The sequence below is a fragment of the Pituophis catenifer genome, unplaced genomic scaffold (genome assembly GCF_029215685.1).
Source record: "Pituophis catenifer annectens isolate HBS135680 unplaced genomic scaffold, rPitCat1.0.hap2 SCAF_20, whole genome shotgun sequence".
NCBI classification, from domain to species: domain Eukaryota; kingdom Metazoa; phylum Chordata; class Lepidosauria; order Squamata; family Colubridae; genus Pituophis; species Pituophis catenifer.
Window position 1 is genome coordinate 920,085 of NW_027256900.1, and position 72,089 is coordinate 992,173.

At 45.0% G+C, this 72,089-nt stretch overlaps 1 protein-coding gene across 1 annotated transcript; it reads right to left on the reverse strand.

Moving 5' to 3' along the window:
- Positions 1-2,659: 2,659 nt before the first annotated feature.
- On the reverse strand, positions 2,660-41,062 carry LOC139326256 (vomeronasal type-2 receptor 26-like; the record flags this gene model as incomplete). Its single annotated transcript, XM_070956413.1, has 8 exons — positions 2,660-2,885; positions 19,457-19,585; positions 19,718-19,846; positions 20,121-20,125; positions 33,554-33,706; positions 35,758-35,770; positions 39,219-40,095; positions 40,930-41,062. Coding segments are annotated over 8 exons (1,665 nt in total), but the record flags the coding sequence as incomplete, so codon positions are not given.
- Positions 41,063-72,089: the final 31,027 nt, after the last annotated feature.

Consider the following 72,089-nt stretch of genomic DNA (forward strand, 5'->3'; position numbering starts at 1 on the left):
GATGCTGCTGGAGCTGGATCCTCCACTAGATTAGGTAGCGGACATCGGTTTAGGCCATCAGCATGGCCCAGTTCTATGCCGGGTCGATGTATAAGTCGATAACTATATGCTGCTAAGAACTCTGCCCAACATGTCATTCTTGGGGACAGGACCTGTGGTGTTTGCCGGTCCCCCACGATTAGTCCCAAAAGTGGCTTATGATCTGTCACTAAATCAAATCTCCTTCCATAAACATATTTGTGAAATCTCTTAATTCCCACCACCGCAGCCAACTCCTCTTTATCAAGTTGGCTGTAGTTTCTCTTGGCAGATGATAATGTCCTAGAAAAGAATGCTATTGGAGCCTCATGATTGTCTGAAGGCGATGACTCAAAACTCCCCCTACTCCAAATGGGGATGCATCACACGTCAGGACTAATGGCAGACATTCATTAAACTGAACTAAGACGCTATCCGAGGAAATTAATTTTTTTACCCCCACAAATGCAGCTGCTTCTCTGCGCCCCCATACCCATGGCACCTTTTTTCCCAATAGTTGATGTAGTGGTTCAGCAACAGATGCCTTTTGTCGCAAAAACACACTATAGAAATTGAGGAGCCCTAAAAAGACCTAGAGTTCCATCTTATTCCTTGGTGTTGGCACAGCCTATATAGCTTGTACTTTCTCCTTGGTGGGGTGCAATCCAGATGCCTTGACCAGGTATCCCAGGAACTCAGCTTGATTTACTGCTACTTTACACTTTTCTTTCTTTACCTTTAGCCCATCCTCTTGAAATCTTTGTAGCACTAGTCGTAGTCATTCAAATAATTCCGTTTTGTTGGTAGCAGAGATGAGCATGTCATCAAAATAGGACACAACCCCAGGGATGCCATATAACAAATGTTCCATCAGGCTTTGAAACAACCCTGGGGCCATGCTCACCCCAAACTATAGGCAGTGACAACGGAACGCCCCCCAATACATTATGATTGTTTGGGCTTCTGCAGTGGCATCATCTACAGGGGGCTGCTGATACGCTTGGGCAAGATCTAACTTTGCGAAGATCTTACAACCCCCCCCCCAATGAATGTAACAAGTGCTGCACCACTGGTAACAGATAAGCATTATGTTGAAGAGCCCTATTCAACGTACATTTATAATCCGCGCAAATTCGGACCGACCCGTCTGGTTTCACTGGCGTCACAAAAGGGGTCTCCCACTTGGCGTGGTCCATCGATTCCAGTAAACCTTGCTGAATCAATTTATTTAGTTGTTCGTCAACTTTGGACTTTAGTGCAAATGGCACCCTCCTCAGTTTCATTTTTATTGGTGCCACCTTGGGGTCCAAACTGAAGGATATCGAGGTACCCCTATATTCTCCCAACTTTCCATCAAACACATCGGCGAATTCTTTACTCAACTCTCTGATGGTTTCTCCCTATATTTTATGAACCCCGGTAATCTCTAGCCCCAATGCTGCAAACCAATCCAGTCCCAGGAGGGTAGGCAATGTGCCTTCAACAACAACCAATTTAAGTGGCCTGGAGAAGTCTTTATATTCTACGTGGAACGTTCCGCTACCCTTAATGGGGATGTTATTTCCTTGATAATCTCTCAAACGAATACGACTACGCATAAGTTTCTGCTTGGCTCCGTGTGGCACCAATTTCTGTAGAATCTGCCAGGATACAACTGTTGTTGTTGACTCTGTATCCACTTCCACTGAATCCATTATTGTGGGAAAATTTAAATTTTAATACTTCCTGGAATTTTGTAAATTTTACTACTTCCTGGAATCCCGGTTTGATTGCTCACCCTTTCTGAACAACACGCATCCGTGTTAATGGTAAAACACTCGTCCTCTGGGGTTCTTAGTCTCAGTGGGCCACTCTCCCCCCCTATTTTGAATTGAAGTCTGTCCATTTGGGGGGGCAAGCAATGCGGCACGGCAAACTTGTGCTAAGTGACCCTTCTTCCCACACTGTCTACAAATGGTGTTTTTATGGCGACATATAACTCTTGGGTGGTTTCTGCCACACCCTATACACGAGAAGAACAACTTTCAATCCTCTGTCCATCTATGCTCCTTGCTAGCTGCTCTCAACAGATGGACATCATCATGATTATTTCCCTCATCTTCAGTGTTTTCCCATAATTCCACCTCTCCCTGATGGACGGTTTCCCCCCTTCTAGCTGCCAGGGGGCTGCCCAGCTTCTGTATTTCTTCCGTTGATTGATTCGATGATTCGACAGCTTGCACCTCCTCTACTGCTGTCTGTAGCGTTAATGTTGGTTTTGCCAATAATCATCTCTGTAACCGAACATCCCAAACCCCACAGACCAATCTTTCTTGAAGGGCTTCATCTAAGTTGCTAAATTCACAATAGATAGCTGCTTTCCTGAGGGCTGCCATATAATTTAGCTTCTGCGCATGTCTAAGATGGCGTCCCGGCGCTGAATCCCGGATCCTCGGGGGGCGATGCCTCGGCTTGGGGGACTTCGGGGGGGTCATTTTGAACAGCTATGACCCCCCGTTTGGGAAAAAGAGCACCTGGGGATCCCGTTGAGAGCTTTGTTAGCTCTCCGGACCACCCCAGCTCCGAGGAGGACAACGTCGAAGCGCCGGCGGGTGAGGGCGTGAATGGATGCGGCCTGTGGGAGCGGCGCTAGCACCGGTGGCTACGGGTGGTCGCGGCGGCAGTGGTGGCGGCCCCCTGACGACGGCGACGTTTGAGGCCCCCACGGAGGTTCCCCATGCCCCTGGATGCCTCGAGGAAGATCTAGAGGCAGGGGGCGGCTGGGGGCGTCCGTGGGGTGGCCGATGGTGATGGCGGCGATGGTGGCGGTGGCGGCCGCGGCAGCGACCGCGGTGATGGCAGTTGATGTTGGGGCGGCTCCCAAAGGCCTGCAGACCGGAATTACAGCATAGGATTCTTCAGCAGCAGCCTTAGACCGAGTCCTGGGTGATTGGAGAGTGTTGGACCCTTGGGGGAAGGTTACCTCCATGGAGACCCAGAGACCCCCCCCAGGACGAGCTGGACGGGGGGGGGAAACGAAATAGGGCAGCATTATCCATCAGATTGGAAGGTTGAGGGATTTACAGGGGTCGGAAAAGAACTACAAACTTATGCAGTTTGAATTTCCCCTCCTTCCTTTGGACCGAGTTTAGGCCTATGGGCCTTATTACGGCTACAGCTACCCATCTATCTTGGCCTGCTGAATTATTCCTAATTTTCCCCCTTCTCCATCTAGCTTGTCTGAACTCCCTGCCATGTAAAATCTCTTTGACGTGAATTTACGAACTTAAACCTCCTTCTGAGCAAGATACTTGGACTCCCGGATGCTACTAATCCCAGGAGAGATACTGGTTCTATGGACGTAAGGCCAGTTGGAGGCGGATTATGGCTATCTTCACGCCCGGATTTCCATCAGAGTTTCCATGGGTGGCCTAGGTGAGAGCATGACTGCCCTGGAAACTCCCGGGGTCGAATGATATACACCTCCTTGGCCATTGTCGTGAGAGGACAATGGAGCTTGGCGACCTGACCATGGACTGGAATTTTCCCTATGTTTGTAACATCGGTGGTACCCCCTTCCCTAGGACTTTGGCTCCCCTGATGTTTATATGTATTTGGTGTCGGAACTCCTCGCCCTGCAAGATTCTCCCCTCTCGCAGGTTTGGCCCTCCACATTATCGAGGGCCTATCTCGATGACGGACTTTGGAGTCCAGAGAGATGGCATGGAGCAAGGAAGAATTTGTGGGGTATTTTAGGGAATTTTTTTAAGATTTTAAGGGGTTCTGGGAGGGGGGTTTGTAATGATCTTTCTAGAGAAATTGGGAAGAAGACTCTGGGGGATGGGGGGGGAAATCCACCAGGGTCAGAGCCGAGCCCGGCACAGGGTAACGATTTGGGAGGTGCTGGTCGAGGGACTGGGAAAGGGATGGGGTAGCACGGTAGATGGGAGGGGCAGATATGGCGGGAGCAGGGGAACATATCATGTGTTGGGGGCTCGCACTCGCTGTTTGAGAGCAATTGCTTGCCCCAGTCCCCATGGCTCCTCTCGGAGACTAGGTGGCTTAGACACTCAGGATCTGGGCCTTCGACTGATGTTATGCAATGCTAGGTCTGTGGTAAATAAGGCCCCCCTCATTCACGATCTTATACAAGAGGGAGGAGCGGACCTGGCGGGTATTATGGAGACCTGGTTGGGCCCGGAGGGCAGTGTCCCTCTGGCTGAAATGTGCCCACCAGGCTTCAGAGCATTCCATCAGCCGAGGGCCCAGGGGAGGGGCGGGGGGGTGGCGGTTATTATTAACGAGGATCTGGGTCCTAGGGAGACCACTGTGCCTCAGATAGCCAGATGTGAGTCCCTCCTTGTGAGGTGGGGTCGTGGGGTTCAGATGGGCTTGTTGCTTACGTACCTGGCTCCCTGCCGCGTGGCAACAGCCCTACCTGAGCTACTCGACGTGATAGCCATGGTGGCAGTAGATACACCCAGGCTTTTAGTCATGGGAGATTTCAACTTGCCATCCATTGGTGAAACGTCTGAGGTGGCTTGGGAGTTCATGGCTTCCATGATGGCCATGGACCTGACCCAGTTAGTTCATGGCCCTACTCACAGGGGAGGTCACACTCTGGATCTGATTTTTGTCTCTGGCCAGTGGTTGAGTGGTCTTGTTATTGGGGATATAGACGTGGAACCCTTGTCATGGACAGACCACTCACTCCTTCGCCTGGATTTTCGAACCACTGCCCCCCGCCGCAGGGAGGCGGATCCAATTAGATGGATCCGCCCCAGGTGCCTGATGGATCCTGAGAGGTTCCAGACGGAGCTTGGGCCATTTCCTGAGGTTCTAGCACATGACTCAGCCGAGGAGCTGGTAGCCGCCTGGGACCGGGCGGCTGGTGGGGCCTTGGACCGAGTCGTGCCTTTGCGGCCTCTGACCCGGTGCCGATCCCGCGCGGCTCCTTGGTTCACTGAGGAGCTGAGGGAAATGAAGCGCCGGAAAAGACGCCTGGAGAGCGGTTGGAGGGCCAGTCTCGCTGAATCTGATCGAACACGGGTAAGGTCGCATATTAAGGCCTACCTAATGGCAATAAAGATGGCAAAGTTTAATTACTTTTCCGCCTCTATTGCGTCATCAGGGAATCGTCCGGCCGCCCTGTTCAGGATAACCCGCTCCCTGCTCCATCCGGGAGTGCGGGAGGATCCCTTGGAAGGCAGGGTGGAGGATTTCGGACAATACCTGTATGACAAAATCGCTCAGATCCGGGGGGATTTGGACTCTGACTGGGTAGATCAGGGCAGGGTGACGAGGAATAGTCTTGAGAATGTTATCTGGGAGGAGTTTGATGCTGTGACTCCCGATGATGTGGACAGGATTTTGGGGAGACTTAGTGCGGCCACATGTTTACTGGACCCGTGTCCCTCCTGGTTGGTACTGGCTTCCCGGGAGGTTACACGAGGCTGGCTCCAGGGTGTTATCAACGCTTCGTTGAGTGAGGGTTACTTCCCCACTGCCTTGAAAGAGGCGGTGGTGAGGCCTTTCCTCAAGAAGCCGTCCCTGGATCCGGCAATATTGGCCAACTATCGTCCTGTCTCCAACCTTCGCTTTATGGTGAAGGTGGTTGAGAGTGTGGTCGCACGACAGTTTCCGCAATTCCTGGAGGAAACATCTTATCTAGATCCGTTCCAGTCGGGTTTCAGGTCTGGGCACAGCACGGAAACGGCATTGGTCGCGTTGGTTGATGATCTCTGGAGGACTCGGGACAGGGGTTGCTCCTCTGTTCTGGTCCTGTTAGACCTCTCAGCAGCTTTTGATACCATCGACCATGGTATCATGCTGCACCGGCTGGAAGAGTTGGGGGTGGGAGGCACCGTGTTACGGTGGTTCTCCTCCTTTCTCTCCGACCGGTCGCAGTTTGTGTTGGCAGGGGGGCAGAGGTCGACCTCGAGGCCTCTCATTTGTGGAGTGCCGCAGGGATCGGTCCTCTCGCCCCTTCTGTTCAACATTTATGTGAAGCCGCTGGGTGAGATCATCCATGGCTTTGGGGTGAGATACCACCAGTACGCTGATGACACCCAGCTGTACATCTCCACCCCAGGCCACCCCAACGATGCCCTTGAAGTGATGTCCCAGTGCCTGGAGGCTGTGAGGGTCTGGATGGGGAGGAACAGGCTCAAGCTCAACCCTTCCAAGACTGAGTGGCTGTGGCTCCCGGCATCCCGATATAGTCAGTTGACTCCATCACTGACTATTGGGGGCAAGTCATTGGCCCCCACAGAGAGGGCTCGCAATCTGGGAGTCCTCCTGGATATGCAGCTGTCCTTGGAGGAACATCTGACGGCTGTAACCAGGGGGACCTTTTGTCAGGTTCGCCTGATTCGCCAGTTGCGGCCCTTTCTTGATCGGGATTCCCTGTGCATAGTCACTCACGCCCTCGTCACCTCTCGCCTTGACTACTGCAATACTCTCTACATGGGGCTCCCCTTGAGGAGCAACCGGAGGCTCCAGCTGGTCCAGAACGCAGCAGCGCGGGTAGTGACGGGAGCAGCATGGCGCTCCCATGTAACACCGCTCCTGCGCTAGCTGCACTGGCTCCCGGTGGTCTTCCGGGTGCACTTCAAGGTGCCGGTTATCACCTTCAAAGCGCTCCATGGCATAGGGCCTAGCTATCTTCGAGACCGCCTGCTGCTACCGACGACCTCCCATCGACCCATGCGCTCCCACAGAGAGGGCCTCCTCAGGGTGCCATCAGCCAGACAGTGTAGGCTGGTGACCCCCAGGGGGAGGGCCTTCTCTGTGGGGGCACCTACCCTCTGGAATCAGCTCCCCTCAGAGATAAGGAGAATCCAGGACCTCAGTGCCTTCTGTCGTGCCCTTAAAACCCATTTTTTCAAGCAAGCCGGGCTGGCTTAAGTTGAAATTTTTAATTGTTTTTAAATGTTTTAAACGTTTTAATTGGTAATGAGTTTTAATTGGGCCAAATTTATATATCTTTTAATTGTTTTTTAATATTTGCCCTGCATGTTTTTTAATTTTGGCTGTACACCGCCCTGAGTCCTCAGGGAGAAGGGCGGTATAGAAATTCAATAATAAATAAATAAATAAATAAATAAATAAATAAATAAATAAATAAATAAATAAATAAATAAATAACTGATAGACTCACCCTCCACCTGGTCCCTATGGTAAAACGCATGTCTTCTAGCAATGCAAGATGGTGGAGGAGCATAATGTTCCTTCAATTTGCTTAATAATATGTCCCAAGGAACTGTCTGCAGGGGTTGGGGCACAATGAGGACCCTCGCCATCTCAAACACTTCTTTTCCACAAATGCTCAAAAAAAGTGCTCGTTTACTATTGTCTGTGATATTGGTATAGTCATTAGCTTCCAATATACAATCAAAAAGAATTGGATAAGAGTCCCACATCTGTGTTTCAGGATCAAACAGAACAAACTGTGGTGAGTTAGCCATTCTCTTTCCAAAACAAACAGTATCCACTCACGCGTGCCTCTTTTATCTCTACTTTGGCTCAGGGCCCAGCAATCCCTCCTTCATCGCCAATGGAATGTGTGGGAGTAGGAATACAGATGAGAAGCCAAACTTCTAGCAGCAATGTTTATTGCAGATAATGACTCAGTAAAACCAACATGCAACTTCCGGCTGTGCGGACATAACAGCTAGAGTAATTGTTATTCCACATTTTAGATCAGTGATAGTCAACCTGGTCCCTACCGCCCACTAGTGGACATTCCAGCTTTCATGGTGGGTGGTAGGGGTTTTGTCCGATACTGAACCACTTTCCTTTTTAAAAAAAATTAATTGACTTTTAAAAAAAATTTTCATAGCATTATTTAAAAACATTTTCATTAGGTTTTCATAAAATTCCCCGTGAAAATTTAAATTTCTGAAAATCACCATTACTGTGGAACCGGTGGGCGGTTAGAAAATTTTACTACTAACAGAGATACAAAAGTATAAAAAGTATACATAGGTATAGGTATAAAAAGGTTGACTACCCCTGTTTTAGATAGATAAAATGCTACTATTGCCAACTTCAATCCGACTGGATAGGGCAGGCATCATTTATCTGTGAAAATGAAGATGTCAATAGAGGCCCCAACAACCAGGGATATTTTTTGATCAGTTAAATAGTTGTTAGAATGTCTTCTCCAGGGAATGTATTGCTTGCATTTCGGGCCTTTTATGATTAATCTCAACATGAACATAATGGGGTAAAATATTGACATTTTTGATAATATGGAGAAAAGCAGCTCTTGAATTCCATGGAGAAGACATGATTGCATCTATTACTCACCCACCACCACCCACCCCTCACTTTACCAGAAGGAGAAACACACACACAAACCTGCGGGACTTTGTAGGTGCCTCCGAATGTTGACATTTGGATGGAGATGGTCCTGCCAGCTGCATCAAGAAGAGCCAGGAGGTTCTCTTTCCTTCCACAGCTATAGTTGGGGACATTGGCTTCTCCAGTGGAGAGAATGTCCAGCAAGGCATCTGAAGTGTGGAAAGTGCTCAAATAGTTGTCATGGATGTTGCAGCCCAGTGTGAGGTTGTGGAAGAGCTGGGAATTCTTGTTCACCAGTTGAACGTTGAAAACGAATAGTAAGAAATAAAAAAATTCGTAAGAAGTCCTATTGAAAAAAAAGTTATTATATTCAACAGCCACAACAAATACTTTTGTTATATATAATATATATAATCCTCCACAAGCCTACTGAGCCTTAAACCAACATTGATCCAAAAGCAATGATCAGTTAGACAAGTATGGAAATGGTCTGAGGTACGGCAACTATAACTGATTCCACCACTACTTTAAATAAAACTCATTATTCAAGTGATAAATTAAGGATTGAACAGAGAGACGAAAATAATCTGCAGCCCTTTCAGCTTTTTTTCAGACCCCATTTTGAGTCTCTTTCACAAAATCAGACAAAACAGAGAAGCCATGGAAATCAAAATCATTCAGGAAATTAGACATATTCCCCAATATAGGAATAAATGAAAAATAAAAAAACTGAAAAGAAGGAGAGTGTTAGAATGGAGGGAGTGCAACTCCATCACCCTGAATGACTTACGGATCATGGAAAACTAACTGAAGAGAAGGAGCCACGTTGAAAGGCAACTTTCTATGCAATCTTACATCTCCATTGGTGACTATACCAATGAGATGGTCTCCTGGGCTGTAAAAGCTCTGTGGCTGTTTCCCATCCTGGTTCTCCAAACTCAACGGGCATTTCATTGTCAGCTTCCCAGAGACTGGATGGAACAAAAGCAGCATCAGAAGCAGAAGCAGGAAGTCCATAATTCATGGCGTGAATCAATGAATCCCTTTCCTGTTTCTAAAGAAGAATTAGAAGAATCAAACGAGTCTCACAAGGTGGAACATTCAGTTGCTTTTTCTCAACACAGAGAAATACTCAGCTTCATCTGGAAAGGAGGGAGATGTACATTCAAGAATACAGACTCTGCTTGTCCCAAACCTCCATATTTCTCTGCCCAAAGTCTCCCCTAGAGCATTCAGCCAAACAGCAGAGCTGAAACTTTTATCATAATTCTCCCTCTCAGGAGGGATCCCTGGATAATTCAACTAGTTCTTGGACTTGGAGATTGTTGGGAAATTCTCTGGAGGGAAATGAAAGGGAAATAATCCTCATGTGATTCAAAATAACAGGAGGAGAGATGGAATTAAATCCATCATCTAGAATTGAGAGTTTTGGAAGCTCCATGCAGGGAATACATGGCACCTGTGGCTGAAATAACAAATAAATCTGATATTTGTTTGCATAGTGATGAAAGACAAAACTGGGGGGAGGGGGCCAGTTAATGCCAGAGCCTGCCACAGATCTGAAATAGCTGCCAGCTGAGTTGGAACCAAAATTTATTTTATTTTGAAAGCTAATGCTCAAGGGCATCGCAGAAAAGGACTGATGCAATAGTGCAGCCAGTCTCTGAGAACAAAATCAACTTTAGTGAAAAACTAGTTTTTCAAACTTTGCAGAGTTAAAAAAAAAATCACAGGGAGAGGGAGACAGAGAGAGAGGGGGGAAGGGGGAGGAGAGAGGGAGAGAGAGAAGTTAGAGAAAGCCAAGTGAAAAGAGATGGAGAAATTAAGGCTGCCTCTCTCCCCATGTGGGGAGGGGAGGGAGGGACTGTTGTGGAATGAAAGGACCAAGCAACATTCCTAGGTCAGCCAGAGACAGTTTTATTGCGCAAGGTTCAGAGCCAGTTTTGTACCTGGAGCTTTGAACAATGAGAGAACTCTGATACAACGGTTTTTATACATTTCTAAGACAAAGGATTCAGTGAGATCATACATTTTCCATATATGGTTAACATGAGATCATACATCCGATTTTCCCTATATGGTTACATACATTGGATAATGTGTTCATCTAATTACTTAAACAATTAATTTTAGTTTATAAAATTATCTTAGCCACACAACTTTTCTTAAGTGCTTGTAGTTGCTAATGGGAGAGTTACTGCTGTCCTTGGGTAAATTTATTGGATTAGGTAACTCTTTGTAACATATAGGTCTTTGTGTCATTCACAGTGAGGTCACTCAGATGTTTTCCATATGGTGGTTCTTTTCGTGACATCTAGGTCTCAGAAAATATATTACCACTTAATGGGGTTTAACTGTTTGTTAATGTAATTTCCAAAAAGCACTTTCCTCACTTATAATAATGTGAATAGAGAGGTTCTCTCAGAGTTCATGTATCTAAGCACGTCTTCCCCTTATAATAATGTGAATAGAGAGGGTCCCCCAGAGCCCATATATCTGACTCTGTATGATTCCTTTTTTTTATTCACATTATTTCTTTTATCTACATTATTCCCCACTTTGAAAGTTTTTCCATGCAGAAACTTTCACCATTCCTTACATGTTCAACTCTTTAGTAAATATTATTCCATTCCTTTAGATAAACAAAGCTAACATATAATATCTAACAAAATATGACTAATCTAGGCAAGAGATAGGTATTTCTTGATCTTCACTCTATTAATCCTTGGAGGTACTCCCTCCATTCTTTTCCAGACTCCATTTCTACATATGTATCTGTTTCAGAGTTTCTATCTTCAAGAAAGCGCTCTGTCAAAACTAATTCCTTCTCAGTCTGTATCTCTTTCATTGCTCTGATAGATAGCTGTTTCAGCACAGGGATTGCACAAGGAATAAAAGCTAGGCCTGCCACAGCCATATCAACAAGAATAACATTTGTTTAATCCAGCCGGATCCAGACAACCAAGAAAACCACCTGTCAGTTGTTTGTAACCTCTGACTTATCTTGGATGCCCTATCCTGCAATTTCTTGGCAATTTCTCTGACCACATCTGATTTATTCATATAGAAACAACAGTTTATTATTGGTTGAGAATAATCGAGATGGAGGGAGGTTACCAAAATTAGCGCTAATGGAGCAGATTATCTCAAGTAATAAAAATAACTGGTTATCAAGAGTTCTGAAGCAGGTATCTAGCTCTGGTATCCCTTTAAATTGGCAGCAGTACGACTATAGGCAGATCCGAAATTGGATTTCAGAGAGATTTAAGGACATAAGTGCCCAATCGGATATTGCACAGGTGACAGCAGTAAAAGTTTGCCCCTGGTTATCAGCCAATAAACAAATTTTCAAAATAGAAAAATATTTAGCTGTGCCTTTGTTTCCCGTCCTGAGAAGATTCTTTACAAAATTGAGGTTGGACCAACTTGGAACAAATATGCTCTGGGGTAGATATAAGGGTATTCCTGTAAGGGAAAGGGTCTGTCTATGTGGGACGGGGGACGTTGAAACAACGTCCCACGTAATTTTTGATTGCCCCCTATATTCAGACCTGAGGGAACATCAACTGGGCAGGATCTTTTATACCAGCACCCCTAAGTCTAAAGAGCACTTTTTGCGATATTGTTTGTTAGGTTCCAACTTGCAGTTGGTAAAATGGATTGCTAAATTTGTGGTAAAGTTGATGGGAAGGAGGACAAAGTTGGTGCAGCAAAATGCGGTAGATTGTAAGAATGACCACTTGATCTAACAATGTAATTTTAATAGCAGTTAACACTGATTGGGTAGATGCAGGTGCGACATTATAATATAATTTTAATTATATTTAAATGGTACTTTAAATTATTGTATTTTATCCCAATTTTATTTTAGATCGTATTTTATTCTAATTGTATTTTAATTGCGAGTTATTCCAATCTTACTTAATTTGTTTTACCAAACCTTTGTAATGATTTGTCTTTGTAATTCTACACTTGATATGGCCCAAAGGGCTAATCAATAACTAAAATTGAATAACAACAGTCTTCTCCCAGAAATACACACATACCTCCTCTCTCTGCGGTTAGGAGGTCTAAGGCATGTTGATTTTGTAGGACCACTGCTGCCAATGAATTTATCTGGTCTTGGACTTCTACCAGGGTTCCAGCAATTTGGTTCAGGCTTTCTTGGAGCTCCTCTGATAATTGCTGAAACTGTACTACTGAGTGTGTCACTCCACCTACACCTGTTCCACTGCAGTTCCTATCCCCATGATTACTAATAGTAGGACTAGGATTGGTGCCTGTTTCTGAACATGCCCCATGAGAGGAACAGGGATGGTATGTTCTCCACTGACAACACCTATTTTAGGAAAAAGGTGTACTAGTGTGCATGTTCCAGTCCAATTTGTTGGCAAACATAAATACACATCCTTCCCGCAGAAGGGGGTGAATAAGAGGGGGAGGGGCACTTTCAGGTTTCTAGGAAGAGGCACCCATGGAAGCTGTTCTGCTCTCTAACCACACAGATTGCTGATCAGTTGGTAATCAATTTTTATGTCTTATAATGGCTCCTAATTGCAAACAGGATCCCTTTGCAAATTCCATTCTAAGGAGATAAGAAAAGCTCTGGTGGATCAGACCAAGATCAGTCTAAGATTCACAGTGACCACCCAAATCCCTCTGGTTCTCCCACAAGCAGAAGGTAGAGAGACTTCTGGCTTTGCCCAACATGGAACAGGCATTTCCCCACAATTTCACTTTCCTCCATCACACCACACAATATTGGACACTCAGCCATCTCACACTCTAGGAATCCCCAGTTCTGATATCCCACATCAATCTCAGAATATTTCCCCAAGTTTCACACCCCCAATCAAAAAGGACTAAGGCAGGACTGGAACAGAGGTGAGTTTCAGCAGGTTCTGACCAGTTCTGGGAGAACCGGTAGCGGAAATTTTGAGTAGTTTGGGGAACTGGTAAGTTGCACCTCTGACTGGCGCCGCCGCCAACTATTCTCTCCCTCCAGAATCCCAGCTGATCGGGAGGAAATGGGGATTTTGCAGTAACTTTCCCCTGCCACGCCCACCAAGCCAAGCACCTCTAGTTCTTGCATCTTGTAGCATTTTAATGTTAATTCTTGCTCTTTCCTTGCCACACATATTTCCACGTTATTTTCTTCAGCTCTTCAAAGTATTTTTTTTTCTCCAGTTTTATTGGTATAGTTTGAAATAAAAATAATATTTTTGGTAATACATTCATTTTTATTAATGCTATTCTACCCATTAGTGATAATTGCAAGTTTCTCCATTTCTCCAGGTCTGTTTCGATTTGTTTTTTCAGTTTATAATGATTGTCTTCCTTGAGCGTTGCACATCTTGATGTCAGATGGATGCCCAAATATTTCACTTTCTTCACAATTTGGATGTTCAGTTTTTCCATCATCTCCTTTTTTTGATTTTCTCTCATATTTTTAACTAATATTTTTGTCTTATCTTTGTTGATTTTCAGTCCTGCTACTTTCCAATATTCTTCTATTTGCTCTAATAGTCTTGGCGCTGTCTTTATTGGAGCTTCCATGATAAACACCAAATCATCACCAAATGCTTGTAATTTATATTTTTCTTTTTTGATTCTCATTCCTTTTATTTCCTTTTCCTGTCTCCCTTTTCTATTTAAAACCTCTAATGTCAACATAAATAATAATGGAGATAAAGGGGATCCTTGTCTTGTTCCTTTTCTGATATCTATTTTCTTTGTCATTTCACCTTTACCACTTGGTCTCTCTATATAGTTTGGATCATATTTATGAATCTGTCTCCAAAATCCATTATTTTCAACTGTTTTATCATAAATTGCCATAATTCCCATTATCAAACGCCTTTTGTGCATCTGAAAACAGCAGCTCTATTTGCTTCTCTGAGGGTAATTCATAATATTCTAATTCTGGAGAGCCAGGAGGGGATCGAGGGGAGAAGCTCCGGCCTTGGGACTCAGGGGCTCAGCCGGCCTGAGGGGGAGACAGGGAGGCCCTGAGGAAACTCCGGGGTTTAAACCAAGGTGGACTTTATTCAAGGAGCCAAAAGTAGAGATTAAGTTCCACACACAGAACAGAATCTGAAAAGGGATGAAAAAAGCCACGAAGAGAATTCTAGCTACATCCAGTTTCCTCCTTTCCCTCTTTCTACTGGAGGTTCCCGCCACAAAATGGAGGAGGCTGCGCTTTAGCTGTCCCTCTCACTGCCTGTAGGGGGCAGTCTATACTCTGGCCTTTAAGCCACATCTGGCCTCCGCAGGCAGTAAGAGGGACAGCTAAAGCTGGAAAAGACCCCGCATCCTCCATTTTGTTGCCCAAGTCCCTTTTTGGAGAGGATTCTTTTGCCCTCCGTAAAGAGGGAGGAGTTAGAATAATGGACAAATGGAGTCGAAAGAGACCTCAGAGGTCATCCCTCCAACTGCCCAGTGAAGGGTTTACTAGAGCGTCTTTCTCAGCCTTAGCAACCTGAAGAGGTGTGGACTTCAACTCCCAGAATTCCAGTCAGCACTCAGGGTCCTTCCTCCACCAGGTCCTTCCATGATTTAGCGGTCCCGCTCACTGCCTATAGGGGGCAGCCTATACTCTGACCCTTAAGCCATACTTGGCCTCTGCAGGCAGCGAGGAGGACACCTAAAGCTGGCAAAGACCCCTGTGTTCCTTTAGGTACATTTTCACAAGGCCTTTTGGATACGAATAATATTTAATCTTTTGTGGTGTTTCCCTCTCAGCTCCCCTTCATCGTCTGGGCCTGGAGAGGAAATCCTGGACTCTCTGGAGCTTTCATTCCAGATCCAAGGGGCGACATTTCAATCTGGGCTCCATCCCCACAGAAGGGGCAGAATCTGGGGCTCCCCGACCTCTCCAGGCAACCAACGGTTCCCCCCTCAGAAGGAGCCGCTGTGGCTGAAGGGAATTCGGGGCTTGAAGCCCCTTCAGAGTTGGTTCATCCATAGATAAGCCCCGCCCCCAGGTGAAGGCAGGCAGTTGGGGGTCATTATTCAAATCTCAGGTCCAGGCCAATCAGAGCCTTGGCTTGTGACGTCAGAGGCTCCTCCTGAGCTCATTGGCTGGAGCTCACCATGGCAACCGCCAGCATCCTTGGGGAGTCTGGACCACATCATGGAGGTTCTGCTCAACATCCCTGGAAAGTGGCTGGATTGGATGGCAGCACTGGGGGCATCGCAGGGCCTCCCTCGCCTGGGCTCCTCAGGAGGGAGAGACCCTCCCCTTTAAGGCAGAATTAAGGGTGGGGGGAGATGAGTGAAATGGGGTTCAACCAAACACGACAGACGTGCTGATACCTGCCGTGTCTGCAGCCTCCATACCTGTCACCAAACTCCTCATCCACCATCTCGAAGGTCCTTGTCTCGGGAAAGGGGCTGGGGCTGGCTGGCTGGCTGGTGATGAAGTGCGCTAGAAAAAATCTGCAAGGTTTAAGGCCCAAAAATTGGCTTCAGGCTGTCCCAGTTGGATGGAGATTGTGACCCCAAAGCGAGAGGTTGACCTGCTTAATGATTTGGGGAAATTAACCTAAACTGTGATTCCATTGGCCAGATAGTAGTTATTTCCCAAACACATTTGGCTTGGCAACTGAAGTATTCATTTATTTTCATTTTTTATTACTTAGGTTTCTATACCACCTTTATTATTTCTCTAAATAGCTCAAGGCAGTCAACGTGTCTAAGATTCCTTCATCCCCACAAGACCAACCTTGTGAAGGCTGAGAGAGAGACTGGTTCCAGGTCACCCACCTGGCTTTCGTGGCTGAGATGAGACTCCTAAATACTTGGGGGGGATCTGACTTAATTCCAATGGTCATCACCTTTTCCTGTTATCAGAAATCATAGCAATGGGAAGTCAGGAGAGTTTGAAGAGAGATCAGTATTGAGGGATTCTGTTGGTGTTTCTTGAACTAGGCCCCTTTAAGGTATGGGGGAGACTTCAACTCCCAGAATTCTCCAACCAGCCAGCATGCAGAATTCTGGGAGTTGAAGACCCTCCATGTGTTAAAGGGGCCAAGACTGTGGTTTTTACACAAAGTTGTTGTAGTGTAATTTAATGACTGCTTTAGGCTATTGTCATTTGATCGTATTAACCCTCATCTGTTCCCTATTTGTAGGTTAAGGTGACAATGAAAAGGAAGTAGTCAATAGAAGCCTACAGCTGAAAGGGACCTTGTAAGTCAACTGCCTGCCTGATTGATTGATTGACTGATTGATGGATTAATTCTATGTCATCAAGTTGAATGTTGATGCCTAGCAGCCCATAGATGATTTTCTCCATGTAGATCTGCCCCACCTGGTCCTTCGGGTCTCCCAACCTTCCCCCATCCCCACTATAGCTGCTTACTAGTGATCCTTCCCTTCTTTTCTTTCCTTCACCCATGTCAGCATTACCGACTTCTCCAGGGAGCTTCGTCTGCATTGATTGACAGCTTTGAAACTGTGTGGACTCTGAGTGGCCAAAGAGGTAGATGGATGACCTGTCCCCAGTCTGGATTTTCAGGTCTCCCTAAAGTTCACCCATCCATACAGTAATCAAATCCATTAACCTTACCCCAAATTGTCCCCTCCTTCTCTTCCCTTCCACCTTTCCCAGCATTAGGAACGTCTCCAGAGAGCTGGTTTTCACTTGATGTGCCCTCAAATATGATATTTTGAACCTGGTGGTTTTTAGTTGAGAACAGATCTGGGTAGATTATATCTAAAGGATCCTTTGGCAGGAGACCCCTCTGCAGATTGTCCATTGGGTCTTCACTCCTCCCGCATCTCATTCTAGCAGAAGATGATGGACTCCAAAACCGTAGGAAAAAACCAGAGTGGAAAAGGCAGGTTAGCAAAATTGGCCCTGAACGGAGAGAGGATGTGACTGTGTCTCTCCATTTTTCAAACAGGTCAGTAACAAGGAAGAAATGGTCAATATCCTTGGGAGATCTCTCAGTGACCACTGATGGTCCCAACCTCCAGGTGATGAACTGAGAGACTCCTTTGACTTTCAGTCCCAGAAATTCCAGGAAAAAAAAATCAATAGATGAAAGATCAGCACAGCTGTCTCCAGGAGAAAGTGGATCAACTTAAGACCACAACAGAAGACCTGCAGAAAACCTGCAGAAGATCATGCCATCAGTTAGAGCTAGAGAAGAAATCTTTGGTGAAATACATTGAAGAACTCCACAAAGAACTGCATGAGGTCACTAGCCAAGTGTGCATCTCAACCAAGAGAAGCCTGACTCTGAGAAAGACCTCGAAGAGGTGAGGAACCTTCTGCCAGGGGTTAAGAAGCAGCTCCAGAGTCTGCAGCATCAACTGGCTGAGATGGACCACTGTTACCATGTGGAGAAAAGCTATTACAGCCAACTGAGAAAGTCGGACTATGAGAGAAAAGAAGCAGAAGGACCTCAAAAGTCTGCAGCAGCCACATCTGACCTCCCAGATCTGGCTCTGGCCAGACTCACCTGGCACATTAGGTCGCAAGTCCCCCCCCCATCTTCTCCCAGGTACATCAGATGGGAAACATGATGTAACTCTACTTTATTGGAAGGGCACATAAGAGAACCTTGCATGTCTGAAAGTACAAATCTCCCACCAACGCTTTTGAAAGCCTGAAAAATGAGGGAGGGTCCTTTCTGAGGTTCTTTCTCTGCCAATTATGCACCTGGGGGCTCCCTTCCCCCCTTATCTGATTATTCCCTGTGCAGCATCTTCTCCTCTATTCTTCTATATTGTCATTAATACAGGTGGGACAGTTGAAGAAATAGGATTTTTTCAGGATGCAACATTTATATCGACTCTTAGACAAAGCTACTTTGATGTTGTTTTAAAAATACCACCCAGTTTTTAGAACAATATCTATAATTTCCTAATAGAGTGCGTAAGTAAAATCCAGTAGAAAAATATATAATTTTTAGCAGGAGGACTTAACAAGCTCTCCTATTTTATATAAGAACAAACGAATGGCAGCTACAATGTGAATCTTTCATTAAGATTTCATTTGTACTTTTTCTCATATCATTTCTTTTTTTCAAATCAATTTTTTATTTCATTCAAAACCTCCAAAAAATGAAAAAAAAATGACAAACAAGCCCCCCAAAGCTAAATAAAACTAGATTAAAAAGTGCATAAAAAAGAAAAAAGGGGAGAAAAGAACCAGTTCAGGTGAGGAAACCAGGAGTAAGGGAAAAAACCCCTGCTGAGTCTGGCTGCCATCTTGGGGAGAGTCGGAAAAACACTTTCCTTCCAGTGGTTCAGCAGCTGCCACCCCTGGATGCTCAGCCAGCAGTCCTGAGTCCTGCAGGTCATTTTCCACCAGATGTCCAGGAATTTGAACCCCTGGCACGGTCCTTCCTGACCTGGGCAACTGGAGAGCCCACCTGGGTTTCTGTCATGTGTGTTTTTCCCTATTGTTTATGGGAGAGGCATTCTTTGTCCGGTTCCTCTCATGAGTCCTGTCCAGTATGGTTGAACCTCAGGTGTAGCCCTCATCTTCCTCTGAGCACACAAGCCCCACAACCACATCAAGGTCCTGCCTCATGGGGGGGATTGTGGTTCTTCACACTGTCAGCCAGACTGGATGTCAGCTCTTCCAAGGAAAGCTGCCTTTGGCAATTGACCGATGGTGAGGTTGTCAATGCTATGGGTGTCGAAATGGGGCTCCAATTGTTTTGGGATTTCACTGATGGCACTTATTCATCATGGGGCAAAAAAAGCACCAATTTAATATTTTAATAATAAAATAATAAATAAGCAAGAAGCAATAAATAAATAAAACTTAGCAACCAAATTAGTATTTAAAATTACCAGGCTCCCACTCTTCTTTCTTTTTAGCTTCCAAGGCCAGCCATCCCCACCCAAAAACCCAAAGCAGGAAATGCAAAGCAACCCAGGACACCAGGTGACCTCAAGAGACCCCAAATCCTCTCCCTTCAGCTAGGACTCTTCTTGTGGACAAATCCTTGGTCCACTCACTTCTTGCCGCCTCCAAGTTGTCCACTGATTGCAGTCAGCTGGGTTTTTCCGTCTCTTGAATGGAATCCATCCAAGAATTAAATAACAATAATATCATCATAATGGGAAAAACCTGATAACCAAATTAGTTCAAACACTTACCAACCATCACATTGTTGAGCAAGGTAGAACGTCTGACATCCTTCTTCGTTCATCAATGATGGTGATGTTGGGGTTGATGGGTTCCAGTATGTAGGGTTCCACTGTGATGGAGGCCGACTCAACATCCTTAGTTGGTTGCTCTCGTGACACTTGCAAACACCTTTTTCTGGGGATTGAAGAAAAAAACAATAATTCCCACATCACCATAATTGATGAAAGACGATGTCAGATATTCAGCCCTGGTCAACAATGCGATGGTTGGCATCTCTTCCATCTTGTGCAAGGTAGAACGTCTGACATCCTCCTTCGTTCATCAATGATGGTGAGGTTGGGGTTGATGGGTTCCGGTATGTAGGGTTCTACCGTGATGATGGCGGCCTCCACATCTTCACTTTGTTGCTCTGGTGACACTTGCAGACACCTTTTTCTGGGGATTGGAAAAGAAAAAAAGAATAAAATATAACTGACTGTTACATTCTTTTCTTAACAAGGATAATAAACCTATTCTTAATGGGGGCTCCATTAGTGGAGATTTTAAAGAAAAGGTTGGGGGTTGGACTAGAAGACCTCCAAGGCCCCTTCCAGCCCTGAGGGACTCTATCCTTTCTCCTGTTAGTCCCACCAACATTTTGGGAGGCTTTCAGTGCCCCAGAGCTCCTCAGGTTGTGGTGACGCCACTCCCCTGATCAGGAGCAACTTACCTGCACTGGTGGAAGAAAACACAGAGGCCAACCAATGCATAGACCCCAAGGACAAACAAGGTCACTTTCCAGGGGTCTCCAAGGACATTCTGGGGTCTGTCAAGGGATGGCTGCAGCAGCTCATTTGGGTCCCTCTCTCTCTCTCTCTCTCTCTCTCTCTCTCTCTCTCTCTCTCTCTCTCTCTCTCTCTCTCTCTCTCTCTCTCTCTCTCTCTCTCTCTCCCCCCCCCCCTCTGATCCACTGAACCTTCTTTAGCCTGCATGGCCCCACCCATCAATGGAAAAGAGTTCAACAAAATCCAGCAGGTGTGAGATTCAAATAATTTAACAACCGGTTCTGTGCCCTCATGACCATTTTAAGTATAAAAAAATGGATATTAAGTTTTATTTTGGGGGGAAGTCTTACTTTACAGCAGGTGGGGGGAGGGAGGCTGCACAGAATTCAGCACCTGGCGCCCAGATTGCTTCTGTTTCTGTCCATTTGACTCGTATGATGGACAGTAGAAATCTTATGATCTGTGTGAAGGTTATAGAGAACAGCAGACTTAACAGTATCTGAATGAGGATGGTGTATATTTTATATCGTTTGTCCTGAGAGCATCCACCAGGCAGGGCAACAGTGCAGTGTTGAAAAATGAATAAAAGTAGTAAAAACAGTAAAAGTCTGGCTCTAAAGAGACTCATTATCATCTGAAGCATAAAAAAAACACCCTGTAATTCACTTAGTAATGGCCGAATCAGAAACCTACAGCTGGCAGAACCCAACTTCCCTTCCTGATATAAATTGTGCAGCACAAGATTCCAAGAGTCTTTCAAAGGAAGGTCAAACTGGCGTTGAACTAACACACTCCATGCTCTTTTTCATGACCAGGAAACCTACATTGAACAGGAGCTTCTCAAGGGGTTTAGGAAGCACCGGGGAGGCTTCCATCCACAGACCCCTCTGGAAAAGCCAGGCCTTGGCTCCTCTCTGCCCCTCCAGCCAGGAGGACCTTGGGAGGAAAGCATCCAAGGGGAGTGGGGGGGAGATCAGTTTGAGGAACTAACGGGGGCTGCCAGATCCCCCCCTCCCCATTGACTATGTCAGCCACAACGGAGGGTGAAGGAAGGAATGGGGTTATCAGGAGACGAGGGAAACGGTGGATATCAGAGGAGACTTTAGGCTGAGTTCATAGCTGGGATGAGACAAAGATCAGACACCAGGACATTGCATGAAAAAGGAGTTACAGGTAGTCCCTGACTTACGACCACAACTGAACCCCAAATTTCTTTTGTTAGGAGAGATGTTTGTTAAGTGAATTTTGTCCCATTTTACAACCTTTCTCACCACAGTCATTAAGTGAATTACCACACTTGTTAAGTTTGTATCACGGTTGTTAAGTGAATCTGGCTTCCCCCTTGATTTTGCTTGTGGAAAGGTTGCAAAAGGGGATCCCGTGACCTTGGGACACAGAGACGGTCATAAGTCCGAACCATTTGCCAAGTGTCTGAATTCTGATCAAGCGATCATGGGATGCTAGAAAGGTCGAAAGTGTAAAAAATGGTCACAAGTCACCTTTTTTCAGTGACGCCGTTGTAACTTTGAACGGTCACTAAAAGAATTCCTGTAAGTCGAGGACTTACCTGTACTATATTCATTAGGGGAAACTAAGGGAGATCCCCTGTATGAACTCCTACCTGCCTGGTATTTAACCCAGAAGGATTTCTAATTTCTAGATCAAAGGAGGGGGAATCCTTTGGATTCTGCGCAAGATCAGTAGGATCTTGCCAATCTCAGGGAAGAGATCCGCTGGGTCCTCAGCTGGGGGAATCCGAGGAAGAAGGAAGAGGGAAGCCAGCAGCTCAAAAAGAAGCTTGAATGGAGGCGGAAGCCACCACAGCCTTCGATTCTCGGTTCGGTCAGGACGGGGATTTGGAGGCAGTTTCTTCTGCAGCGTTTTGGAATTTAGAGGCTGGTTTTGTGCATTTTGTGATTTGATTTGAATTAGTTTGTCTGGCAAAGGCCGGCAAGGAGTCTGAAAAGTGCTGGTTTCCTTGGCTTTTTCACCTGGTTTAGCCAAGGTAATTCCTGCTAGCTGGGAAGTGGATGATGGGGCTCAGGGAGGCTGTCAGGGTTCCGACCGATGCCCTAATTAAATCGTGAGCCTCAAGCGGAGCTTCAGAAGAAATCCAGGTATTGATTAGGAGCTTCAGGTAGGCCCGGACCAAGGGAAGCCAACTCTGAGCTCACTTAATTCGCACCTGGGCTCTGACCCTGTTTCCCCTCCCCCCAAGGCAGGGGTGAAATGCTCTCAGTTCTGACCGGATCTCCTGATCCAGTAGCGATGGCGGCGGGTGGTTCGGGGAACCGGTAGCAAAAATCCCTGTGCCCCCCCCCCCCCACAAGCCCAGCTGAGCTGTGCGATCATCAGAGGCTATTTTTTTTTACTTTTTTTTTTTTATTGAAAAAGTTTTCAAATACAATTTTTCCCCCCCTTTTTCCCCCCCCCTCCCCCTCCCCCTCCCTAACCCCCCCTCCCCACCCATCCCCCCCTGTGACTTCTTCGTAACAAAAAAAACCCTAATTCATAACAGATTACTTACTCCCTCCTCAAAATACTGACCTTTACTTACTAAAAATATTATAAATATTATAACATCCCCCTTTATCCATACATTTCAGAAAAGAAGAGAAAAAAAAAACCATTATACTATAACTATTATAAAATAACTTCTAATTTAACATAATAGTGTTTTATATCTATATATTATTACAACAATTCAAAACCACCTTCCACTTTAAAACTATACGATAAATCCTACTTTAATATTTAATCTTCTATATATATTACTATAACATTTCAAAGCGGCCTCCCCATAAAATCTAATTTAACATTTATTCCACTCTATCCATTTCCTCCACTCCCCTAAATATATCACTTAAAAATCCCTTTTCTTAAACTAATCAGTCTGTAGCTAGCTTATTCACCCACTGTCCTGCAAATTTACCATACACAACAATTCTTAATATCTTTAATTCACTGCCCACACTACTTAAATATATATATATATATATTCCATTATATCTAAATAAAAAAAAAGAAAAGACAATAACTTTAAATTTATAGTCCATATAATATCTTCTTTGAGGTCTTTCCACTGGATTGTTAAAACCAACATCCATAATAGGGTAACATAGCTTGCTGATGCAACAGTTTATTCAAGATCTTCAATCATATCTGCCCCCATCAGTAGTAAATATCTTCTTATATGTATAAAAGTAAAAACAACCACCCGAGTGACATTATAATTATATTCCATATAATAATAATTGTGGGTTTCATCAGGATTATTGATTTCCATCATCGTAATGGGTAACAACCGGATCTTCTGCATGCCCCAGCATGATTCTCTTGCCTTATGATTCAAGATAATTATAATATATTTATCAACACAAAAAGAAATTTCAAAGTGGATAATTCAAATCCATCAGTTTGAGGCTCTTTCCACATCCCAAAATTACGGCAATGCAGAGATCTGCCACTATCCTCAGGATGATATTGACCAATATGTCGCCTCCTCTATGTTTTCACATAATCATTCATATTTTAAAGTCACTGGCTTCACTGTTGCTTGAGTTAGAAATTTCTATTTTTATACAACCTATTTCTTTTTTTGTTTTCTTTTTGTGGGTTTGACTTCCATCCTGGTTTCCTTTCTACAGATTGTATGTCAACTGGTCGGTTTTCATTCTGCTTTGTAGATTGGTCGTGTTGATTTTGTTTTTGTGTCTCATGTTTCTTTTTTATCCCTTGTATATCCCCTAATTGGTTTCCATGCTTGTCCTTGCCTTGATAAGTCATCACATTAAAATCAGATGGCACTTCTCTCAAATTTGTAGATAATCCAGCTGGGGTATCCGATAAATCCAAAGGCAATTTATCTGGTACAGTCTCTGTAATTTGATATTTTCCCTTTATTTCCAGCTCCTCCTGCTTATCCTGTATTATACCTGAAGATGTTAAATTCATGTTCAACCTATTTTGATAAAATTCTTCCGCTCTTTCAATAGTATTTAACTGATATCTTTCTCCTTGATGTCTCAGTATAATACCAACTGGGGCGTTCCACCTATATGGGATATTTCTCTTTTTTAACTCAGACACCAGAAAACCAAATTTCTTCCTTTCTGTTAATATCTTAGGTGGGAGTTCCTTGTAGATCCATATGATCTGTCCCCGTCCCCACACACACACACACACAGCCAGTCGAGGGTTAAGGAAACACTTTGGAACGCACTCAGTTCTTATCTCCGACTTGGCAGCAATAAACACACCGTCTGCCAAGTTACTTTATTTTCACAAACAGACAGATAAGATACGAACGTTCAAGAAAGTCCAAACAGAAATAATATTTCTCCCAGCAGTTCCGGACGAGGCTTTAGTGACTCCAAGGTTTTGCTTTGTTCGTCACAAAAGATCCTTGACCACCACTCTCTATTATATAGTCTCTGGGGTGTGGTCTCTGGGGTGTGGTCCAGTGACTCAGTTCTAATCCCTAGCACGCCTCCCAAGCTGCTGCAAACGTTTATCACGCCTTCGGAGGCGTGCGTCCAGGAATGATGTGTCATTATCACTTTGACTCGAATCAGCTGTCTCCTCTCCCTCGGCCGGCACTTGAGACAATGCCAGAGGGGAGGGGCCTGGAGAGGGAGGCCTGGCTGACTCCTCTTCCTCATGCTCGGAGCTTTCTTCCTCCGATGGGACAGGCTCAGAGGGCGGGGCCACAACACTATCCCCCACCGCAGGGCCCTTCCCCCGGGTCTGACGGTCGGGATGGGGTCGGGACGGGAACTGTTCGTGGAAAGCCCGCACCAGGTCAGGGGCCTGAACGGCAGACGCGTCCACCCAGGTGAAATCCTCGGGCCCGTACCCCTTCCAGGCGATGAGGTATTGGAAGCGCCCCTTCAGCCAATGGGAGTCCCGGATACTGTCCACCTCGTACGTCGAGGCGTCGTCCTCGTCGGCTGCGGCTGGGGGGGCAGGCGTCGGCGGGCGGCGGAAATGGCTCGCGGGGGCCTCAGGGACCAGGAGGGACCGGTGAAAAACAGGGTGGAGCCGCATGGAGCGGGGTAGAGTCAACCGGTAGGCCACCGGATTGATGACCGCCTCGATAGGGAAGGGACCGATAAAGCGTTGGGCCAGTTTCCGTACCGGCCGGTCCGTGGGGAGGTGTTTTGTGGACAACCACACCCGATCTCCTACTTCCAGCGGTGGCGTCGCCCGGCGGGCGCGATCGGTGAACCGTTTATAATCCTCTTTCGCCCGGATCAGCTGCCGCCGCACCAGTTGCTGCACCGCCTGCAGCTCTGAGAGGAAGTCCCGGGTCTCGGGAACAGGGGAGTCCATGATGGTCAACGGGAAAAGCCGTGGATGGTATCCGACGTTGGCATGGAACAGGGTCATCTGGGTGGAGGTGTGTTGGGAGTTATTAAAGGCGAACTCCGCCAGGGGAAGGTACTCGGCCCAGTTGTCCTGCTGCTGGTTGACAAAACAGCGGAGGTACTGCTCCAGTATGCCGATGACCTTCTCCGTGCCCCCGTCAGTCTCCGGATGGTGCGACGACGACAGGCACACCTGCACCTCCAGCGCGGCCATCAGGCTTTTCCAGAAGCGGGTCGTGAACTGGGCCCCGCGGTCCGAAACCACCCGGTCCAGCAGGCCGTGGAGGCGGAAGATATGTTGCAGGAACAGGCGAGCCGTGGTGCGGGCCGAGGGCAGGCCGCGGCACGGGATGAAATGTGCCATCTTCGTGAGTGCATCCACCACCACGAGGACGGTCGTGTACGTAGCGGACAGGGACAGGTCTGTCAGGAAGTCCATGGAGATGGCTCCCCACGGTCTCTCCGGTGTCGGCAGCGGCTGGAGGAGTCCAGGAGGGGGGCCGGACGCGGCTTTGGCCTGTCGGCACGTCACACAGGACGTCACGTAGGCGTGCACGTCGTGCCGTACCCGAGGCCACCAAAAAGTCCGTGTCACCAGGTTCAAAGTCTTAAAGAAGCCGAAGTGCCCCGCCGCGGGGTTGTCATGACACTGGTTCATGACGAGGGCTCGGAGCGGACTCGTGGGCACATACAGCCGACCCCGATGTCTGAGCAAGCCCTCCTCCACGGTCCATGGGGACGCGGGGCCGACGTCCGCTCTCCGCTGCTGCGACCAGTCGTCCCGTCGCTGCGCTTCCAGCACCTGAGCCCGCAGGTCCACCGGTTCCTGGACCGCGGCCAAGGAGTCCGCTGGCAGCACCGTCCGGGGGGGAAGGGAGTCCTTGGGGCAAAAGTATTCCGGCTTACGGGATAGCGCGTCCGCCCTCTGGTTGAGGTTGCTCGGAATGTAGGTGACGTGGAAGTTGAACCGGGCGAAAAACAACGACCACCGGATCTGCCGCTGGTTCAACTTCCGTGCCGTGGTGAGGTGCTCCAGGTTCCGATGGTCCGTCCGCACCTCCACCTGGTGTCGGGCCCCCTCGAGGTGATGTCGCCAAGCCTCGAACGCGGCCTTGATGGCCAGCAACTCCTTTTCCCAGATGGTGTAGTTGCGCTCGGAAGGGTTGAGTTTCCGGGAGTAGTATGCGCAGGGAAAAAGAGTGCCGCCATCCACCGGAGCCTGTAGCAGCACCGCCCCAATCGCCACATTGGACGCGTCCGTCTCCACCACGAACGGACGGTGTGGATTGGGGTGCCTCAGGACTGGCTCCGTGAGGAAGGCCTGCTTGAGGACCTCGAAGGCCTGCTGCTGCGGGGGCCCCCACTGGAACGGGACCTTCTTCCGAAGGAGCTGGGTCAACGGCAAGGTCAGGGTGGCGAAGCCCGGGATGAAGGTCCGATAGTAGTTGGCGAATCCCAACAGACGCTGGACGTCCTTCACCCGACGCGGGGGTTCCCAACTGCGCAAGGCCTCCACCTTGTGCGGGTCCATCGCGATGCCCTCGGGGGTGATGATGTGCCCGAGGAACTCTATGGAAGTCTGGAAGAAGTAGCATTTCTCCAACTTCGCATAGAGCTGGTGCTCCCGCAGGCGCTGCAGGACCTGGCGGACATGCTGGAGGTGACTTTCCGGGGTCCGGGAATAGATCAAAATGTCATCCAAGTAGATCACCACGAACCGATCCAGCATGTCCCGGAACACATCGTTCATCAAGTGCTGGAAGACCGCGGGGGCGTTGGTCAACCCGAACGGCATGACGGTATACTCGAAGTGTCCGTACCGCGTGCCGAACGCCGTCTTCCACTCGTCCCCCTCTCTCACGCGCACCAGGTTGTAAGCCCCTCGGAGATCGAGCTTAGTGAAGATCGAGGCCTCCCGCAACCTCTCCATCAGCTCCGGGATCAGCGGCAGGGGGGTAGCGATTTCGCACTGTGATGGCGTTCAAGCGCCGGTAGTCGCAACACAGGCGCAAGTCCCCCGTCTTCTTTTTAATGAAGAGGACCGGGGCCGAGAGCGGGGAGGTCGTCCCGATGGCAGGGGCGCGTTGGGCATTAGGTCCACCGCACAGTCGTAGGGTCGGTGCGGGGGCAAGCGGTCCGCCTCCTTCTCGCTGAACACGTCGGCGAAGGGCGTCAGCTCCGGAGGCAAGGAGACGTTTGGGGCAGAGACGTCCTGGCCGGCGCAGGTGTGGCGAAGGTGGTCGACACACTGCAGGCTCAGGAACGAGATGGCGTTTCTCGACCACGCCACCTGAGGGTCGTGCGCCCGAAGCCAGGCCATCCCCAGGACCAAGGGTGTTAGGTTCAGCTTGCAGCGTACTTCTAACTTGTTGGTCAGGCAATATCTGTTTCTTTAAGAAACAACTGAGCCACGTAATCAGGGTTTGCTGAACCCTGTAATTAGGCTACAGTGCATAAATAAGCAGCACAGAGAAGCGTTCGTTCTTCCTGGTTCTTCCTGCTTCTTCCGGATTGATACCTGATTGTATCCTGTTGCTTACTGAGTCTATTATATGGTACTGTATACCAAGAGTTACTAAAGTCTGTTTGCTTTGGTAAGGGAAGATACTTACTGGACTGATATTACTGTTTATGACCTTGGACTGTTTTGCTTACACCGAGACTGTTTGTTATCTATAAAAGTATTATTCTCACACGAGCTGGACGTTTATCTCCTTCCCTGTGTGTTTCTGCTCTGCTCGTTGCACAAGCAACAAATACTTTTTACACACACCCTAACATTGGTTATGGGCCCAGAACGTTCCAGGGCTCTTTAATTTGTTTTTGTGGAAGTGAGAAGTGCAGGCAGTGGGTGTAGTAGTCAAGATGATGGCTTTTGAGCAAGGTACAAGTTATTCTACTATAACCCGGTTGGATGGTACAAACTATGTTACCTGGTCCACAAAATGCTGTCTACTTTTGCGAAAAGAAGGACTGTGGGACATGGTTAATAATCCACCGGACATAACTGCATTGAATGCTGCTGACGAAGAAGATGCTAAAAAGATAGCGAAGTTTCACAGGGACAACGAGCGTGCTTTATGCATCATTGGCCTGACACTGGGAGACCAGCAACTTGTCCATTTCCGGGGCGAAGAGTCTGCTGCGAGGTGTTGGACAAAGCTAAAGAAGCTCTACGTTCGTGACTCTGTGGGTGTCCATATCTACCTGACACGGAAACTATTTCGCTTACATCTTCAGAAAGGAGGAGACATGATGGCTCACCTGGACTCCATGACAGGGCTTTTCCAGGAGCTACATGAGAAAGACCTTGTGTTTACTGAACTGCAGCAAGTTTATATTATTCTTTCATCGTTGGATGACAGTTATGACTCTTTTGTTTCATCATTAGAAGTATTGTCTAGAGATGAACTAACATTGGCCAGTATAACTGGTAGGTTACTGGATGAGGCCAAACGTAGGCAAGAACGAGACCAGTTAAGGATGCAACAGCAACCAAATGTGGAAGCTGTATATGAGAATGTCAATATTGTTAAACGCTGTTATGCATGTGGGGCTAAGGGGCACATTGCAAAATATTGTAATAATAAGAAAGTGTCTGCTAGAAGCTCTGCTAAACCCAGGAAAGGGTATAATTTAGCAACCAGTTCATCTAATAATATAAGAGATGATTGGTGGGTGATTGATAGCGGTGCCTCTCAATCAATAACAAAAAACAGAAAACTGTTTCTAAACATGAAGAAAAGTACTAAAAAGGTCAAATTAGCTAATGGCTGGAATGTGACTGTAGCTGGGGAGGGACTTGTTCAATGTTCTATTAGTAAGCACCCTTTACCCATGCTTTATATCCCTAGTTTGAAATATAACCTTTTATCTGTAAAGTCATTACTACATTCTGGGTTTACAGTAACTTTTAAAAACAACAAATGTTTGCTTGAATGTGAAGGCACTGTAGTTACTGCAGAATTAGAAAACGACTTATTCATTATTAGGGATAAGTCATTACTGTTAGTTCAGTCAAAAGCTAAATGTGGAAATGTAAAGCCTCATGATGAATGCGTACATTTACTACATAGAAGGCTTGGTCATCTGAATTTCAGGTTGTTGAATTTGACTGTTAAGCAGTCTAAAGGCATTGAGTTAAGGGCTTGCAGCAAATACCTGAACTGTAATACTTGTAACCAGCATAAAAGTAAAGTTACACCTGCAAACCGCTGCAATGGGTTTAAAACAACTAAACCTTTGGAGGTAGTCTTTTTAGACTTAATAGGGCCAAAGAAACCCAGTTTAGGGGGAGCATGCTATATTTTAAGTATAGTTGATCACTTTACCAGATATGGTTTTTGCTACCTTATGAAGTCCAAAAGTGATACGTTCCAATGTATCACAAATTGGCTTCGTTTTGTTGAAAGGAAGCAGAGGTTTAAGGTGAAATGCATTGTTACTGACAATGGAACTGAGTTTACTAACCATCAGTTGGCTAAGTTTTTGAAGGATGCTGGGATACAGCATAAACGTTCTGCCCCTTTTCGGCCAGAACATAATGCATATATTGAAAGAAGAGGCCAGACCCTACAAGCTATGACTAGGACTATGCTGGCTGATGCTTGTTTACCTGATAAATTATGGGGAGAAGCAATACTATGTGCCAATCATATTTTAAATAATGTGGTGCACTCCTCTACAGGAAAAATACCTTTTACTTTATGGCACGGCAGGAAGCCTGATTTAAGTTATATACATACTTTTGGTGCACCAGCCTGGGTGCATATACCAGTTAGTCAGAGAAGGAAGGACCAACAGAGAGCAAAGAAAATGATTCTTGTTGGCTATGAGGCTAACCATAGGTCCTATAGGTTCTGGGAAAAAGGAACAACAAAAGTTTTGTGTAGCGCTAGTGCTAAATTCCTAGAACATGAAGGCTGGGACAGGTTAGAAAAAGCAGACTATGGTTTTACAGATGTTGATGTTAGGATAGACCATATTCCTGATGATAGTTCATCTGAGATGGATGATAAACCATCTATTAAGGTTGAAGAACAGGAACAGGAATCAGGGTTAGGGGAGGATGAACCCAATATACCTGATGTTAGTCCTGTTATGCCTAGACGATCTTCCAGGGACCGGCATCCACCAGATCGCTATAAAGCCACAGTGGTTTGCCAAGTAGATATCGAACCATCCAGTTATCATGATATAAAATTATATCCAGAAAAGGAGCAAAAAGCCTGGCAAGAGGCAATGGATAGAGAAATTGATTCTTTGAAGAGGCTTGGTGTCTATGAAGTTGTAAGAATACCACCAAATGAGAAACTTATAGGCTGTAGGTGGGTCTACAAGGTAAAGAAAAGTGTAGATGGGGTAGTAACCCATAAAGCTCGGCTTGTTGCACAAGGGTTCTCACAGACAGATAGAGACTATGATGAGGTTTTTGCTCCAAGTTTACGAGCGAGCACTTTGAGAACGATGCTTGTTTGGGCAGCTAGAAATAAATGCTCTATTACTCATTTAGATGTTGAGACAGCTTACTTGAACGCTCCGTTGAGGCATATAATATATATGAAGAAACCTCCTGGTTATGATACACAGGATAGAACTGAGTGTTGGAGGTTACAAAAAAGCCTATATGGTTTAAGGCAATCAGGTTACGAGTGGAACCAATGTATAGTGCAGGAATTACATAACATTGGGTTCTATGAGGGCGTAGCAGATAAATGTCTGTTTAAAAAAGAACAGGATGGATGTGTTTCATTCTTGTTACTCTTTACAGACGACATTGCCATAATTACCAGAACTGACGCTGAGGCCAGAGAGATTATCGGTCAGTTGCAAACAAAATTTAAACTTAGAAATCTAGGACATATACGGCATTATCTAGGGCTGGATATCCTAAAAACATCTAGAGGATTTAAAATTTCACAATCTAATAAGATCTGCAAATTGTTGAAAAAATATGGGATGGAATTATGTAAACCTGCCAAGACTCCTATGGCACAAGAATTCCAGCAGGAGAGTTTGCAGAGTCCACAGTTCAGTAAAGAACTGTATCAATCATTAATAGGCAGTTTGTCGTATTTGAGCAACTGGACACGGCCTGATATAGCTTTTAGTGTTAATCAACTAGCACAATATAGTTCAGAGCCTACTGATAGGCATTGGCAGGCTGCTAAACGTGTTCTTAGGTATCTTAAAAGAACATTGCATTTTGCTATGTATTTAGAACCAAATGCCAATATGATATTAAAGGCATATGCTGATGCCAGTTTTGCCAGAAAATCTACGTCTGGAATAGCAATCATGTTGGATAACTGCCTGATTGGATGGAAATCAATTCGCCAGAAACACATAAGTTTGTCTACCATGGAAGCGGAGTTTTCTTGTCTATCACTTACATGTACTGAACTGATTTATTATAAACAGTTGATGGAAGATATTGGATTCAAAATGGATTATCCTATTATGGTTTATGAGGATAACCAGGCAGCCATTAAAATGGCAACGAATCTTGCTGTAAAGACAAGGACTAAATACACTGATATACGTTATCTGAATGTTCGGCAATGTGTTAAGGATAACATGATTACATTGGAATATTGCGCATCAGAGGACAATATTGCCGATAACTTTACTAAAGCGCAAGGTGCCATTAAACACACCAATTGTTGTGAAAGATTTGGATTAAGAATCTGAAATGTAACTGATACCACTGTACAATGTATGATTTGGATGTGTATTTTTGTCTATTGTGTATATTGTCCTGCCCAATGGGGAGAATGTTAGGTTCAGCTTGCAGCGTACTTCTAACTTGTTGGTCAGGCAATATCTGTTTCTTTAAGAAACAACTGAGCCACGTAATCAGGGTTTGCTGAACCCTGTAATTAGGCTACAGTGCATAAATAAGCAGCACAGAGAAGCGTTCGTTCTTCCTGGTTCTTCCTGCTTCTTCCGGATTGATACCTGATTGTATCCTGTTGCTTACTGAGTCTATTATATGGTACTGTATACCAAGAGTTACTAAAGTCTGTTTGCTTTGGTAAGGGAAGATACTTACTGGACTGATATTACTGTTTATGACCTTGGACTGTTTTGCTTACACCGAGACTGTTTGTTATCTATAAAAGTATTATTCTCACACGAGCTGGACGTTTATCTCCTTCCCTGTGTGTTTCTGCTCTGCTCGTTGCACAAGCAACAAATACTTTTTACACACACCCTAACAAAGGGAAAGTGCAGATCCGCCGTTACGTAAAACTGGATCGCCTCCTCGTGGTTTCCAATGGCGAGGCGCAAAGGCTGGGTAGCGGTTTTGATGGGCCCCGCCACGAGTTCCCGCACATCTATAGTTTCAACCCTCAACGGAGGGTTCACTGGAACCAAGGGGACTTTGTAATGGGCCACAAAGGCCTGGTCCATAAAGTTCGTGGTGGCCCCCGAGTCCACCAGCGCGTGCGCTTGGAGCCCCTCCGACCGGTTAGCCAACAACACCCGGGTGTTCAAAATCAGGTGCCGAGGGGGCTCACAGTCCACAGCCGCCGACTCCGGCGGGGCATGGTCACGTGCCTGACCCAGAGTTTCCCCTAGGCCAGGCCTGGCCCGTTTCCCGGCAGGTCATGCCGAGACTCCGGAACAGGCTTGAGCGGTCCACTCCGCTTCCGGGGACACGAGGCGGCAAAATGTCCCGCCTCGCCGCAATAGAGGCACAACCCCCCTTGACGTCTCCGCATCCGCTCCTGGGCCGTCAGTTGAGGTCTGGCTGCTCCGAGCTCCATAGGCTCCTCAGCCGTCGCCACAAAACGCTGTGCGGTCCTGAGCGCTGTCGGTGCGAAACGCGGGGGTGCCGACGCTGTCGATGGTTCCGGAAGAGCCCGACGGGGCCGTCGCCGTTGCAAGCGGGCGTCGATGCGCAGGCATTGGGTCACCAGCGCGTCGAGGGTCGGTGGCGCCTCCACACGAACCAGCTCGTCCTGCATCTCGTCGGAAAGGCCGTCCTGGAAGGCGTCCATCAGCGCCACCTCATTCCAAGCCGAATCCTGGCCTAGCAGTCGGAACTCTGCAATATAGTCCTGCAGGGGGCGCTTGCTTTGGCGGAGGTTCTTGATGCGCCTCGCTGCCGTCTGCACCCGGAGGGGGTCCTCAAACATGGTGCGCAGGTGTTGTAAAAAGCCCTGAAAGTCCAGGAGCAAGGGGCTATCTTGCAACAACAGGGGCGTGGCCCATCGGGCGGCAGTGCCCGAGAGGGAGCTGATAACAAATGCCACCCGAGCCCGGTCATCCGGAAAATCCTCCGGCCTCATTGCCATAAACAGTTGGCATTGTCCCAAGAAGGCCGGAAACATCTCCTGCTGCCCAGAAAACCTATCTGGCACATTCACTGGGCATCTCGGACGGGGAGGGGGAGGAGGTGGAGCTGCAGGAGCATTTCCCAAAGCAAGTTGGGCAGTTAGCTGTGCTACTTGCTGTTGCAGAAGCTGATTGGCCTCCAGCATCTGCTGTATCTGCTGCTGCAGCTGTTGGTCCATCGTGGGTTAACGATGGAGTATGTGGTGACGAACAAGATGATCTGTCCCCGTCCCCACACACACACACACAGCCAGTCGAGGGTTAAGGAAACACTTTGGAACGCACTCAGTTCTTATCTCCGACTTGGCAGCGATAAACACACCGTCTGCCAAGTTACTTTATTTTCACAAACAGACAGATAAGATACGAACGTTCAAGAAAGTCCAAACAGAAATAATATTTCTCCCAGCAGTTCCGGACGAGGCTTTAGTGACTCCAAGGTTTTGCTTTGTTCGTCACAAAAGATCCTTGACCACCACTCTCTATTATATAGTCTCTGGGGTGTGGTCTCTGGGGTGTGGTCCAGTGACTCAGTTCTAATCCCTAGCACGCCTCCCAAGCTGCTGCAAACGTTTATCACGCCTTCGGAGGCGTGCGTCCAGGAATGATGTGTCATTATCACTTTGACTCGAATCAGCTGTCTCCTCTCCCTCGGCCGGCACTTGAGACAATGCCAGAGGGGAGGGGCCTGGAGAGGGAGGCCTGGCTGACTCCTCTTCCTCATGCTCGGAGCTTTCTTCCTCCGATGGGACAGGCTCAGAGGGCGGGGCCACAACACCATATCTTTCTTCCATACAATTGCAAATTAGAATTGAAGGAATTTTGCACAATATTATTCCTAATTTCCTTGTCCGTAAAATAAATCACCACATCTCTAGGCAGTTGCCTTTGCTTAGCAATCCAGGAATTTATTCTGAAAACTCTGTCAATCCTACAAAACACTTCCTCAGGTTGAACCTTTAAAATCCCAGCTAGAATTTCAGAAGATATTTTCCTTAAATCATCTCTATTATTTTCCTGCAAACCTCTCAGTCTTATCGCATATTCTGTAAAATTATATTGTACCATTAGAACCTCTTTTTCAATCCTCTGTTGCAGATTTTCTACATTACCAGACTTTTGGTCAGCATCCATTTTAGGTTTTTCTTCTGAGCTATTATCCTGAGTGTTTATCAAATCATTTTCAATTTTTTGAATTCTATTGTCCAATTTATCTTGAATTTCATCCATTTTAGACTCTAGTAAATTAGTATTTGTATCCAACTGTATCATAAATTCTGAAAAACCATTAACCACTTTTAAAATTTTTCGCTCCAAAAAATCAAACTTAGATTTTACCAATTCTTTAATTTCCTGCTTAAATTTTTCAAGATGCTGATTCACAATCTCATCCCTTCTTTCAATCTCCTCTAAGAGAAATTCTATTATATTAAAATCAGGTTTCTGAGACTGAAGAGTTAAAACTTGTTCCTTTAAATTGTTGGTAGGGGAATCCCCCCCCCCTTCTTGTTTATCTGACTTTATGAGTCTCAGTGCCATGTTTCCGCCCAGGCAGGCTTTGTTAAAAAAAAAAAAAAAAAAAACAAGAAAAAAGACTTCTTTCCAGTCAACAACAATATCAAGTCTCCAGGAAAAAAAAGAAAGAAAAACACAGGAGCGAAGTTTTGTCTACAAATGTAGCCAGTGGTATTTATTCCGCTACATTGTAATAATAGAAAACGGAAGGACTTTTCCTTTCTGCCTCTTCTCCAGCTGCTGCAAGCGCCATTTTAAAAGGCTTTTTTCCCCCCCTTTCCTTTCCTCTTTTCTCTTAAGTAATTTTTTTAAAAGATAAGTAAAATACTTGCGGTTCAGTATTACAGATCCAGCTCACATTTTCTTTAAGTAATCTGTTAAATTCACAGGCTTGCTCTTGACGCCTGGCTCTGCATTCGCAGAGGTCTCCCAAAGCCCGGAGCGACGGCTGGGGATATGGGGCATCTCATCCGCTCCGTCCCAAAAGAAAAAGAAAAACTTTTGGGACTCTGCAGAGAGTTCTACCCACCCCTGCCGGCTCTATCTCCGTTTCCTCATGGTCTGTGTTTTTTCGAGCCGCCGTTCCGTTGTGAAGGCGGCTCTGACAGGCAGTGGAAGCTGACGATCCCAAAGGAACGTCTGGCGGCGGCCAGCAGCAAACAGGAAGTGGTGTTTTGTTTTTTTTTTACTTTTAAAAGCATTTTTTCTACAACCTCTTCAGCTGAAAAAAAAATGCTTTTAAAAGTTAAAAAAAAAAAAAGTTGGCCACGCCCACCCAGTCACATTACCCCCCCCCCCACCAAGCCACGCCCACAGAACTGGTAGTAACTAATTTTACATTTCACCGCTGGTTCAGTCCCTAACCAAGTATCCTACAGGGAGTCCCCGATTTATATCCATTCATTTGGCGACAGTTCCAAGTTCCACGGCCATTGAAAAAAGCCATCTATGATGGGTCCTCGCATTTACGACTGGTGCAGCAACCCCTTGGACACAAGGTCACTATTTGGGTGCCTGGCAATCAACATGGATTTATGACCAGGAAAATCAGTGGGCGAAACGGCATTTGTTTCATGACTGCAGGATTCACTCAACAACCCCAGTGATTCGCTTAACAACGGTGGCAATAAACATGGTACAATTCAGCACAACTCACTTAACGACCGCCTAGCTTAGCAATGCCATTTCTGGTCCCAATTCTGGTTGTAAGTGGAGGACAACCTGCAGGATGCAGCAGCAGTCTGATTTGGAAAAGCTTAAGCAGGGCTGGGAGACCACCAGGAAATGCCAGGGGTAGGTTGAGGAGAAGGCAGTGGCCAACCTATCTTGCTATCAAGAAAAGGTGGGGCTTTAGTGACTTTGAGCCAATCAGTAAGTGACTCTGAGTTCTAGTCCCGCCTTAGGCATCAAAGGTGGCTGGGGGCTTTGAGCCAATCACCAGGAAGCCCCGATTTCAATTCCCAGGGCCCGGCTAGGACTTCAGGGCCAGACTCTATGCTGCCCCCTGCAGGCAGTGAGTCTTAGCTGAACCCTGGCAAGAGGGAGGGGCTGTGATGGGGTGGGGGGGTCTCTGTGTCCAGGAGTTTCTCCCCTTTGCTCTCGGATGGGGCTGCTCTACCCCAGAAAGACCTGGGGGTGGGAGGGGTTGGAGGGTCCTGCTGGACTCACGGCTCCTGCTGGAAGATGAGGCAGCAGTGGTGACCAGCAGGGCCTTTGCCCAAAATCTGCCCTGCCTTAACAGTGACAATGGTTAAGGCATCAGGCTAGGAAGCGAGAGATCCTGAGTTCAAGTCCTGCCTTAGCCCTGAAAGCCTGTTTGCTGACCTCAGGACAGACACTCCCTTTCAGACAAGCCCACCTCACAGGGTGATTGTTGTGGGGAAAAGAGGAAGAGGAAGAAGAGTTGGACTTGTTCACCTCCTTTAGTTATTTGAAAAACTAATAAAACACTGGGGAAAAATCTAACAAAAATAAAAACTGGCTTTCCTGCTTCTGTTTGCATGGATTCTGTCACAGCCTTCTGCAGATACAGGAATTTCTCTTCTCACAAGGACGAAGAGTTTTTTTTTAGTCATCCCTTCCAATTTCACTCCCTCCCTTTTTTCACAGCCTGTGGAGGCATCAGTGGGGGCATCGAACCCCCTCCCAGCCCTGGGACACAGAGGGTTTCTCTGTTTCTTTGGGAAAGATTCCTTTCCCAAGCAGAGTCTCTGTCAACTCGCGGAGCCTTCCCGAACTCCTCTTGAGTTGCCATAGGCAGGGGGTTGGGGAATTGAGCCTCACAGCTGTATTGAGGAATTCGCATCTCAGTCAAAACAAAGCACATTCCAGCCTGCAAACCTCAAGCCCATCTTCATGGAGATCCAGAGTGGCTGGAGGGAGTGACTTCTACAACCCGCAAAATTGCTTCGTTGGGGAATGAGACTGATGACACACCTTGGGGGGTGTGGGAAACAGAGTCAGAGCCAAGGTGCGAATTATGTGAGGTCAGTGTTGGCTTCACTTGGTCCGTGCCTACATGAAGCTCCTAATCAATAACTGGATTTCTTTTGAAGCTCGGCTTGAGGCTCATGATTTAATTAGGGCATCGGTTGCAACCCTAACAGCCTGACTGAGCCCCATCATCCACTTCCCTCTCTGCCTGATCAGCTGAGTTCCTCCATTCAGACAACAGGAAAAAGGGTATTTGAACCAAGCCCCCGGGTCATCCTCCATTGTTCCACACAGAGGGTCACACTCACTCTGCAAAGCCAAATTCTCCCTGGCTTCCTGGACTCCTCCAGCAATCGCTCAGCTGAGCTCACAGCAGGGCCAGGGCGGCTGAGAAATTGGGATGGAAGGGACCACAAAAACCCCACAAACCTTTACAGCCGCAAGAGACACTTGGACACAGACTGTGGCCTCACACACACTCCTAAATGGTGCCTTTATGTGGCAGTGGGAAGGGTTATGGGATCAATCTCACAACACTCACCCTATAGGGCTGCCCCATCTGTTGTCCCTGGTGGCAGATGGAAGATTGTGAATCCCACTCCTGACACCAGTTTCTGTGGAATCAAACACAGGAGCCAAAAAACCAATAATCCAGGCTCACTGCAGTTGTTATTTATTCAGTGTCCATTGGAGGAATTCTCCACAGAAAATAGTGGGAGGAAATTTTTACAGACAAAAGAATGCACTCAAATTTATACATTCCAGGAAATGAGAAGAAAATGATAATCAGACATATGCATATTTCATTTAATAGATGATGTGAGCATGAATATTCACTCAAGTTATCTCCCAACCCTTGCATTGTTGCTACCCTCAAGAAAGAGTTATTGTGCAAACAAAAAGAAACCTCTCAGTTGCATTGCCATAGCAGTTTGAGTGAAATGTACTGAGAAATGAGGGCATCAACGTTGCTCCATACATTCCTTCTATATTTCTGTCTTGCTAACATGCTCCCATTTCTCCAAGAAATTTGTCTCCTCACAATCTTCCACACACCCTTTATTTATTTCAAGAAAAATAGTTGTCCCACTCATACATGGAGAAGAGCTTGGACCATTTTCTACGTTTGGACTGTGGAAAATGTTAAAAGTTGAAATTCCTCAGTCTCACATTTACACATTTCTTCTGGCTGTAAGCTGCTCCTTTGTGAAGAATTCAATAATTCCCAAATTTGAAACATACTGTATACATATGATTTTCTTTGACTCCTGCATACTATCTAAATGGAAAGAATATCTCCTTTCAAATAAAATAAACTTTTAACAATTCTTCCACTATCATATTTGTGTTAGATCTCATGTTTTCACATTTGTTCTGCCCGTAAGATGCTCCTTTGTGTTGAGGTCTGGCCTCAGAAGGATAATGTAGCACTTGGGGATGAAGATGCAGCCCAGCAGACCAGCACTGGAGGCCAGGATGGAGAAGACCTGCACAGCCACCATGGATTTCCCTTTGGTGCTCAGGTAGGTGGGCACAAAAGTCACCCAGACACTGCAGAAGACCAGCATGCTGAAGGTGATCAGCTTGGCTTCGTTGAAGGCCCCAGGCAGGTTCCTGGCCAGGAAAGCCACCGTGAAGCAGATGGCAGCCAGGAAGCCCATGTAGCTGAGGGTGACGTAGAACATGACAACGGCCCCTTCGTTGCATTGCAGGATGATCTCTCCAGGCTGGGAGTGGAGGTCAGAGTCAGGGAAGGGGGGAGAAACTCCCAGCCAGTTGGAGCAGATGATAATTTGGACAGCAGAAGAAGAAAGGATGATGGAGTTGGCCAAGCTCTTCCCCAACCATCTCTTCACTCGGTTTCCTGGTTTTGTGGCCAGGAAAGCCAGCACCACCGTGATGGTTTTGGCCAAGAGAGAAGAAACGGCAACTGAGAAGATGATGCTGAAAACCGTTTGTCGGAGAAGGCAGGTGGCTTTCCTTGGTTGACCAATGAAGAGCGAAGAAGACAAGAAGCAAAGCAGGAGGGAGACCAGGAGGACGTAGGAGAGGTCCCGGTTGTTGGCTTTGACAAGGGGAGTTTCTCGGTATTTAATGAAGATGATTAAAACAAGGTCTGTGATTAAGAACAAGATTAGGGCAAAAGCGACCAGGATGATTCCCAAAAATTCTTCATAAGACAGGAAGGTTATAATTTTGGGGATACATTGGACTCTGGCCTCATTTGGATATTTATCATCTGGACACTTGGTGCATTTTTCTGTATCTGAGAAAGCAAAAAAGCAATATTTCTTTAATAAACTGTTTTTTTTTACATTTCAAGAAATACCCTTTTTGGATGACAGCTGTTACCATGGGCATTTTTCAAGAAGCATTTCTTAGCTATTTCATTAAAAAGAGCATAAGAAGGATATTTTGTAACATCTGGAAGCAACCTGGAATTAAGAAGAAACTTCCTATCAGTGAGAGCAATTAACCAGTGGAACAGCTGGCCTCCAGAAGTTGTGGGTGCTTCAACATTGGAGGTTTTTAAGAAGAGACTGGACAGTCACTTGTCTGAAATGGTATAGGGTGGATTAAGAGACTCCAAGGTCCATTCCAGCTCTATTCTATTCTGATCAATCGATCGATCTACATGACTGGCAGAATATCTCTGTAATGAGTTCCCCCCATAACGATCCACAGCACCAGATTATGGACCAGTGACACCTTCTCAGTGATCCTCAAGGGGAGGATCCAATATACAGTGGATTACAAGGTCTTTCAGAAGGTGGACCTAAAACAATTCATCTAGTTTCAAAGAACTCAGATGTTCCTAGAAAGGTAAACTTAGCAGCACGTATCCAAACTAAAAGGCGTAAGAGATATTTCCTCTGCTGTTAGTAAAGCTTGCCCAGTCTGCCACCCCATCCTCCCATCTCTTTCCCAGCCCCTCCTTCCAAGTCTTTTTGGTTTACTTCCGTTTAGATAAGAAATTGTGCAGGTTAAAAATAAAAAAATACAGGTGAGCTTCAATCTGTCTTTTAACTTGCACTTTCATGAAAATCCTCTGGATGGATCCACTTCCACAAAGCCTCCCATTTTCCTCAGTGTGACCCACCTTCCTGAGTGGAGAAGGTCCCCTCCGGACAAGGAACGCAGTCATAGCAGCAAACTGGCTCTCCTTCTCGAGCCCTCTTGACAAATCCAGGATGACAACTTTCCACACATTTGGACTGAGGCAGAGACTGAGCAGAAGAAAAGGAATGCCAAAGAAAAGGTGTTAGGACTCTCCGTCCATGGAAAATGGAGGCAGAAATGGATGGAGACAAGTAGTCTCTGGTCTTCATTGGCGTAAATAAGAAACCTCTGACTACTTCTAAACAGATGCAGGAGGTAAAACAACTGGCAGGTTCTTCCTTTAGTTCCTCCCTTTTGCTTTCAGAATTTAACATTACAATAAAATACTTTTCTATTTAATGTAGTCTAAAGGGATGGAATTGAAAAAAGATTTATGTATGATGATATATTCTTATTAAAACTGAGAAGAAAGTTTACTGTAAAATATTTAGGAAACTTTTATTCCATTAGATTTTTTAGTACGAAATTAAACTGTCGTGAAGAAAGAAACCTCTGACCAGTAAGATCTTGAAAGGTTTCCATAAAACATGACAAAGCCACTCTACTTACTGTATTTTTCGGAGTATAAGACGCAGCTTTTTTCGGGGGGAAAAAAATGGGGGGGGGAAATCTTCCTACCAGGTATTCTTCAGGCTAGCGTCCTTAGTCTGGTCAGCTCAGCACATTAGCTTGCTGGTTTTTTATTCCCTGCTTGGGGATGAAAAACAGTTTCTAAGGCACAGCTGAGAGGAAGCAGCAATGAGAGAAGCAGGCAAAGCAAGAGGGGAGATCGCTTCACTCGGCTGGCGCCTCGTTAGGGCTGAAAAAAATGTTCAAAAAAGCTACATTTGGAGTATAAGACGCACCCAAATTTTCAGCCTCTTTTAGGGGGGGGAAATGGTGCATCTTATACTCCGAAAAATACGGTAGGTCCCGTCTGTTGAAGAACTTCCATTAGATGACACCAACTGGCATGGAAGGCCAACCACCCTGGAGACTCTAGGCTTTGCCCACTGGAAATTGGACCTCAGGCTTTGGAAAACGGAGAAAAGACAGAAAAATTTCTCTCACCTTATTGAGCAACTTTATCTGTGAAAGAGCACCTTCTCTGATAGCAAATCTCTGTCTTTTAAAATACGCCACAGTCTCTTCTCTGGGAGACTCCTTGGGGAGAACCAATAAGCTGTCAATTCTCAGATCTGCTTTTATCTCTCCATTTTGGTCCAAGTACAATTTTCTTCGAGAAATATTCCAAAATTCATTCTTCTCCAGAAAGGGATGAAACTAGAATGGGAACATCCAGGAATTTGAAAAACAGAAAACTTTGCTTCTTATCCCACATTGAATCTTTCTTCTACAATTGTCTAATCTCCAAATATGCTTAATTGGGATATAAATACTGTCATTATCTTCAAAAGTGAATGAAAAAGTTTGAGAAAAATTTGTCCATCATATACTGACAAAATATAGAGAAAATATAATTGACACAATTGATCAATTATAGGGAACACTCTAGAGCAGATGACAAAAAAAATGAACAGAGAACGAAAAAAGATTATTCATAAATTCTTTGAAAACAAGAGGTTGATTCCCAGAAAGCATGGGTTGATCAAGAAGAAAGTTGTCAGGCTAATCTTCTCCCTGTTCATCCTGATGGAAAACACCTCCAGATGTGCTAATTCTAATTGATTGTAATGCAACATTAACAAAATGTTGCAGATCTGAAAGAACAAATCTCCCACCAACTTTTTTCTCAGCCTGAAAAGTTACCCAGGATCCTTTCTGAGTTTCTTTCTCTCCCATTATGCAGCTGCAGGATTCTCCCCTCTTCTCTGATCCTTCCCTAGGCAGCTTCTCTTCCCCTCATCCCAAAAGTCATTCCCACACATCATTACACTTCCTAAATAGATTATGGGAACTCTGGTGATATCACTGGATTTCAGTAAAGGACTCACAAACAATTTTGTGGTATGATTAGAAACCTGACTGTATGGTCTGAAGCCAGACTCCCTTTTCTCTCAGCCTTTGGAGGAGATGGAAGCAGCCGGTTTGACCGAGACACATGGTCATCCGGAGGCCTCCGTCCCTCACACGGAGCATAGTTCCAGCTGCTTCTTTGTTGGCTGTTAGTTAATGCTGCCAATCTCCTATTTATATTTGATTCTCACTCTTTGCACTTCCTCAGTTTCTCCGTGCCCTTTTCTCCCAATGAAACACCCAGGTCCACCCCAGGCTCCCTTTCACTGGAGGAGAAGAGGGGAGTTTAGCTGCCTGTTGAACTGCACACAGACCCACCTGCAGTGGGGACGGAACAAGGGGAAAATTCCACCATCCTCATCACAAACCCACAAATACAGGAATTCATTTAAGAAAGAATACAGCATTTTCAAATGAGCAGAGTTTAATATCAAAATGCCATGGTATCTACTCTTTGGAACCATTATTCCCTGAGTAACTGAATTGGCCAGATCTGTTGAGGTGGTTCCCCTCCTTCTCCTCTGGATTCCTCCTCCAAAGGATCTAAGATTAATGGATCCATATTGGGACCCCCATACCTGCCACGGCTGCAGCCTTGGAGACCCCAAAGTCTTTTCTCCTTCCTTCCTTCTCCGCCTCGATCTGGAGGAATAAGCGGCATTCAAGGCCTGGGCCAAAGTCTTCATGAGGCTGTAATATACATAGTGATTTGGGATCCCGACCCTGTCCCTTTTCTTCTGGGAATCCATTGGGGCTTCCTGGGTGCATCTTCTGCGGCCTTTGACAGAAAAGACATTCTTTGAAAGAGAACAACGGAAATAAGGATCTTGAAACTTTACTTCCACAAACAAATAGGGTTCAAAGGCAGAATCGTTTGGCCTTTCTTTTACCAGAAAACCAAAGTTCCAAATACTATGGATGTATTTGAGAAGTCTACGCTTGTTTAGTGTATACCATAGAAAATTTGTGACGATCCAGATTTTCCCTTCAATGGGTCCTGACAGACGCATAAATGTTAAATGGAAAGGAAGAATTCTCTCCCAAATGGACTCATATTCCATGAAATAAACAAAGACGTTGACTTGTCTCCACTTAGAGAGGGAATCCCTGAGGGCTGTTGTGTATCCAGTTGTTGAGAACAGTTGTGATATAACCACACAAATTCCATTCCTGACAAGCATAGGAATAAAAATCCTCATGAAATTCTCTCCCTTCTCTGTGTCTGAAGCAAAGAGGCCAATCAGGGTCCATCTGAAATGGAGGAGCAGGTGGACAATTGCTGGGTAGTGGAATCCTTCTTTGGGATTCATCAAGTGGAAAAAGGGGAATTGACTTTTATCACTCAGAGCCTCTGAAGAAGGTTGATAACAGATCTGAAAAAACAATGAGGAATGCTGTTATATTTGGGGTCAGATCAAGTCCAAAAGATTAGATTTTAATAAATCCAACCTGGTTCTCATGAATGTATTAGAATAATTTGTTAATAAGACATTGTTTAAAATATTAAAGACAGAATATTAGCAAGATTGTATCATAATAATGGAAAATAACAAGCAAATTAAAAAACAATAAAAATGTAAATCATATTACTGTGTCACCCCTACAATTTATCACAATTAGATTAACACGTGCAAATGCCAACTGGAGTATTCTATTCCAGTAAAGGGCCATTATAATTTTCGAGGATTGCTGCATCTTTTTTTGCTTCTATATCCCAGATTCTTTCTGGAGGAAATTTTTTAACTTCTTTCTCCAGTTATACAAGAAACAGGCAGACCTCAAAGCCTAATAAGATTTGTCAGTTGCATAATCCAAGTTTGGTCTTTAATTGAAGTTTTGTCTGTTCCAACAGCCACAATTTTCAGAGTCTGTCAGTTTCCATAGATTAAATTTTATGCCAATAATAGCCATGTTTTCTGAATTTAGACAAAGCAGAAATTGTGTAAATTCCCAAATCAGCTCTGAGGGCAGCAGCTGGAGTCCTTTTACCCACCCCAAGATCCTCCTCAGAGGCTGAGATTGGGTTGGTTCTGCTGGTGGTTTCTCTCTGGAGCCCCAAACATCAGATTGATGGAAGAACATGGGGGAAAACTGGGCCTCCGATACTTTAATAATCGGGGCTGAGGAAGCTGGAGAGCTATGAGGTTTTCATTTAAGCCCCACTTTCACTCCTGCCCTTTCTCTAACTGAGCTCCTTGGATGATGAGGGAGCCAAGATTCAGTCTCAGAGAAAACAACCCCAGGTAAGGAAAGGTGTTACTTGCTCTAATGGCTGAACATCTATGGCTAGGATGTCATTTCCCAAAGACCATAACTTTTGAACTTGCTTTATAAATTATCAGATAATTATTAAGACAAAACAATCCAAGTCTATACAATCCAATGTGTAAGTATGATAATATCACATTATCTGTATAAGTCAGTGTATTCCAATAGGAATTTAGCAGGCTAAGCATGTGTCCCTATAACAGAATTTATAAAAAATAAAAGGGTTGGAAGGGACCTTGGAGGTCCTCCAGTCCAACCCCCTGTTCAAGCAGTAAACCAGGCATAATAGCAGTAACTGTGAGAGGGTCCTGGAGTCTTAATGGACAACCAATTAAATATGAGTGAAGAGTGTGCAGCGGCAGCCAAAAAAGCCAATGCAATCCTAAATCGCATTAACAGAGGGATACAATCAAGATCAAGAGAGGTACTAATACCACCCTATAAAGCCTTAGTAAGACCACACCTAGAATAATGCATCCAGGTTTTTTTTTTTTTGCATCTGAATTTTTTATTTTTAAACAAAAGTCAAACATAAAGCAAAATCATCCATTACAATTGCAGAAAGTGTATTGATCGGTTACAGATCTTTTGTGCTTAATCCCATATTCCTAATTTATGAATTGTCTAATTGCTCATATTTATCAATCTACTGTATTTCTTTGTATTATTATTCTCATTTGTCATTTAACAAAAGCATTTTCATCCCATAAGAAAACAAAAAAAGAAGCCCTTTTCATATATTATATTATTACATTTGTTCCATATTTCATAATTCATTTCCATGCTTTATTCTCTAGCCATTGATAAAATAAATCCCATATCTTATAATATTGCTTGTCTTCTTGTTCTCTAATTTCAAATGTCAATTTACTCATTTCAGCACATTCCATAATCTTCTTAATAACTTCATCTTCCGACGGTATTTTCTCGCCCTTCCAATTTTTAGCAAATACAATTCTAGCCGCAGTCAATACATTCACTATTAAATATCTCAGTTCTCTATTATATGTTTCTGGTAAGATCCCTAGTAAAAATATCTCCAGTTTAAAATCAATATGTTTCTTTATCATTTTTTCCAACCATGTGTGAATTTTAGTCCAAAATCTTTTAACTTCTATATAAGTCCACCACATGTGGTAATATGAACCTGGGATCCGATGACACTTCCAACATTTCTCTGATTTATTCTTAATCATTCTGGCTATTCTCGCCGGGGGTAAATGCCACCTGTAAAACATCTTATGCAAATTCTCTTTATATGCTGTTGACATTGTCATTTTATAGTTTTCTGACCACAATTTTTGCCATTTCTCTAATTCAATCCTGTAACCAAAATTTTTCCCCCAGGCAATCATTGTTTTTTTAACTTGTTCTTCTTCTAATTTTACTTCTAATAAACAACCATAAAGTTTTTTAATTACATGGTCATCAGAACCTGTTAAAATTTTATCTAAGTTCGTCAAATTACTATAAAAGCCCTCCGTTTTGGAATCTTTATCATATCTAGACTGTATTTGCATATATGAAAACCAATCCATTTTTATCTCTTGCTCTTCCAGTTCTTGCTTTGCTTTAAGTTCACCCTTTTCATTCAATAATTCACAATATCTAACAATAACATTCCTAAATGTTATTGAGTATGAGAATGCTTCAATAGTAGATAACCAGAGTGGTATTTTTAAGTAATGATATCTTTTAATCTTCTCCCAATTTAATAACAAAGACTCTCTTATAATATGTCTTCTAAAGTAACCCTGTGTTTTTGTGCTCTTATACCACAGAAAAGCATGCCAGCCCAACAACAAGTCATGTCCTTCTAAGGTCAACAATCTAGTATTTCTTAACATTATCCATTCTTTGATCCACATCAGATTACTAGTTTGATAATATAATTCCCAATCTGGTAAACCAAAGCCACCTCTTGCTCTAGCATCTTGCAACAACTTTAGTTTTATCCTCGCCTTTTTACCCTGCCAAATGTATTTTAATACAATTTTATTTAAATCTTCAAAATATTCTTTTCCCAGCCTAATTGGAATTGTCTGAAACAGATATAAAATTCTAGGCAATATATTCATTTTAATAATTGATATTCTCCCTATCAGTGATAATTGCAAATTCTCCCATTTAGCCAAATCTGTCACCATCTGCTGCTTGAGCTTATTATAGTTATTCTCCTTAAGTGTACTACATCTTGCTGTCAAGCGTATCCCCAAATATTTAACCTTATTCGTGACCTGCATCCTTGATACTTCCACCAGCTTTTCTTTTTGTTTTTTTAACATATTTTTATGTTATTATGACTTTTATAGAAAACTACATATGAAACTATTAGAGCTGGACTATGACAATATTTGTATGATGGGAGACTTTAATGGAATAGTGGATGAGAAAATGGACTATAATACACAAAAGATAACAAAACAAAGTAGAAGAACTTTGCCGAAATCCTTCTTTAAGATGATAGAGGAAATAAACTTAAAAGATATATGGAGAGAAAGAAATATAAAAAAATAGACAATATACCTTTTATTCGAATAGACGTTTATCCTGGTCTAGAATAGATATGATTTGGATGACAATGGATTTGGCTTCGAATATAGAAGAAATTGATATTGAGGCTAATACTTGGGCAGATCACAATCCAATGATGATGAGATGGAAAGGACAAAGGAAAAGATCCAGATGGACTTTAAATACTACAGTACTAAAAGAAAAGGAATTTGTACAGAAAATGGAGAAAGAATTGGCTTTCTTCTTTAAAGAAAATAGAAAAGAGGATACATCTACGCAGAATCTGTGGGATACTATAAAAGCCTATGCCAGAGGCCTGACAATTGACTATACACGAAAAAGAAATATTAAGAAAAGAAAAACATATAAAATGATAGAGGATGAATACAAGGAATATGAAAAAGAATTACAAAAATTTCCGCAAAAAAAGGACATTAAAAGGAAAATGGACATAACCAAACATAAAATGGGATTAATAGAAAAAGAAGATTTAGCACAAAAAATTAGAAGTGCGAAACAGAATTATTTTGAGAATGCCAATAAACCAGGCAGGTGGCTAGCATACAAATTGAAAAAGGAGAGAGAATCAAGGAAAATAACACAATTATTAGATGAACAAGGACAAATTAGATTTTGGAATGATGAGAAGAAAAACATCATACAAGAGTATTATAAAAAACTATATGAAAAAGAAAACATAGAGGAGGAAAAAGTTGAACAGTATCTGCAAAAGGCAAATTTACCACAGATTTCAAAAGAGACTGAGATGATGCTAGAAGGAAATATTATGATGATGGAATTGACAGAACCACTTAAAAAACAAAATATTGGGAAGGCGCCAGATCCAGATGGATTGCCCGTGGAGTATTATAAGACTTTTCAGGAAGCACTGAGTCCCCGGTTGTTAGAAGTCATGAACGAAGTAATGTTAAAGAAGGAAATACCCAAAACATGGTTAGAAACATATATTACACTCATCCCGAAAGAGGACACTGACAAGTTAAGAACTATAGGCCTATATCCTTGCTAAATTCAGATTATAAAATCTTTGCTACGATATTGGCAGAAAGACTTAAAAGATTCTTAAATAATTTTATACATTCAGATCAAAATGGATTCTTACCAAAAAGACAGATAAGAGATAATTTGAGGATAATTCTGGATACTTTGGAATATTATGAGGCACATCCGGAAAAGCAAATGGCTTTGATGTTTTTAGATGCACAGAAAGCTTTTGAGAATGTGAATTGGCGATTTATGTTTTTACAACTGAAACAGATGGGCTTTGGGAGGAAATTTATGCAAGCAATAGAAACTATATATGATAAACAAATAGCAAAAGTGATGATAAATGGAGAATTGACAGAAGCTATTGAAATACAAAAAGAAACGAGACAAGGTTGCCCACTGTCACCACTGTTGTGGTGGTAGAGGTACTAAATAGAAATATTAGAGAAGAAAAAGAAATAAAAGGAATGAAAATCCGGAATCAAGAATATAAATTGCAAGCATTTGCGGATGACCTGGTGTTTATATTGGAAGATCCACTTGAATCAATAAATAAATTGTTAGACAAAATAGGAGAATTTGGTAAGGTGGCAGGTTTGAAAATAAATAAAGATAAAACAAAGATTTTGACAAAAAATAATGCATCTAGTTTTGGTCACCACACCAGGGGTGGGTTCTAAATTTTTTTACTACCGGTTCTGTAGGCGTGGCTTATTTTGTGGGCATGGCTTGATGGTCATATGACAGTGGGTGTGGCTTGATGGTCATGTGACTGGGTAGGCGTGGCCAACTGAATGTCACTCATGTCAAGGGGTGCCTCGCCTGGCCCCTCCCCTCCCAGCCACTCCTTGTCACACCCAGCCTCAACGTATCTCTAGTTCTGTCTCCATTTTTCCACTGTATTATCTACGTACTAGAGATGCACTTTCCTGGACCACGGAAAGGAGGAAAAGGCTCCCATGCTTTGCCCAAGAGGGTGATAGGCAGCGGGCTTTTAAGGGGCTGCCAGAAAGAATGTATTTTCCAAAGCTCCAGAAGGCAAAACAAGAAGCAAAGGATGGAGACTGAAGAAAGAGAGAAGCAACCTAAAACTAAGGAGAAACTTCCTGACAATGAGAACCAATAGAGGTGCAGAAATATTTCAGGCATAATTTCACGTATAAAATAGCCATTCGTGTAATGCAAGCTGCCTATTGTTCAAAACAGTCATTGCTATTATGGCTGATGTTTGACAGCCAGCCTAAAAGTCAAAGATCCCAAGGGTGCTTCTTTCTCTGTGTGTATATGAAACTTCACATACCAGGAATAGCGTATTAAGATGGACTTATGCAACCTGATGTGTCAGATGTAAATGCCTTATTCTCTAATGTGTAAATAATGTATATATGGAACATCAGGGGTTAACTTATTCTTTGGACTTTAATGTATTCATAATTTACCACTCCCATTCCTGGCTCCACCCCTTGTATATATAAGGAACCATCCTCCCCATTTTCCTTGCTTCTATCTTAAATATTCAGCGAATATAGAATGCCTATTATGATTAAAGAGAAATATATTTAAATCTCTAACTTCTATTATCTTTATTGAGTCTGATCCTGAAAATATTGCAACAAGCTGGTAGCAGAGGATGGTTAATTGACTCAATAAGTAATTAAAAATGTCCAAGAAAGATAGGCCCAACACCAGGGCCTACAGCAAAGAAATAGAAACTGATCAAGAGACGATCAACGAATCCACTAATGCGATTTCGAGAGAATCCGAAGAATACACCACTGAAGAAGAAGAACTGATGAGTGAAAATAACGACCAGGAAGAAATCGAGATAGAAAATAACGAACTCAGGTCAGAGATATTAAAGATACTAAAAAGCCAAAAGAATGATGAAAGCCTCATCGCGGACCTCCAGGAGATGCTGAGAAACAGCGGAGCAGCGAGAGAGAAAAACGTCATTAAAGAAAAACCCAAAGATCAAAAAAACTGTGAGTGAAATGACTACTGAGAAAATAGTTGTAAAAAAGAAAAGATGTGACATCGCGCGAAATTTTGGATGGCAGCCATCTTGGTTTCAACGAACTTCAAAAGAGAGTGAAGCAGAGCCAATCAAAACGCTCAGTTCAAAATTTCTGGCGCGAAAAACGCTATCAGACGAAGAAAGTGAAAAAGAAGTCTCAAACTCTTCAGATGAACCAAAATCAGAAAGTGAAGACGATTTAACAAAGTCTCAAGTAAAGTCAGCAATGAAAACGCTTTTTGCTGCTTTTGGGCCAAGATTGAAAATTTCCAAGACATCAACAAAGAAGCAAGAAATCAAACCGACAACTCAAGACCTGCACGCTCCCATCCTGACTTCGAAAACGACGACACCCGAGCCCAGAGAGCCATGCCGATTCCGTCCTACACCGCAGACAGAATCGAGTGCCAGCGCACACAAGAGAAAGAGAAGAACCGTCGCCATCACCAAAGCCCCAAAAACCGAGCCAGAGACCGACTCATCTGAAGAGGAGCGGATCGAGAGAGCTGAAATGGAGAGAACCTTCCACAACGGCGCCAAAGAAGAAATGAGCAACGCGCATGTGCAAAACTACGTAGACGGTCCCGAAAGACTTGAACTGGCCAGAGAACCGCGCAGACTCGTTACAAGCATCCCAATGCCGTTCTGTAATTTCCTGCACTTGAGAGACCACGGACTGCCTCAGGTTGTAAGTAATGGACAAAATAATGTGGGGAATTTACCCAGTGACTTCCCAAAACTTAGAGTTGATGGCATTAATTTACAAGAGTGGTACCAACAGCTTCAGGTTATTTTTATGAAAGAAAATTTACTATTCTTTATAACTAGTCCTCCAAGAAGACCTTGGACTTTAAAAATAGATTGTTTACATCATAGAGCATTTTTCATAATAATTTCTAGCGTGTCTCCTGCAATGTATCATAGCATCAAACCAAACCTAACTGTATCAGAAATAACTCAATGCATGTTTAATCTATTTCACAGCGATAGCGTAGCCACAACCACAAGAATGTCTAAGGATTTCTTTTCTTCTAGAGTGAAACCAGGGGTTTCTATAAGTGAGCATTTGATAAATCTAAACAAAATAAGAGCTGAGCTGCAATTGAGGGGGGAAGTGATTTCAGATCAAACAATGAAAAGTGTTATTATCAATTCACTTGATCCATCATGGGATAGCTTTATGTCACACTTAGATACCATTAATTTGGGATATTTATCAATAGAAAGTCTATCTAACAAATTGATAGCAGAAGACAATTCAAGAAAAAATCGTTCCAGTAACCAAACAGAACACAAATCTTTTAGGAAAGTAGTCTTTCAAGATAAATATAATGAGGCCTTTAGATGCCACAATTGTGGATCCAGGGAACACAGTAGAAGAGACTGTCCCAAAGTCCCAAGGGAGAGACATAGGCCAGAATATAGGAGCAAATACAATTACAGACAATCTTCCACAGATAGACACAAATATAGAAGTCCACCAAATTACAGAGAAAGTAGAGGGGGTAGAGAAAATTCAAAAGAGAGAAAATCTGGGTCACTAAATGGGCTAAATAAACAAGACAGCACCAGAACACAACAAGATGAGAACAATAATTGGCTTATTGATTCTGGTGCAACAAATCACACCACTAACAACAAAAGTATATTATCTTCATTTACAGAAGATAAGTTTGTGATAAAGGTAGCTAATCAAGAAAAGGTTCAAGTATTAGGCAGAGGAAATGTGACCTTGCCTGGTTTAGGGAAAATAGAGGGGGTATTATTAATCCCAGAAATACCTCACAACATACTGAGTGCTATAAAACTAAGCAGAGAATCTGACATCAATATAGTTTTCTCAAAGGGGAAAGCAACTATAGAAAAGAACAAAACAAATGTAGGCACTGTGATGATAAAAGGGGGTCTACCCTATCTGATAACCAAAGAAAGATGGTTACATAACATTGATTCAAATATGGAAGATTGTATTGAAGCAGATGATGAAAATGTCAGTAACAGTGACAATGATGAATGTAAAATAACTCATGATAACAAAAATACACACAATGAGAAGAAACCAAAAATAGGTAAACCAATTCATGATGAGTGTGCTCACATCTTACATAGGAAGTTAGGACATGCAAGCTTTCCTGTAGTACAAAAAATGACTGAACACGCAGAAGGTGTCAAAATAAAAAATTGTGAAAATTATTTGGAATGCTCAGTATGTAAATCCACCAAACTAAAAACCAGTCCCAGACCAAAAAAATCTAACAGATCAACCAACAATATTTTTGATTTGGTACATATGGACTTAGTTGGTCCATTAACTCCATCAATTACCTATAGAAAACGTTACTTCCTAACAATAGTGGATGATTACAGTCGCTATGGTTTTGTTTACACATTAAAGCACAAGGATGAAACCTTTCAGAAATTTAAGGAATTCTACAAACGCATAGAAACACAACATAATATCAAAATAAAACAAATTATGACAGATAGGGGATGTGAATTCATGTCTAAAGAATTCTCCCAATGGTTAAAGGATAGAGGGATGCTACATTTCACGTCCAATCCATTTTCTGCATTTCAAAATGGGATTGCAGAGAGAAAGAATTCCACACTACAAACCATGATTAGATGCACATTAGAGGATGCTGGTTTAGGCAAACAATTTTGGTCAGAAGCCTTACATTATTCAAATTACACTCAAAATAGGACATGGTCCAGTATTGTGAATAAGACACCATATGAGGTGATGTACAATAGAAAACCCAAATTAGCACACATGCACATATTTGGAGTTACTGCAGACGTACACATACCTAAACAATTGAGGAGAAAGGGAGAAAACGTATCCAGGAGATTAAGATTCATGGGATACGAAACTGGAACCAAAGGGTACAGATTCATTGATAATAATAACAAATTTATAGTATCCAGAACAGCTGTGTTCCATGAGCAGGCCAATTGGTCTAAATTGCACCTTAATGAAATATTTCCTAATAAAAGCAAAGATAATATATCTTGCGAGGAAGGAACAACAGAAAATCAAAGTATTAACAAAAGTAAGAACAAAACCAAAACTTGGACAAATAGTCAGCATAAAATAAAGACAGACACATTAACAAAAAAGGAAGCTAGATATTTGCATGACAACCATAGCAAACCTGAAAGAAATATTAGAAACAATAGAAACCAAATACCAAATAAATACAAAGATTACATAATGCATATGGATAGAGAACAAATAACACCTAATACATATGAGGAAGTATTGAAACTTCCCCGTGAAGAAAGAGAAAAATGGGAACTAGCTATGGAAAAAGAGATGGAAAGTTTACAAGGATTAAATGTATTCACACCTGCGATCGCACCTAAGGATAAAACAATTATAGGTACCAGGTGGATTTATAAAATTAAGAATTTAGAAGGAGGTAATACCTTATACAAGGCCAGACTAGTTGCACAAGGTTATGCACAAAAATATCCAGAAGACTATACTGACACATATTCACCAACAGTGAGAACAGAGAGTGTCAAAACAGCTCTTGTAGTAGCATCTGCACTCAATCTGGACGTGTTTCAATATGACATACAGACTGCATACTTACACGCAAAATTAGATAAGGAAATATATGTAAGAGCACCACACAGTCAATACACTAATAAGAACGAAATTTGGTTATTAAATAAGAGTCTGTACGGATTGAAGCAATCTGGCAAAAGATGGTACGATTGTTTGGTAAAAGTACTTAAAACCATGGATTTCAACGCCACCACTGCTGATAACTGTTTCTTTGTAAAAAAGAGTAATGATCATATTGAATTTGTATTAATTTATGTGGATGATATTTTATATATTGGAAAGCATAAAGAGAGCAGGGAAATCTTTGTAAATAAGTTAAACGAACACTTCTCATTGAAATCACTAGGTAGAGTGAACAAATACCTTGGTGTACAAATTAACAAAACAAAAAGGGGATTCAAACTTACTCAGAAAGATAAAATCATTGAACTCCTAAACAAATGTAACTTAAATAATGCCAAAACATGTGACACACCTATGCAAACTGATTTTCTCAGAAACATTGATGAATCTTCCCCTGAATTTAAAGACAACACATTTTACAGATCAGTTATAGGTTCACTCCTTTATATATCTAATTGGACTAGGCCAGATATTGCATTACCTCTCAATTTATTGTCAAGATATGTTAGCAGACCAACCTTGTATCATTGGGAAGCTGTCAAAAGAATTTTAAGATATCTGAAAAGTACATTAGATTTTTGTTTAATATTGGAACCCAATAATGATAAAGAACCAAAAATTACTTGTTATGCTGATGCAGATTGGGCTGGTGATACATCATGCAGAAAGAGTACCTCTGGTTATGTTTTTCTATTGAACGATTGTCCAGTTTACTGGTATACTGGTAAACAAGAACTGGTAGCCACTTCTACCACAGAAGCGGAATATGTTTGCTTGTCTAAAGCTGCAAATAACCTCGTATGGTTCAATGATTTGATCACAGATATTTGGAAGAAACCTACTTTACCATTTATTATGCATGAAGACAATAAAGCGGCCATTGAAATATCTAGATCCGATGCAATTGGACAAAGGTCCAGGCATATTGATATAAAATTTAAGCACGTGAGACAACTATCTCAAGACGGATTCATCAAAGCAATACATTGTGATACTTCTGAACAATTAGCTGACATATTAACAAAACCCTTACCTTCTAAACAACACAAATATTTAACTTCTAAATTATATGTATTATATTGTCCTGAATCTGAATGTAACTGGTGTTGTATAACGAACCGGCATTTAGAGGGGGATTTGTCAGATGTAAATGCCTTATTCTCTAATGTGTAAATAATGTATATATGGAACATCAGGGGTTAACTTATTCTTTGGACTTTAATGTATTCATAATTTACCACTCCCATTCCTGGCTCCACCCCTTGTATATATAAGGAACCATCCTCCCCATTTTCCTTGCTTCTATCTTAAATATTCAGCGAATATAGAATGCCTATTATGATTAAAGAGAAATATATTTAAATCTCTAACTTCTATTATCTTTATTGAGTCTGATCCTGAAAATATTGCAACATGATGTACAAAATAAACATATTTATGCTCTGGACTATAGTCACTGAATGCATGTAAATCCCTGAAAAATATGTGGTAGCCCTGGGCAAAAGAAAGGCAGTAAAATCACTCTAGGTGTAGGGACAGTGTAAAATATTAATACATGATAAATAGTGGAACAATTAAAAATAATAGCACAGTTTTCTCTCTCTCTCTCTCCCTTCCTTCCTCTTTCTTTCTCTTCTATCTGTCTCTTTTTGTCTCTCTCACTCTCTCTCTCTCACACACACCTGGTCTTGGCACAAAGTATCTGTTGTTACAGAAGTTCTCATTTCTCTCTCTAATACACCTCATACTAATCGATACCCTATCTCTCAACTATGTAAAGCCTATGCATGTTTACTTGGCAGTAAGCTACACTCTTTCAGTGGGAATTATTCCTAATAGATACACACGAATGCAGGCAGACAGCTAGCTCTGCTGTTTAATAGGCTGTAAGTAAAATTTCTACATTAACAAAATTTATACCTAAACAACAGAATATAGGAGCAAAAAATCATAGCAATAGCCTGAGTTATGCTTTTCTTCTTTAAACAGAAGTACTACCCATTTTAACCAGACATTAAGACTTCTTAGTCCCAGCCGGGACTAAGAAGACCCCCACTCCCACCCCCCACCATCCCACGCTGCCTTCTTTTTCTCTCCCTGGCCCTCCTCTTCTCTCTCCTGGGAAGGAGGGGACTAACCTTAAAGAAAAAAGAAAGCTGTGCTGCTGAGCAGAGAAAGCAGAAGCTGGGAAGGAGTTAAAACAATGAAAAAATTGCCCTTCCCCTGTTCCTACCCTCCCTCTTTTTCTCCCCACCCGTTTCTTTTATCTTTGGCTCCCGTGCTAAAGGAGGGAATTCTCTTGTGTGTGTGAAGTCCCCCTCCTTTTTTTTCACACCCAGCTGGAGAAAGACAGGAGAGGGCGGCTACGGCCCCTATCAGTCCCAGCGCAGCGGCTGCATGCAACGGCACTGGCCGGCAGGGAGAGGGGAGCACAGCAAAGCTTGCCGAACTCCCCCCCATCCCCTGCCCTACCTGCCACCCCAAATAGCGCCCCACTGCGAGAGGCGCATTTTACCAGAGAGTGGCAGCTCTGGCTCATCTCTCAGCCATTGCGTGCAGGGAGTGAGAGACAATTGACTTCTTGCACTCAGGAGAAGTTTTCCTTTCCTTTGCAAGGTTTTTCCCTGCGCACAATAGCTGAGGGACCACCTGGAGCTGCCAGTCTGTGCTCTGCCAGGCGAGCAGCAGAGCGAGTAAACCAGCCACCTGCCGGCTTCCTGTCATCTGCAGTTTACTCGTGAGCACCATGTTCAGGAGTAAACTTGCTCACTAGTAAACTGCAGATTAGAGGCAGCCAGCAGCTCGCAGGCAGCGAAAGAAACCGCTACCTCCTGCCTCTTCCCAGGAAGAGCCCGGGAAGGGAGGCACAGGAAGTGGCTGCCAGAGATGCCCTCAGGTGAAGATGTTGTGGGCGGGGAGGCTTGACCCCCCCCCCCTTAGGAGCCTCAGTTTACTCATGAGCACCATTGCAGCCCTTTCTGGACCGGGACGCCTTGTCACCTCCTGGCTGGACTATTGTAATGCTCTCTACATGGGGCTCCCCTTGAAGAGCACTCAGAGGCTCCAGCTGGTCCAGAATGCGGCCGCGCGGGTGGTTATGGGCGCAACCCGTTGTGCCCACGTGAAACCCGTCCTGCGTGAGCTGCACTGGCTCCCGGGTGCGATTCAAGGTACTGGTCATCACCTTTACAGCGATCCATGGTATAGGACCCGGGTACCTTCGAGACCGACTTCTGCCACCAATAGCCTCCCACCGGCCAGTTCGCTCCCACAGAGAGGGTCTCCTCAGGGTGCCATCAGCCAAGTTATGTCGGCTGGCGACACCCAGGGGGAGGGCCTTCTCTGTGGGAGCCCCTGCCCTGTGGAATGAACTGCCCCCGGAAATGCGTAAGATCTCCGACCTCCGTGTATTTCGCTGTGCCCTCAAGACCCTGCTGTTCCGCCAAGCCGGGCTATCAATGTAATGATTTTTACATTGGGTGTTTTAAATTTTTGGGGTTTTAAATCTGAGCCGAAATTATGTAATAATTTTAATTATTTTTAACTGATGTTTGTCTTTGTGCTTTTAATAGGCTGTACACCACCCTGAGTCCTTCGGGAGAAGGGTGGTATAGAAATAAAATTATTTATTTATTTATTTATTGGCCTTTCTCCCTGCTTCTCCCAGTCAATGTTGCTCATGAGTAAACTGCAGCTAGGATCTCCCGCATGCTTCCTTCGCAGGGTAGGCCGGCTGGGGGAAATGCACGGGAAGAGCTCCGGTGCTGCAATCTCCCGCGCCCTCCCCTCCCTCCCTGCGTGCATCGGTCCACCACCCGCTGCTGGTATCACCCCTCCACCAGCTCTCCCACCCCCGGCCACTCGTGCCCTTCGGCTTTACCTTTGCCAGCAGTGGTGAGCAGAAGTATGGGGGTAGATTCTGCAAGTAGTGGCTGGGCGGGGCGGGCAAGCATCAGGCAGGTGGGGTGAGTGAGCGGGAACTGGTTTGGGGGCGTGGCCAGCCAAAGGTCACTAACGGTTCTGGAAAACGTGCCAAATTTCCACTGACGGTTCTCCTGAACTGGTCCGAACCGGTAGCAACCCACCTCTGCACCACACTATAAAAAAGATGTTGAGACTCTAGAAAAAGTGCAGAGAAGAGCAACCAAGAGGATTAGGGGACTGTAGGCAAAAACATACAATGAATGGTTGCAGGAACTGGGCATGGCTGGTCTAGTGAAGAGAAGGACCAGGGAAGACATGATAGCAGTCTTCCAAAATTTGAGGGGTTGCCACAGAGAGGAGGGGATCAAGCTGTTTTCCAAGGCACTTGAAGGCCAGACAAGGAATAATGGATGGAAACTGAACAAGGAGAGATTCAACCTCGAAATAAAGAGATAAAGTTGCCTTCAGAAGTTGTGGGAGCTTCATCACTGGAAGTTTTCAAGAAGAGACTGGACCGTCATCTATCAGAAATGGTGTAGGGTCTGCTTGGACTAGATGACCTACAAGGTCCCTTCCAACTCTCTTAATCTGTATCTATCTATACTATTCCAGACAAGTGGCTGTCCAGTCTCTTCTTCAAAGCCTCCAGTGATGGACCACCCACAATTTCTGAAGGGTGGACGTTCCATTCCTCACCATTAGGAAATTTCTCCTTAGTTCTAGGTTGTTTCTCTCCTTCGTTAGTTTCCATCCGTTGTTTCTTGTCTTGCCTTCTAGTACTTTGGAAAATAGGTGGACCTCCTCTTCTCTGTGGCAGCCCCCCAAATATTGGTACATTGCTATGATGTCACCCTTAGTCCTTTTCACTAGCCTAGACATACTGAATTCCTGAAATTGTTCCTCATATGTTTTAGTCTCCAGGCCCTTAATCATCTTTTCTGCACTCTTTCCAGAGTCTCTACATCATTTTATAATATGGAGACTAAAACTGGATGCACTATTCCAAGTGTGGTCTTGCCAAGGCATTATAAAGCGGTACCAATACTTCATGTGATCTTGATTTTATCCCTCTGTTAATGCAACCTAGGATTGAATTAGCTTTTTTAGCTGCGGCTGGCTCATATTTAAGTGATTGTCCACTAGGACTCCAAGATCCTTTTCACAGTTACACTTATTGAGCCAGGTTTCACCTCATCTGTAAGTGTACATTTTGTTTTTCTAGCCTAAGTATAAAACCTTATTTTTCTCTACAATGAATTACAGTTTGTTAGATAGGCCCAGGGTTCAAGTCTACCTAGATCCATCTGGATCTTCAGCCTATCTTCTGGGTTGTTGGCTATTCCTGCCACTTTAGTGTTGTCTTCAAATTTGATGATTACCCCATTTCTCCCCTCATCCAAATCATTCATGAAGATGTTGAAGAGAACTGGGCCTAAAATGGAAGCTTGGGGTCCCCCACTGCTTGTTTCCCTCCATGCAGACGTAGTTCCATTGAGGACCACAGGCTGACTCCATCTGGGGGTGATGCTGTCTATCCCACATATTTTCAGCTTCCCGAGAAATAGGTTGTGGTTTACTTTGTAAAAGCCTTTCTGAAATCCAAGTACTGTATACTACATGCACTGCATTTCATTGGTCCAGTTATTCAGTCATTTTTGTCAAAGAATGAAATAACGTTTATTTATGATCTGTTTTTTGACCCTGAATTAGTCCTAGTAAGTCATTTATATCTCGACTGAAGAACAAGGGTTCAAATATGCACCATTCCCTTCCCTCTTGGTAAGCGTAGATCCTTCTTCTCAAGGCTCCATTGAGCCCAAACCTCCCTCTCAAACAAGGGCTTGGATCAGGGCCAACAGTCTGAGCTCCATTTTGAGGGCAATCCATTTTCTCCATCATAGTTCTCTGTTTATTGAGTCAAATGCTGCACTAACATCTAGAAAGCAGCAAACCTTGTTTTACCTCACTGATATTCTGTAGATGAGATATTTCAAGACAAATTTGTTGCCAATATTAGATTATTAACATCAATTATTTCTTATAAAATCTATATAGCTTTTCACTCTACCTAAAACCTTTGGGTTCTTCTGCAAAGAATGCATTTTTCTCAAGTTTAACTAAGAGGAACATGGCATAAATTTTAGCCACAATATCTGCTAGTCTATTTGATCTATAATTGCTAGAATCCTTTTTATTCCACTTTTTAGAAAGATAAAATGCTACTATTGCCAACTTCTAACCCAGTGGATATGGCAGACATTATTTATCTATGAAAATGAAGATGCCAATAGAGGCCCCAACAACCAGGGATATTTTTTGATCAATTAAATAGTTGGTAGAATATCTTCTCCAGGGAATGTATTGCTTGCATTTCAGGCCTTTTATGATTAATCTCAACATGAACATAATGGGGTAAAATATTGACATTTTTGCTAATATAGAGAGAACCAGCTCTTGAATTCTATGGAGAAGACATGATTGCATCTATTGCTCACCCACCACCACCCACCCCTCACTTTACCAGAGGGAGAGAAAAAAGACACAAACCTGTGGGACTTTGTAGGTGCCTCCTAATGTTGACATCTGGATGGAGATGGCCCTACTAGCTCCATCAAGAAGAGTCAGAAGGTTGTCCTTCCTTCCACAGCTGTAGTTGGGGACATTGGCTTCTCCAGTGGAGAGAATGTCCAGCAAGGCATCTGAAGTGCGGAAAGCGCTCAAATGGTTGTCATGAATGTTGTAGCCAAGTGTGAGATTGTGCAGGAACTGGGAATTTTTGTTGACCATTTGAATGGTGAAAATGTATTGTAAGCCATATAAAAAACCATAATAATCCCTATTGTAAAAAAATATTATAATCAACAGCAACAACAAATACTTCTTTTAATATAGAATCATTCACAAGCCTACTGAGCATTAAGCCAACATTGATCCAAAACCAATGATCAGTTACACAAATATGGAAACGGGCTGAAATACAGCAACTACAACTGGTTCCACCACTACTTTGAATGAAATTCATTATTCAAGTGATAAATTAAGGATTGGACTGAGAGAGGAAAATAATCTGCAGCCCTTTCAGCTTTTTTTCAGACCCCTTTTTGAGTCTCTTTCACAAAATCAGACAAAAGAGAGAAGCCATGGAAATCAAAATCATTCAGGAAATTAGTCATATTCCCCAATATAGGAATTAATGAAAAATAAAAACTAAAAAGAAGGAGGGTGTTAGAATGGAGGGAGTGCAACTCCATCACCCTGAATGACTTACGGATCATGGAAAACAAACTGAAGAGAAGGAGCCACATTGAAAAGCAACTTTTTAAGAAATATTTGATTTCCACTGGTCACTATACCAATGAGATGGTCTCCTGGCCTGTAAAAGCTCTGTGGTTGTTTTCCTTCCTGGTTCTCCAAACTCAGCGGGCATTTCATTCTCAGCTTCCCAGAGACTGGATGGGACACCAGCAGTATCAGAAGCAGAAGCAGGAGGTCCATAATTCATGGGGTGAATCAATGAATCCCTTTCCTGTTTCTAAAGAAGAATTGGAAGAATCAAAGGACTCTCACAAGGTGGAACATCGAGTTGCTTTTTCTCAACACAGAGAAACACTCAGCTTCACCTGGAAAGGAGAGAGACATACATTCAAGAGCACAGACTCTGCCTGTCCCAAAACTCCATATTTCTCTGCCTAAAGTCTCCCCTGAAGGATTTGACCAAACAGCGGAGCTGAAACTTTTATTATAATTCTCCCTCTCAGAACGGATCCCTGGATAATTCAAGTAGTTCTTGGATTCAAAGATTGTTGGGAAATTCTCTGGAGGGAAATGAAAGCGAAATAATCTCTATGTGATTCATAATAACAGGGGCAGAGATGGAATTAAATTGGTCATCTAGAATTGAGCGGTTTGGGAGCTCCATGCTTGAAAGTGGCCCCGGGGGAAATACACGGCACCTGTGGCTGAAGAAACAAATTTGTTTGCATAGTGATTAAAGAGAAAACTCCGGGGGCCAGTTAATGCCAGAGCCTGCCACAGATCTGAAATAGCTGCCAGCTGAGTTGGAACCAAAATTTACTTTATTTTGAAAGCTAATGCTCAAGGGCATCGCACAAAAGGGCTGATGCAATAGTGTGACCAGACTCCTAGAACAAAATCAACTTTAATGAAAAACTAGTTTTTCGAACTTTGCAGAGTTAAAAAAATCTAACTGTCTCTGCTAACTGCATAGCTGTGGCTGAGGATTATGGGAAACCTGGAACTTGGACTTGGAAAATGACTCTTTAAAGCAAGCAGCACCCATTATTTCTCCCAAGGCTTGGCAGGAGAAGCCAACCCAGTGAGGGCAACAACCACATTTCCCTTTTAAATTTGGCTTCATAAACACCCAGCAACTCCAGTATTCTTAGGCCTGGCCTAACTGGGAATACTGGAAACCAGCATTCAAAAACATCTGTGAGGCTCCAAGCAGGAGAAAGAGCATCGAAGTCACCAGTTGATCCTCTGAACACCCATGGAGAGATCTCTGGAAGCCTCTATCAAGCTTTGTCCATGTTACGTGCGAGCGCACAATATAAGGAGGTAAGCCGCCGTGGATTGGCTAAGAGCCATGGCGGGAAATTAGAAGCGATGTCAATGGCTAGAAGGTGAACAATAGAACGGTTTAAAAAGGCAAGCCTCGGCTGCCTCGTGTTAATTCGGTTTTGGAAATGTTCTGAATAAAGTTGTTGTAACGGATTTCGGGTCCGAGTCATGCTTCCGTGTGCGAATCTAACACTGGCGACGAAGGTGGGATTGCACGGGAAAACTCGGACAATCCATCACCACCGGGAGCGAAGAGCAACAACCTCCGAATCACACGATGGCTGCAAACCCGTCCCAAGTGCCCGCAGTGTTCGACCCGAAGGCAGAGGAATGGCAAACCTACATGTGCGATTCCGAATGTATCTGGAGGCAAACAACTACCAGGATCTTCCAGACAATCATAAGCGGGCACTGTTCCTAACGTACTGCGGGCCAAAAGTCTTCAAGATGGCTCAAACCCTCATGGCACCAGCAGACATCGAGTCCATCGCGTGGACCACTCTGCAGAGCACGCTCCGCGACCATTACACGCCCGTGGCGACTCCCATGGTCAGCCGGAATGAATTCTACTGTCGTTGTCAGAAGGAAGGCGAAACAATTAACGAATTTGTGGCCAACCTGAGGTAGATCGCCGGCAAATGTGAGTTTATAAACCCGGAGGAAATGATGAAAGACTGAATTATATTGGGGATGAGAGACCTGAATTTGCAAAAGAAGCTGTTAATAAAGAGGGGTGCCACATTCAAAGACGCATTAGAGGCAGCCCGAGCCACAGAATCGTCAGAAAGCTCAGCCGCAGACATCTGCAGGAGGAGCGGAGTCCACTTAACCCAATGTGAAGAGGGGGAGTCATCCGACGGGTCCGAAAGCGACGACGACAGGGAGAGAGGGAACTCCATACACCGCGTCCATCATGACAGGCGAGTAAGCCCCAAGAGGTGGGAGCGAGAAACCCCTCGATGCACTGGATGCATGGCATTCCACAGCCGAGCGGACTGCAGATTCAAGGACACGGTATGCAGGGGCTGCCAGAGGAAGGGGCACATCGCAGAAGCATGCAGGGCATCGCAACCCACACCTGCCCTCCCGAGACAATGGGGTGAAACCTACCGACTGGGGAAAACCAAGGAGCGTCGCAGAGACAAGAGATTTCCAGATCGGAAAAGTATCAACCAGACAACCGTCGGCCACTCAGATGCCTGCGTAGGTAGAAAGTTCCATGCAATGGTCAACATTGAGGGCGGGGACTGCAACATGGAGCTGGATACGGGATCATTCTTCATGATCATCTCATGGACAACGTTGCGTCGCCTCAACCCCAAATACCAGCGAGGAAGACTGCAACCCCAATCCATCAGGCTGAACGACTTCCAAGGAAACGCGATTAAAGTCCTAGGAAGAGCCGAAGTCAAGGTACAATTCAAGGAGTTCAGTGGGTGCCTTAAGCTCACGGTGGTGGAGAAAGATAGACAGACCTTGCTAGGGGTAGAATGGTTCGCACCCCTCAACCTGGACATTGTGGGCCTGCACCAGATCAGCAGTGGGGAACACAAAGACATATTTCAAGAATTCGCCAACGTGTTCGATGGCAGATTAGGTAACTATAAGGGGAAACCCATTTCCTTTAATCTAGACCCCAGGGTGGCTCCCATTAGGCTTAAGTATCGAAGAGTTCCGTTCGCGCTGAGGCCAAAAGTGGATGAGCAATTAGATAAACTTATCGCCCAAGGGATACTTGAGCCAGTAGATCATGCCACGTGGGAGACCCCGATTGTGACCCCGATGAAACCGGATGGGTCTATTAGAATATGCACTGACTATAAGTGCACATTAAATAGGGCCCTGCAACAAAGCGCATATCCGGTCCCCATAGTACAACATCTACTGCACTCGTTGGGGAAAGGTAGGGTCTTTGCAAAACTGGACTTGGCCCAGGCGTACCAACAACTGCCTGTGGACGCAGCCACGGCAGAGGCCCAAACGATCGTTACCCACAGGGGTGCAATTAAGTGCAACCGGCTGCAGTTTGGGGTAAGCGTGGCCCCGGGGCTTTTTCAAAGCATAATGGAACGGCTATTACATGGCATTCCGGAGGTCGTCCCCTATTTTGACGACGTCCTGATCTCCGGAGAGACCACGGAACAACTCCTGGTCAGAGTAAGGGAGACATTAAGAAGGTTCCAAGAAAAGGGACTCAAGCTAAAGAGAGGAAAAAGTGAAATTGGGGTGACCAAAGTCGAATTTTTGGGATACCTTATTGATGGCCAGGGCATACACCCCACAGATAGCAAGGTCAAAGTGATTAGGGAGGCGCCGCATCCCAAAAACAAGGCAGAATTACAAGCATTCTTGGGGTTGTTGAACTTCTATGGTATTTTCTTGAAACAAAAGGCAACCGTCGCGAAACCCTTGCATAGGCTACTCAGCAAGACGCAGGCCTGGACGTGGGGATGATGAGAGGACGAGGCGTTCCGGGCAGTAAAACAACTGTTATCATCAGAAACGTCCTCATCCAATACACAGAAACTCTGCCACTGCTTCTAACGTGCAACGCGTCCCCTTATGGCATCGGAGCAGTCCTCAGCCATCGACTCCCAAACGGACAAGAAGCCCCCATAGCATTTTACTCCAAAACCCTATCGTCAGTGGAAAGGAACTATAGTCAGTTAGACAAGGAGGCGCTCGCCATAGTAGCCGGGGTGAAGCGTTTCCACGAATATTTGTATGGGCGGCAATTCGAAGTTATCACGGACCACAATCTGCTATTAGGACTATTGGCAGGGGATAAGCAAACGCCCAACTTCATGGCATCCCGCATGACCAGATGGGCAATTTTTCTGACGGGCTACAACTACAAACTGATCCATAGACCTGGGCTCAGTATTAGCAACGCAGATGGCCTCAGCAGATGCCCCACACCGGAACCTGTTGAAGATCCCGCACCCGAGACAACGGTACTCCTGATAGACGTGGACCCGGAAAGCCCAACAACATCGCATGTGGTTGCAGAACACACCAGAAAGGACACGGTATTGGCAAAAATAATAACCTGGATGTTGAGGGGGTGGCTGCAAGGGAAACTGGGGGAGGAGTTTTGGGCGTTCGAAAACAAGAAAATGGAACTGTCGGAACTGAAGGGATGTTTACTGTGGGGAGAAAGGGTCGTGGTTCTGGAGACCTTAAGGAGGAGAGTAATGGAGACATTACATGAGGGCCACCCGGGGATTGCTAGGATGAAGGCATTGGCCAGAAGTTACATTTGGTGGCCACAGATCGATAAGGACATATTGGACTGGGTGTCCACGTGTCTGCCATGCCAGGAGAATAGACCAGCGCCGCCCTGGATGACACCATTGGAGTGGGAACCCCCGAGAGGACCGTGGTCAAGAATCCATATAGACTTTGCGGGGCCGATGGGGGGACAAATGTTTTTGATTGTGGTGGACGCTTATTCTAAATGGTTGGAGGTCGTCTTGATGCCATCGATCACCACAGGGGGGACCATTAGGGCACTGAGGAAGATATTTGCCACACATGGTCTGCCAGATGTCCTGGTGTTGGACAACGGCCCCCAATTAACAGTACAGGAGATGGAACTATATTTAGCGGGACAGGGCATACGCCACGTATTGGTGGCACCATATTGTCCAGCAGGAAATGGTATGGCAGAACGCATGGTGAGAGTGACCAAGGAAACGCTCACCAGAATGGGGCCGGGGAATTGGCAGGAGAAAATAGACCAGTTCTTGTTAGCGCAGCACATAACTCCCAGCTCTGTAACGCAGAGAAGCCCAGCCGAACTGCTGATGGGGAGGAAGCTGCAGTCGTGACTCAACCGTTTACACCCGGAATATCTCGCAGACATACCCCACAGGCCACCCCAAGCAGAGAGAGGGTTTAAGGTGGGAGACTTGGTGTTCGCACATAACTATGCAGGACCTCCCATGTGGATCAAGGCAGCGATAACTGCCGTCACGGGCCCCAAGTCGTACCGGGTAGAGCTGGCAGACGGAACAATCTGGAGAAGGCACATTGATTAGCTGAGGGCAAGGAAGGAAGAATCGTTTCTGAGGACCCAAGGGGGGAGGGAGCCCGCGGAAACTGAAAAAACAGCTGACCGGGAAGCAGGGACTCCACCCCAAGACGCTCCTCCAGGAGAAATAGATGAGAGTAACCAGGGTACGATGCAGGGGTTGCCGATAAACGGGGGGTTACCGTTGGGGAGAGAGCCACCAATTCAACAACAGGCACAACAGGAGAACCCAGAGCAGCAAGTGGGAGGGGCAGGAGAACTGATCACACTGACTGACGCCCCAGGCACGAGTGGACTGCGCCGGTCCGCGAGAGTTCCCAAACGCCCCGCTTACCTACAAGACTATGTGAGGTACCTAGACGAGCCAGGTATGAAGGTCCCAGCTAGGAGGGGAGGGGTGTTACGTGTGAGAGCACATTATAAGGGGATAAGCCGCCGCGGATTGGCTAGGAGCCGCGGCGGGAAATTAGAAGCACTGTCAATGGCCAGAAGGCGAACAATAGAACAGTTTAAAAGGGAAGCCTTGGCTGCCGCGAGTTGATTCGGTTTTGGAAATGTTCTGAATAAAGTTGTTGTACGTTACTGCTGGTCCGAGTCGTGCTTCCACGTGCGAATCTAACAGCAGAAATCCTCCTTTTGTTCGAGTTCAGGTGGACCCAGTTCCTCCCCTCCAGACCTTCTGGCTCTGGGGATCTGCAGAGGCCCCTCCACCCTCCCTTCCTCCCTCAAACCTCTCAGACTGGCCGTCCCACTGGATCCCTTCCTCTTCAACTGTGGCAGGGACCTCGATCTGGCCAGGGATGATTGACAGCTGCTGGGTATTTAGGGTTGGTTTTGAGATCGACTGGCTCGGTGGGGTTTGCTCTGCTGTGTAAGAGTTGTGTAAGGGAACCTCACAAATATGCTGAGGACACCTGGTGGCAGGTGATGAAGGAGGAAAACTGCAGGTAAGGAAAAGACTGGAGGGAGCGGGAAAGATGGGGGAGGGCAGAGAGAGAGACCAAGGAATGGCCACAACCTTGGGGTCCCTTCTGAAGAGGGAAGCCTTCTCCCTGGTTTGACCTCTGAAGCACAACATCCCTGGGTGAGTCAATGCAGAAGAATAAAATATAAAACCCAACGAAATGACCCCCAAGTCTTCCCTGGCTATGTGGGGGCGGCTCCCCTCTTCTCATCCAGCACCACCCTCACCCCAACCTCTTCCAAGGGCAGAAATCCTCATCTGTGAAGGGAAGTGTGTGTGTGTGTGTGTGTGTGTGTGTGTGTGTGTGTGTCCCCAGGCCAGATGATTCCAGACCCAGAGGAGGGATCGGGGGTCTGAATTGTGGGGAGGAAGCTTTGATCTCCGACTTTGGAGGTGGGAGGGGCCAGAACGAGGGGCAGCACCAATAGGAATTCTCGCTGCTTGAGCGTCATCGGTCTCCAGGAAGAGTCCTTTGGGGCTTCACCTGAAGAAGGAGGGAGTTTGTGTCAGAGAGAGAAGCGGGGAAATTGTGGGTGGTGGTGGTATTCGTTCGGTATTGGGGGGGGGATGCAGCTTAAGGGGGGGGTCATGGCAGCCCTAGACAGGACCCTCCACTTTCTTAGCTCCCTTCACGAGTCTCAGCCAGGGATTCCCGTTTCCTCCTTCTTATCTCACCCCCCCAACCCATTGACATCCACAAGAGCGATTCCTGAACCCAAAACCGAGCTCTTATTTGGGGTGGGTCCGAAAATCCCACAGCGCTGAGGGTACAAGCGGCCCTCCGGCAGCCCCTTTGCCAGGAAGGGAGCAAAAGGGAGGAGCTTCTGGGGGGGACAGGGAGGGCAGGGACCCCACAGGGTTGGGGGAGGGGCACATCCAATCATAAAGTGTGTGTGCGTGTGTGTGAAAGAGAGAGAGAGAGAGAGAGAGAGAGAGAAGGCGCCCAAAGACTCCCCAGGCAGTCCTCTCAGAGACCCCCAAGTCCTTGCTGACTGTGGGGTTTCGCCTCCCCTTCAGTCATCCACTGCAGCCCCACTCCACACCTGATGGGCGGGAGAGGGGGGCAAAAGGAAGTCCACCCTCCCCTCGAGGGCTGGCATGAGCCCCCCTTGAGCTGCGGCCCCCCAAAACTGAAAATATCCCCCTCCCCTTTCTCCGCTTCTCTCTCTGCGCCGAATTCTCCCCTCCATCAGGTGAAGTCAAGGGAGACTCTGCCCGGAGACCGATGACGCTGCAGAAGGGAGAAATCTCATTGGTCCTTACGCTTTTCTGGGCACGTCCTAGGCAGAAATCTTCATCTGTGAAATGAAACGTGTACGTGTGTGTGTGTGTGTGTGTATGCGTGTCCTGGCCAGATGCTTCCAGCCCCTGAGGAGGGATCGGGGGTCTGAACTGGAGGGGAGGAAGCGTCGATCTCAGACTTTGGAGGTGGGAAGGGCCAGAACCAGCGGCTGCACCAATGAGAATTCTCCCTGCTTGAGCATCATCGGTCTCTGGGCAGAGTCCTTTGTGGCTTCACCTGAACCCCTCCCCCTTTCTTCACCCCTCCCCCCCCTTTCTCCGTTTCTCTCTCTGCGCCGAACTCTCTTCCATCAGGTGAAGTCAGGGGAGACTCTGCCCGGAGACCGATGACGCCAAAGAAGGGAGAAATCTCATTGGTTCTTACGCTTTTCTAGGCGCTCCCTATTCCGAAGTTCCAGGAAAATGCTTCCTCCCCCCCCCAATCCAGCCCAACCGATTCCGTCTGTGCCTCCTTCGCTTGGCCCGGAATCCCCCTGCCTGAGCCAAAGGGGTCCCCGGATCATTAGGCTTTGGTTGTTCAGCCTTACTTATTCCACTCCTTTCCTTTCCTTTCTCCTTCTCTTCCTTTCCTTTCCCATTCTGTCCTTCTTCTCTCTTTCCTTTCCTTTCCTTTCCTTTCCTTTCCTTTCCTTTCCTTTCCTTTCCTTTCCTTTCCTTTCCTTTCCTTTCCTTTCCTTTCCTTTCCCTTTCCCTTTCCCTTTCCCTTTCTTTACTATCTTTATTTTCTATTTTATGCCATGATAATCTGAATAAAAAATAATAAAAAGGAGCCTTTTCTTTTAAGAGTGCATCTTGTTCCACAGCTGGAATATGCAAATTTCCTTTGGAGGAAAACTGGCAAAATGTCTTCTTGACCCACAGAAAGAGGGCGGGAGGTTCCTTCACATTTGGGGTTGAGGGGCGGAGAATCCGCAAAGCACCATCCCTCTTTGGGGCATCTTCAGCGCACATCCCAAAGGTGCTTTTCAAAAGACAGCTGGAATTTTTTGTTTTTTTTCCCCCTTGAATACGTTTCGCTTCTAATCGAAGAAGCTTCTTCGGTTCTGACTGAATGGTAGGGAATGGAAGGATTTCTCCTCCTTGCAGCCGTTTGGTGGTTAGCATTGTGAAGGTCAGCCGTGGGCTCTCTGAGAGGCCTTGAGGCCACCTGGGGGTTTATCTGCACCCTCAGGGTCCCCTGAATCAGAGGGCAAATGGGGGGGAACCTCCTTGGAACTGGGGAAAGGACCCTGTTGCTGTCTTCGGAGAGGGCAAAGTCCGCCCTCTGGACAGAGGAGACCCCTGGTTGGAAAGAGGGTCAAAGAGGCCATCTATGTTAAAACAGAACAGCCCCCTCTCAACAGAGGGGGAGGGGGAGGACCCCACCTCTCTCCTGTCTACCAGACTGTCCTGAGGACGTGGGGTTTGGGGTGGCCCAGTCCGTGTGCAAGGAGTCAGCCGGGTCTCTGCAGGTTTCCAGAATTGAGAGGATTTCTCCCAGCCTGACCTGCTTTCTGCCTCCATCCTCCAATGCAGCAGGCAGGAAGAGTCCTTGGTGGGAGGAGGGGACCCCAGAGACTCCCTGGGCTCCTCTTTCCAGGACAAGCTTAACATTGGGGCCCTTTCACCCAATTCCTGCAATGCACAAGTGGCAGAACTCCTGGCTGACCCACAAGTACGACCACCTGGGATCGGTAAAGAGAGGTTTTACAGGAGTGATTGGAGGAAGTCCAGCTTGTTCTTCCTGCAACACTGAGAAAATGCCCTGTTTTAACAAGACAAACTTACTGGCATCGATTAAAGACATTAATCGCCTTTATTGTGGCCCATGAAGAATTGTTTTCTCTTTTCGGAGACTTTTCATGGAGTCCCATTTTCTGAAGGAAATTGCAGGCCTTCATCAAATAGTGACAGTTGTCAGCCAGAAGACAAAGTAATAGCATTAATATTTTGTTTGGAAAATCAGAATATAGGTTTTGAGAGAAGCTACCGTATATTCCAGAACAGGACATAATATTGTCCATGTGTTTGTCTTCCAGTTCTTATAATCTCAATGATCCTTTAGGACAATGGTTGAACAGTGAGGGCAAATTATAATTTAAAGGAATCGAGGAATAGTGACAATAATGGAAAATGCAATCGGTCAATTAAAATCCAAAGAATAAAATGTGTAGCTATTCCCAGCTTTTCCCCCAAAGTTTGGTCAGAAGAGGTCAAGGAACAGCTGAGGTCTCCTTAGTGTTACCTGCTTCCATCCTGCAATTCCTCTGCCTTTCAGATGGGGATGGGCAACCAGAGTTCGACAGGCGTCCCCCAAGGTCTCTGCCACCTGATGTGGTTGCAAAGAGGGAAAGTCAAAATGTAACCCAGACTTGGGGTGCTTAAAAGCAGAGTGCCAGTCTCTGCCAAAGCTTCTTTCCACGAAGGCTTCTGGGGCTACCGGAGCATTTTTAGAAAATACGGGCTGGGTGAGGGCATCTCAGGGCTTTCTCCAGAAGTGAGGCTTCCTGCTGAAAAAGGCAAAGGGCCAAAGGTGGAGGAGAAGTCATTCTGGGCAAGGAAAGATGAACTGGGATCTCTGTGGTTGTTGAATTTAATTTTAAATGTCTAGTAGGTGCCCAGTGACCTGCTGGATCCCCTTTTCAGATCTGCTTCCTTCCCAGGATCTCCCTCAGCTCCTTCAATGAGGTTGGGGGGGGGCTCCTGCTGTGTTGCTTCCCCTCAAACGCTGGGCAGACCCTCAGAGGGAGCCCTGATGGATGACCCCATGTAGCCCAGCCCACAATCAGCCCAGGAGAGGTTTCAGGACCTTTTGTGTGACGTCACAATCTTGCATCCAGCTGTGGAGAGATGAGGGGGTGTCCCCTCAGAGACCCCCCAGGAACTGTGGGTCTTTCAAG